This window comes from Coffea arabica, chromosome 10e, assembly GCF_036785885.1.
Source record: "Coffea arabica cultivar ET-39 chromosome 10e, Coffea Arabica ET-39 HiFi, whole genome shotgun sequence".
NCBI classification, from domain to species: Eukaryota; Viridiplantae; Streptophyta; class Magnoliopsida; order Gentianales; family Rubiaceae; genus Coffea; species Coffea arabica.
The window spans coordinates 6,720,863-6,791,959 of NC_092328.1; the positions used below are offsets into that span (position 1 = coordinate 6,720,863).

Consider the following 71,097-nt stretch of genomic DNA (forward strand, 5'->3'; position numbering starts at 1 on the left):
TCCCGATAAATACCTGTCCCCTACGCCTTACTTCTTCCCTTTTCCCCTCTTTTCCTCCCTCCGGTTCATTTTTTTTGTGGCTACCCTAGATTAGGTGATTTTGATTTTGATTTTGCAAAAATGATGTCCTGCGAAGAGCCGGTTCATTTCCATTTCCCCCCGGTTCTTGAAGATCCTTTCACTTGTAGTGACCTTCATGACCTCGTGTCTCTAATTCAATCAGGATTCCCAACTCATGCCAACTCCGGTTCGGAAACAACCCGAAATGGAATGCCTTCCAATTCAACCTCCGGTTCCGAAACAAACAGGTCAGTTTACTCGGTAGAAGAAAGGAAGCGCAGGCGAATGATCTCCAACCGGGATTCAGCTAGGCGGTCCAGGTTGAGAAAGAAGAAGCAATTGGAAGAACTCACGAACCAAATGAACCAGCTCAAACTCGAGAATACAGAATTAAAGAACCAGTTGTGCTTGGTTTCACACCAATATCGCGCGGTTCAAATGGACTCAACCCGACTAATGGCCGAGTCAATCGACCTCCGACAGAAACTGGCCAATTTAAACCAAATCTTGGTTAACATGCAGCTCCCATCATCTTTGCACTAACGTCCAGAAAACCGAAATTGAGGCAAATATCCTAGTTAATCACCAAACTGCCCAAGCTCTATATTTCTTGGCCATGCCATGCATGCGTACGTCGTGTTGGGCTTTTATGTCTTTTCACCTACCATACCCTGTTGCACCACCCAAGATCTAATCAGGGTTTGCTTTTCTGAGGGTTGATTCATGAAAACCTCGTCTTCTTATAGCTCCACGACATATATATATATATATATATATATATATATGTATGTATGTATGTATGGCAGCTGAGAATTAGGGTCAAAAGGCTAGGTTTGTGTTGGAGCTTTAGAACTGAATCACCTCTAGCTAGACTTAACAATAAGCGGTTTTGTAAAGTGATGGTTCCAGCTCTATCATATGATTATAATTAAATCGTCAATGTATATATATATTAGTCAATCGACGGTGATTAACATCATCCGCGTTTCTTGCTAAATCTACTAGTGAAAGCTATCCTTTTGGATCTAAAGATGCGGGTGGTAAATAATACTATATGTTTTTGTTACTGCAAAATAAAAATGCCGCTTTGTTGCTTACCCCACAAAAGAGAAACAAACAATAATAATAATTGTTGCTTTGTTTGGATCGGACCCTCGCCGCAAGCTTAATTTTGCATTTTACCCTATTAATGTATCCTGCGCAAAAGGATGTACACGATTGAATCTAAGTTTATACTCAGATTATGAATCCAAATGATGGCATAAATTTTGATTGTTAATTACTAAAGCGGGTCTGCCCTAAGTGTCGGCAGTAGTTTCAATGTACCAACCTCTATCGTTTAGATTTTTGTATAGTTGTACGGTTGTTGTATGCTTATATCATTTCGTTTCGTTGTACACGAAAATTATATTTGTGAACGCTAATTTCAATATATAAATGCAATTATACGTATAATTAGTGTACATTAAATTTTAAAAGAAATACAACGTCACAATCCCTGAAAATCTTATATTTTCAAAATATATACGGAAGCTTCCCTGTAGTTATGTGAGCAATTTATGGCTGCAAATGAGTCGAGTTGAATCGAGTTTTGCCATAATTGAGTTGAGTTTCGATTGAATTTCAAGCTCGAACTCGACAAGTTTTCAATGTAAAACTCGAGTTCGAGCCTAGTCAAAGTTAAAAAAATAAAAAATAAAAATTTATTTTTTTAAAAAAGAATAAAATAGTCTTTTTTTGTTAATAAATAATAAAAATATTAGGAATATACATATATATATATATATAATTTCACTATTAAAATAAAAAATAATATATATACACTCACACACATATAAGAGTCAGCTCGCGAGTTAACAAGCTGAATTTTTTTATACTGAACTCGAGTTCGTTAACTCAACTTAGTTGGGTTGAATTTGACATTGATCAAGCACGATCTTGATTCATTTGCACTCTAAACTAGCGGCGCCACTTAAACAGAGTTAACTTCGTGCAAATCTTTCAGAAAAATTATTAGAAAAATCTAGTTTATGCAGGTTACTCTATGAACTAAAGGTCCTTATAGTACACTTCAAGATTTGTGCTGTCGTAAATAGCATTTCCTGCATGTCTTTACCAAAGTGGGATCTACCTATCTGTGTTAGATATTGTGGATAACGCGACAAACACTTCATATGCAAGAACGAGAAAAACAGTAATGTGAAACTAGTATTATGTAGCTTTTGGATATCAATAGATGGGGAAGTAGCATATTCCATAAAAAGAAGATAGGAACGTAGGACGTCAAAATTTTTTGTTCAAGTAAGTCTAAATGTAATTAACACGTACAAAGTAATAATTGAGCTCACAATAAAGATTCTCTATCATTAATCTAGACTTGGATATGACCATGTTTCAAACCTGGATATGATTGTTTCAACAATCCAATCTTTTTCACTTTCCCACACTGTACAAACTGGGATATGTATGTTTCAAAATCACATACCAGACCACGTTAACAGGTTATGAAAAGGAATCTGATCCAAATCTGAAAACATTACATAGCTTCTTAGTGTTGCTTTCCATAAAAATGGCATCTTTTTTGCTTTTCGGAACATGTTTGCGGGCAAATGCATTAGGGGCACAGAATTGGCGTTACAAAACGAAGAAGGTTAGAACCTTGCATGCCATGTCAAAAAATGGTCTGCGAATTATCTTTCTTTCTTGGGTCACAACCATATAGCCTGTACGATTGTGACAAGAGTGATGTATATGCAAAAGTGGCTTTGAAGATTCTTTAAGTTAGATTGGATACAAGTGATGCAGTTGCTAGAAAGTGGGAGCTTCTTTACGAATTCAATCCTCCCCCAAGTTGAGGAAAACTCCTTTTATGGTGGCCGTATCCGAATGGAGCTGGAAAATTAATTGTTGGGTAAAAGTCAGTATCTATCAACCACACGTCATTAGGGGTAGTCACAGTTCAGATTTAAATTGGATCCGAATCGGAATCAAACGGGCAATTTGTGGAACCGGAACCGGAATCGGATTTTGGAAATCGAAACCTGAACCATAACCATGACTAAGATTCAAGTTTAGGTTAAACAAAAAATTTGAACCGAAATTGGGACTGGAGTTTAGGATTCATTCAAACTACTTTAAAAAATATATTTGCTACCTAAACCTATTTGGTTAGTTTAGTATTCAATATCAACAGTCGACACCTAATATCAGCAGTTCAAATTCTAGCCCAACAACCCAGTCCCATAATCTATAACCCATAACTAATTTAAATTACAGACCAATCCATCCAAAACAACAATAAGACATTTTTTTTCATAAAATTTGCATCAATTTTTCTTTTTTCTTGCATATGATAATACAATAAAGTTATTATTATTATTATTATTATCATTACATCCATTGTCATATTTTCTTAAAATTAATTTTATAATAATAAATGTTTAAGCATAACTAAAAGAACCAAAACCGTAATTGAAATAAAATCGAAACCAAAGTCTTACTGAAATTAGAGGTTTAAGAACTGAACCCATAATTTCCTCTTTGTCTATAAGGATCGGTTTAGATTGCACCTTTCAGAAAAAGTCGAAACAGAGGGTTCTGAATCTGTAGCCATGTTTACATGTCATTGCCTTCTTTTGGATTAAGTGCTAGTCCTCTTCTATAACATATAATTTCAACCTAATCAATGCAATATAAATATTTAATGTATGGTTACGTCTAATTGATAAATTCCCACCTATTTTTGTTCTACTCGAACTTTTTGTTGTCGTCTAGATCAATTGCTTTATGTATCACATAGACAGAAATGCAAGATGTACAAAGTATGAGCTCACATGGAAAATGAGCATATACTAGTACAATAATGGAGGACATGTAAGCTTTAGATTGGTAAAACTAATAAATCTTGAACTGTAGGTTTAGATAGCCTCTACTTTCCAGTCTAAGCTTTATTAGGACCTATTCCAATCCCCAAGTGGTAGCTCTAATTGTGATTGATGTCAAATCAAGACCAATTTTTCTAGCACACAAAGAGACACAACGTACAATGGGACCAGGTCTCTAAGTGAAAACCTTTTTCTTTTTCTCTAGTCCAAGCTTTTCCTTGAAGGGACTCCCACGTCCTACCACGGTTTTTTGCAAAGCTAAAGGTGTAACTGCATGACTAATCTAATTAAGAAAAAAAAAAAAAAAACAAAAAGAGAGATGCAACAATATACTATTGACACCAACAAAATTTACGTGCATAAGACTCCAAGATGATATAAAATATTTACAAGGATAAGGATCAGAAATACTTGCAAGCGGAAGTCAAAATTGCATCTCTCCCGTCGTTAATCTGGTGAGAGACTTGTGATAAAACTCTTTCATTTTTTTTTTTTTAATCTCGTGTCCAACCGTATCTTTTTCTTTATCGCTTCTTTCTTTACAACTGTCCGAGTGCAAGTATCTAACCGGGCCCCGGTGTAGCTCTATATTTCTTGGCTGCATATTGCAAAATTTAGGCACGAGACCAGAGGGTTTCCTGTTGATTCCTGTTGACACTTTGACTAGAAGGACAGTCTCCGAAGTCCCAAAAACTCATCTTTCCTTGAAAATCATGGCTACTGCAAAGCACCGATCGGTTAGCTTCAGAAAATGTTCAACAAAAGAATTTCTACTTTTGTCAATTTCTAGCATATATTCTCCAGGGGAATATATTTAATCTGTTCATCGATCGGTATTTTACAATTTTGTCATCACACCCCAAAAAGCACGCATTGCTGGTAGAAAGAGGAAAGTGTAGCATCACTCGTGCATGCATTTCGACACAAACCAATAATGAAAGTATCAGGTTGAAGAAAAGTATGAGCTTTGGACATGTAGTCCCATCCCACCACGAGGAAGAAAGGAAGGAAGAAAAGTTTCTTATTATTGAGGGAAAAAAGAAAGAGAAAATCAAAGACCACAAGTATAATCCTTGTGGAGATTTCCACAATCATTAAAAGACACCTTACGTCCTTAAAACTTTAATCATCATATGTTAACATGCAGCAACTAGAGCTCTATATTAATAGTATATGCTCCATTCAAGATCAGTCTAGTTTCTTTAGCGTCTAGTGTTGCATGGGCCATAGCTCTCTATAAGCTTCCTTCTTCCCTTACTTCATTTCCAAGTTTTTGCAGTTGATCTGCTACGAAAGTTCTGATCATGCACGAGTCTGTATCCTTCTTTTTGACTAAGGAAGAATGAATGGAAAAGTTGGATTATCACCTAATAAAGATGCTCTCAAACAAAGATATCTTCGTTACCTTTGTGCGTCTACGAATTGCGGCCCTTTTTTTCGCTGCCCCTTTTGATTTTCCAAAATCCATGCATGGTTCTTTTTTACTACAAAAAAAATAAAAATAAAAACTTTGGCTATAAAGTTTTAAGATAAGTCTGAATTGTTCCATGATATTGTAAGAGCTACTTATCAATCAATTCCGCCTTTATGAATGATAAAGATTGAGCTCATAGGCTCGCAGGCTTTCTTTTTGGAAAAAAAACATAAAATTCCAAAGCATGCAATATATGTATGGACTATATATGATCAGTTTGTGGTTTTGATTTTCGCTTAAACCTGATAATGCTATTTGACTGGGCTATGTTCTTAATTACTAAAAGCTGTTCGAGCTTTTCCAAGGTTAAAAGTTGGATGGTAGTGTAATTAGATCCATGAAACACCTGTAAAATTTAAATTTCAAATTACTTTCATTCATTCAAGTCCAACAGACTGACTGTCTGTGTATAAGATATTAATACCTAAAAATTGTTTTGAACTATTTTGATTTGCATTTTACTTTGTTATTGACTTATTTTAGGCTACTTATTCTAAGTTAAGTAAAATAACTAACATTAATTTTTTTTTCTAGAGCACTTTCCATCATTAACAAATACATATATTTCAAGCTCAAACAACTTTTACCCCAAAAAAAAGTATACTTTTTTTTTCTTAATGGCTTTAAAAAGTTGAACAAAGAGATTAAATCCCAAGTTTTTGGGGATGAATTTATCAATTCTTGAGATCATGAGTGTTGAAGGAATATTCAGAAGAATAAAAGAATTTGATATGTTTGTGGTCGACGATAATTATTTGTTTTAACTAGGTTAGTACTTTACTTAAACAATTGATGAAATTAATGATGCATGCATCACCATATGAACATACACAATCACATTTATTGCATCCCATTCATGAAGAAACTTGTTCAAATTAACTTCACGTTTTGCAACACTTGAGAGTAGGGGTGGCAATGGGGCGGGGGATCCCTCCCTCACCCCCCGCCCCCGCCCCCGCTGCCTGCTTGCCCTGCCCCGTTTTCTTCGCAGGAGCACCCGTGGGGTTAAAAAAATTTTATTATATAATTTCATTATAATTAAATTTAAGCAAATAATCAAGTACTAAAATATCAACATATCACCAAATTATTATTCATTGCAGCTTCACAATTGAAACTCATAAAAATAATTAAACAAAAGTTATTTGAATACAATCTAATATGATAAAACAAATATAACTAAAATAATCAAGTTTTTACTTTTGATACAAATACAATCACTAAATTATTATTGTGTTTTTTTAGAAAAAAGCGTTATTATATTAAGTGTAGTTAGGAATTTAATATAAATGTATTAATAAATTTAGTATAAATAATCAATAATTTTTATTAATAGACATGTATAATTAGTAGTATAATTGATAATATCATTATATATATAATTGTGCACATATATATATGTTTTTTCTAAACGGGTGGCAGGGCGAGGGAGTATACCCCCATCCCCAGCCCCGTTTCTAAATTAAAAAGTTATTAATTTATTGATTAAATAATACTTCTTTAGATTAATAGAATTTATACTGTCCCAAATTTATTAATTTATAGAGATTATACTGTAGTAGTTTTCATTTGTGTAATTTTTGCCCTTTTGGTTTTTTGGTTGGCATTTCTGTCCCGGAACCCCATTGTACTGTTACTGGTCTTTGTTGGGCCTAATTAGAACACATCAGTGTCTGAAGCGTACAAACTTACACCTGTATGAGGGTCGAATTATCAAAATGCAAGGTTCGCTTTTGATTGAAAACCGGAGTTTGCTTCCTGGTCTTAAAATGCCCATCTAACCAACGGTGCACCTAAGCTGATTGGACAGAAAGGTTAGCCCAACATCCTAAGATTCCTCTTGACTTTTCGTTTGGGTCACACCCTTCTGCTTCTGGCAAAGAGCCCAATAATTAAAAGGGCCCAAAGGTAGGGGCATTTCTGTAAACTTATTCCATTTTCAAATCACAAACGTCTCTCAGAACAGCCCGCCTATACAAAATCAAGTCCTTACCTTAGATCCGTATGTGTATGTGTGTGTATCTGTATCAGTGTCAGTATCACACCCTAGGTGTGTGCATCAGTGTGTGAGACAGAGTAAGAACTGAGAGAGATAATGGAGAAAATCTGTGTAGCAGTAAGAGTAAGACCCGCGGTGGATGACGAAGGCTCTAATGGAAGTGGAACCTTCTGGAAGGTTGAAGATAATCGCATTTCACTTCACCGAGCTCTAGGCACCCCAATCTCTGGACTTTCCTACGCTTTTGGTAATTTTTTTGGTTGTGGAAGCCATATTGGGAATTTATTTGTTGGGTTGTATTTTGTTATTTTCGGGAGGAATGATTATTTTGATTTTGAATTTGCAGATCATGTGTTCGATGGGGGCTGCACGAATTCTACGGTTTATGAGCTTTTGACTAAGGACATTATTCACGCTGCTGTCGAGGGTTTTAATGGTGATTTTTCTATTTTATTTGGAAAATTTTTGGAATTTTCTTTTAATTGAATTAATTTCTCGAGCTACAAATCTAGTTTGAGTTGAATTAAGTCAAAATTGTCAACCAATAAGAAAATTACACCATTTTTTTAAAAGCTATCTTAAGAAAATATAGAGATTTAAGTTCTGGATAACGGATAATGAGCTCTACTGTGGAAAATACACACACTGACGAGGTAATTTTGTATACCATAGGAACTGCATTTGCATATGGACAGACTAGTAGTGGCAAAACTTATACAATGAATGGTTCTGAAGATGATCCTGGAATTATCCACCGAGCTGTCAAAGATATATTCGTGAAGATCAGGATGGTAGCCATATCATTTTTCTTTTTTTGGCCTTTTTTGTTTCGAATACCTAATTCATTAGTGCTAGGACTTCAAATTTACTAGATTTGCTTCATTAATATTTGCAGACAGCTGATAGAGAGTTTCTGATACGAGTTTCATACATGGAAATCTATAATGAGGACATTAATGACCTGTTTGCTGTGGAGAATCAGAAACTGCAAATTCATGAGAGTTTAGAGGTGAGCGATGTGATGAGATTATTTTTGGTGGTCCTGCTTAGGAGTTTCTTAAATGTATAATAATAATGATATTTATTGGATTTCAGCGTGGTGTTTTTGTTGCGGGCCTTAGGGAGGAAATTGTAAATAGCGCTGAGCAAGTGCTTGAGCTTATACAGCATGGAGAAGGTTTGACCAATAATGATGGAGAAAAAGTATTTTCCCCTCTGTTCAGTTCTTCAACTGCTCTCACATTTTACGATGTTTTGTGCAGTAAATAGGCACTTTGGTGAGACCAATATGAACGTCCGAAGTAGTAGATCTCACACTATCTTCAGAATGGTATGTTGTCAGCTTCCTGGAATGCTTCAAGGACCTATTATTACATTTTTACCTTTCACAAAATTCATATTCAATTATGCCATTTTTGTGACCCAGGTAATTGAAAGCAAAAGAAAGGACACAGGTTCTGGTGATAATTCAAGCTCTGATGATGCCATCCGTGTCTCTGTCTTGGTTTGTGCATTCTCTGACCTTCAGAACTCAATAGTCGTCTTGTCATACTTTTGAAATTTTTGTCAGGAAAACTCTTCAAAGGAGTAAAGGAGTAAAGTACGACATACCGTATTGCCTAATAAACACGAGATCCTCTGTTCTTCAAATGGATCTTTCCCTACACGCCCTACTTGTAGAATCTGCTGTCTCTAGGGGAAAATTGTTGCTAAGATGTGAAACAGTCTTTCTTCATTTTCTCTTAATTCAGTCATTACAGCATTTAATTTGAGGAAACTCTTAAAAGCATTTCTTTTTGCACTTGACCCCAGAATTTAGTGGATTTAGCTGGCTCTGAGAGAATAGCTAAAACAGGAGCTGGTGGAGTTCGTTTAAAGGAAGGAAAGCACATAAACAAGAGCTTAATGGTTCTTGGTAATGTGATCAACAAATTAAGTGAAGGTGGAAAGCAAAGGTACTGATATTCTTCTGCAGGTGATTATTTATCTTGCAACTGAATGATCAACTTACCTGACATCTCCTTATGTAGGGGACACATTCCTTATCGTGATAGTAAGCTCACACGCATACTTCAACCTGCACTTGGTGGAAATGCTAAAACTTCAATTATTTGTACTGTTGCACCAGAAGAGGTAAAGAAAAAAGTGTTGTTTTCTTTGAAAATTTTCAAGAATTGAAGGTTAATTTCTGATGGAATGTGTATGTGATACGTTTAGATTCATATTGAGGAAACAAAGGGAACACTTCAGTTTGCCAGCCGAGCTAAACGCATTACAAACTGTGTTCAAGTAAATGAGGTATGTTTACTCCACCATATAACATGTACTTGGCTTTTGACCTCCCCTACAAGTTTACTTATCTCAAAATTTGGGGGATTCAGACTGACTTGCCTTCAGTGGCCACTGATTTGTTTTGAGCAATTAGTTGATCAGAGTGAAATCAGACAGGTTTAGTGATGCTTAAGGAGTCTTGTTAACAGAGTGATGCTCTTATTATGTCTGTTTGGTTGTCTTTTGTGGTACAATTTGTTGGAACTGGAAGAAGTGATTAAGAAGATTATACATTTCTATTTGAAAAGATGATTGTCCTAATTAATGCCATGCTTTTTTTGTCTATAATTTTGTGAGCTAATTAAAGGTGGATTGGATGTAGATATTGACAGATGCTGCATTATTGAAGAGACAAAAGATTGAGATAGAGGAACTACGCATGAAACTTCAGGTGGTAATAATTAATTTTGACCTGAATCCATATGAATGAGACCCAAATACATCTCATTTACTGTAAATTACTCTTTCCAGGGATCTCGGGCTGAGGTGCTGGAGCAAGAGATTTTGAAACTGCGGAATGACATGTTGAAGGTAATTCGTCTCCTTAATCTGTCTGGCACTAATCTTCTCTTGGCTTGATATGCTTTCTCATTGTCCAATATGTGCAGTATGAGTTAGAGCACGAGAAGCTTGCCATGGAATTGGAAGAAGAGAGAAGAACGCATAAAGAACGGGAACAATGTATCCGGGATCAACAGATGAAAATTGATAATCTTAGCAGTCTTGTAACATTCTCAGGACCTGACCAGGTAGAAGCTTTTGATGCCACAGTTTTCCTTTTTTTTTTTTTTTTTTTTTTTCTTTTCATGCTTTTGTTTTCAAATTCAGCATTTTAGTCTCATTCTCTGCCTTGTAGGTTGAGAAATTGTTGATTGACTAAGTTTGTCTTGGAGCTGCTATATAATTTTCTTCTTTTGGTTTCACCTCCTCTTTTTGACAACATGATGTTCTATTCTTCTTACTACTGATAATTCTAATAGTATGTTCATTGGAGCAGTGGTGAATTCCAAGCATCCACCATCTGCTTTCAATTCGTTGCTATTTTTAATACTGCTAGAATGGAAATCTTCAATACACTGATAAAATGACAACCATTTACTTCATTTCAGTAGCATCGTATGTATGACATTTGGATATCTGTCATTGTCGTCTTGCTGTAGTTGTTGATATTCTTATTGGCAAACTTTTGCTTCTTGTGGTGGGAAACACCTGATAATAACATCAAAGCACGAAATAAAATAGATGATTTCTCCATCTTGATAAATGATTTTGTATGCTTCTCCTGTTTCAAGAAACATCTTATAACGTTTGATGCACAAGAAATGACTCAGAAATTACTTAGTATCTCCATTTCTTTTTAAAATTTTCTCACATGTTATTTCTGTAATGGTTGGTTATATTTTACTGGATCTCTTGTGTGCTTGAGTCTAGAGTGGCTACTAGAGATTTTGATTTCTTTTGTTTGATCCAGGAATGTTTCAGGGCAAGTCTGAAGGAGGAAAGTAGTGACAGCAATAGCATGTGCAAAGAGGATGCTTTTAGTACACCATGCTTTAAGGCAATTCCCAATGCCTTTGTTGCTAGGCGGTCACATTACTCTAACCAACCTGAGTGCAGCCCTCTTCCAGATACACTCATTGATTTTGCTGATGAAGACACATGGATGAGAATGAACAAAGGCTATATTGCTGATCTTGATTCAGTTCAAATAACTCCTGCAAGAAAAGTTCAGTCATTTCCACCGGGAAATGTAACCTTCCTGATCCTTACTTGGTTGCATTCTTTCTTCGGCTTTATCTCATGTGGAAGTATCCATTATTGGATTTAGTTTCTGTGTGAGCTATAGGCACTTGGTTAAATGACAAGAGAACATGCTAACCTTTTGAAGGGAAAGACTAGGCTTCTTTCCCAACACTCAAAGGTCAAAAGATGTTAATCAACAAAGATAAAGAAAGAGGGAACTTTTTGATTAGCACTTGAATGTTTATAAAACAGATTTAACTTATCAATTTCCTAAAGCATTTGCAATGACTGAGTATAAAATACCAAGTGCAGCAATAAAGCCTGGTGCATCTACTTTTTAGCTTAACTAAAACCTACCTAATAATTCTTGGATTGGCAATACTAACCCTATTCTTCTGTTAGCTCTATTGAGTTCGTATGGGTGGTAACTTTTCAATTACGTTGTCCTCTACCATCTCATTCTAACCTCTTTTTTGAATATTTTGGTCAACCATTCTTATCATCCCAATTTTCCAGACTGGTGCATATCTTAAATTTACTAAAATGTGTACAGCATCTCGCCCTTAGACCTTTCAGTGGTTCTGTCTTTGCCATCTTAGCAGTAATTGTTTCTCATCTTAATTTTATTCAAAAGGTAAATGAAAAAGATAGATGATGTTCTGGTTCAGTTACTTTGAATTCTTGGCAACATCTGACATTTTTCCTTTCTATCAAGAATTTTGTTTTGCAAATAAGTAGTTATCTCAAGTAGGAATATTTTGTGAATGTAATACCTCGTTAATGCTTCAGTTTTTATGTATGTACAGTCTGTGCCTATGCAAAGATCTGTATTTTTTGGTTGACCATTATCATGTACCAGGATGTATCTTCGGAGGATTTCAAGCAACAGATCCAGAATCTCCAAAGACAAGTTACCCTTGTTTCAGAAGAAAGAGATGAACTAAAGGTCAGTAAGCTTCTATATGATTGTCTTCTCATTTGTGAGATTTATCTATCGCATTTCCCTACTATTTTCTCGTGAATTATCAGACATTTGAACAAACAATAAGAGTCAGAAAATATCTAGATTCATAACTAATTGTAAAATTTAACTAACGGAAATTTCTGCACGAATTTTAGGAAACTACAAGCATGGATTGTCGGTGAGTTTAATAACTTACTAGTGAAGATTTTACAGCCTGAATCATAATTTGAATTTATCCATCTGTCAATAGTATATGTTAGATAAAACTTAGCTAACTATAAAGTGGAATTTCTTGGTTATGTTACGATATTACTGCAGCTTAATGGCTGACTTCATAATTTTTGAACTAATTTTGTCAGTATGGTACTTTTGCATGGAATGATAACAAAATGTTCAATGTGTTGTAGTGTAATACAGAGTGGAATAGTGAGGAGTTGTGTAGATACTTGTGCTACAAAACCTACCTGCTTGAACATATTGTCCAGATGATGATTTGATGTGAAGTTATGACACTGATTAATTGAAAGCAATTCTAAAGCAAGTTAAAAAATAATTGTCCACACATGAGAAGCAGTCCGATTATATCCCTGGTTTGGCAAGCACCCTATCCTAGCATGTCAAATCCAAGATAAATTTTTTCACAATTTATGTACGAGCAGTCCTTTTGTTCATGCATTTTTCATCTTATGCATTGATGTGATATCTACAGAGACAGCATGCAGAACAAGTATCATTGAACTACCAGTTAACAAGAGAATTATGCGGATTACAGAATGAAGTGTTGGAAATACAGGAGATTCCTGAAAGGTTGTGTGAATCTGTTATAAATTGCAAAGATGTATATAAGGATGTTTTATCTGTTTTACAGGTAAGCTCCCTGTGTGCAATGCTACTAGTTGTCACGTATGAATTTTGTGGCTTAAGAAAGTTCCCTAATGGTAAATACTCTTCTTCCCCTGTGAACAGACTTTTGTTGCTGATGAGAAATCTCCTACTGCAAAGTTACTCTCTAGCACAAGAGACATCGGTATTTGTCTTTTTTCAACTTTGGAGTCTCACTTTTCAGTGACTGCAGATGGTAATAGACTCTCCACGGCTGATAATTCTTTACTCCAAGAGCAATGCAACCTCCTTCGTGAGAGATTGCTTAGCACAATCTCATCCCTGGTTCTATTTGATGCACCAATTCTCAACCAAGAGAACAGCAGAAGTCCACCATACAACTGCAAATATAAGGTAGCTGCCTGGTTACCGATATCACATCTTAACTTGCCAATTTTCTTTGTGTTTTTCATATTGACTATAGGTTGCTGTCTCTGCTCTTTTTGGAGTAATTAATTGTAACCATTTTCCCATTTGAATTCCGCGGATGTTTGTTATTTGCTATTGCAAATTAATCTTGAGGTATGAGACATACCCAAAAACGGTATTTAAGCTTTTTGGTTCACATTGTTCGAGGATTGCTTATGGTGATGCTTTCCTCCTCTTCTGAAGTTTGCGTTCATGTTCAATTGTCCACTTTAGGATAAAGATGAATACCAGTGAAAGCCTTCACTTCACTCTCCTCTACATGGATGTTTCCTTTCACATTTCTCTTTTAACTAGCATCTTTCTTGTGCATTGTTTGTGCTGTACGGGATTTTCTTTGTAGACATTTGTGACTAACCAAATATAATTGTATTCTGTTTCTATTTCTGTTGCCTATAGAATAAGCAATCTTGGTAATAGCATGATTCCTCCAATCTTTCAAATTAATTTGGTAATTTTGTTGTGCTTGTCATTGAAATATTGACTGTTTTATGAGAACAAGAAAGTTAGACTTTGAAGGTTATGGCGCTATTTTATTGCAGTATATACACAAATAAAAGATAGAAATGTATGTTCTGTTAGTACCCTAGCTGGACAGTACAATACAGGTTTCCCTATAAAGGATATAGGTCTGAACTCCTTTCTTAGCTAAACATTTGGAAAGTTATGAATATCCTCCTACTTAGGGCTGATTTCTCAATTTTATCAAGGGCTTGGGAGAAGAAATTGCTTCTTGGAAAAGGATACAGGATAATGCAGTTGAAGCAATTAAGCAAAAGTACATGGACTTGAAGAAAGAGTTGAACACTAGTAACCAGCATCTTGAGGTTTCTAAAGATAGGTATCAGGTCCTTGAGAGAGAGTTCCATCTTTTGAAAGGAGAGAAAGATGCTTTGCTAGTAAGCGTCTCCAACTCATCTCAAACTCTTGCACTGGTTACTGACCAAAAAGAGAAGGCTTTGCAGGATTTGAGAATTGAAGCACAGAGGAGGAAAGATCTTGAAGAACAGATCAAAAAGTTTAATACAGCTTTTTCCTATCGGCAGAAATCGCTTGTGTCTTTTCAAAGTGACTTCAAATCTATCATTGATAACTTGAAGGCACAGAATCCAGTTTCATTATCCAAAGCTCATGGATCTTGAATTTTGCTCCACCATGTTAAAATAGGCTTTTCAGCCAGACAACGTACTGAAGCTTAATTGTGTATTCAACTATTTAATCTTGTCTAGCCTGCATCACAAAACTTGTTTGTCTTAATGAGAAAAGTCGACTTAGGGTGTATAAATATATTTTAGGCCAGTTCCAGGTACTGCACTAAAATTCATTATTTGTATGTGTATCTTCAATCAAATTCTGCATACGTTGCTATTTTTCACTTCAGTGTGTACTAAGTGTTTCAAGTAGTAATCCATGAAAGATGTTCTGAAGTGAGGGTAATTCAAGATTGTAAAGAGACGTGTGAAGAGGCGAAATCTTTGTTCTATGTGCCAATTTAGCATCTTTTTTACTGACCAGGAATCCTCTGAACTGAAATGAAATCAGAAGAGATGCTTGTTTGTTGTTACAGTTTGATTCACTGCTTAGACAAATTAAATAGCTCCTTCTGTTTTAACGAGTTTGGTCCTGATTTGTCCTCTATAGATTTCCTTTGCTTCTCTCGAATCGTTCAGACTATCTGTTGAAGTTTCAGATTTATGAAAAGCGAGCGACCCCTTTTGTCTCTAATGTTAGAGTTGGACTTTCTCCTCTTTTGTCTCTACTCGTTGACAAGGAAACAGGTATGATGGAAAACACTGAGGTTTAATTTTATATTTTAAGTTCTTTCACCTGTTTCTACCGACAACGCTGCAGCTTCAAAAACCCTGCAAAAACTACAATAATGTAAAGTTTGCTGTTAGATCATTGGTGTCCATTCTCCTCTAGAATCCATTCTCGGGACGGACCTTAGGCAATGGTCAAGCCAAGTATATGAACTTGGCCCTTATGGTGTCTAATCACACGGCTTTGGATCCTCACAGGTCCCCCCCCCCCCTCCTAATGTAATGTACAGAGAGAGAGAGACAGAAACGAAAACAAACACAGTAGTGATAACACCTGCACATAAAAACATCAATCATCTTCCTCTGTACAAAATTTACGTACAAATTGACCATTAGACTGTTGTGTCTCATCTTATGTGACGACAAAATCAGCTGCTGTGCCCATAATAAGATTGCTTACTCACAGGCGTCTTGTATTTTTTGGCTCAGAGAATGTTCTAACTTGTTAATATACATTTTTTTTTTTGGGTCCAGCTGAACATGTTGACAAAATGCGGTCTGAATGGAACTAATATAATTGTTTTTTTCTTTTTGAGTTTCAACCTTCTCTGGTCTGAAGGCATCTATAGTTGGTAAAATGGATGGATGAATCAAACTGCATTTATTAATTTGTCTGTAACATGGCATATCGCTCTCAATCTCAACATGCATGCATTTTTTCACAAAACAGGCTACGCCATTAGCAGAGACAATACTGGTAACAGACAATACCGATATATATATATATATATATATATTTATATGTACGTGTCAGGTTGGCAACCTCATACACAAACAAGGTTCAACAGTCATTTGCATTGGCCAAAATATATATATATATATATATATATGTATATATTTCATCTTAAAACATTTTCATGGATTAAGTTTAATCTTCCAAGATGTATGGATCATAACAGAACTGACGCATGCCTTCTGCTGCCAAATATTTATGTATACAGGGACCATATATAGATAACTAGACAGTCTTGTTTTTGTATTTTTTTTTTTTTTCAAAAAAGGTTTTCTCTATAGAAGATTGGAAGAAAGTAAAATTAAGATATTAGTTGCGTTTAAAGTCCCATCCTCCATTTGACAAGACTTGTCATGTTTGTTACAGGTGAACAAAATGGCCATTGGATTCAGAGTATTCTATTGCTGTTTTATTTTTGTTTTTAATTTTCTACTTCTTTATGATGAATTAGACTTTTCTACAGCTGCAAAGATAAATTTCAACATGGTTGATGGAGACCACACAAAAACTGATTCTCATAAAGTAAAACTGAATCTCATTATGAATCAATGCAACTGTCTGTCCCCAAGCAAGATGAACTTTATCTGCGACATTCTACGCACCCTCGCAATGAAGACAAAAAACAAAGGGTTATTATCACTTTACCCCTTTAAATTACATTCTTACTATCAGTTTACCCTTTAACGTTATTTTTTAATCACTTCACCTCTATAAGTAATTCAACTCAACATGTTAATAAATTTTGGACAAAAATACTCTTTTACTCTATAGCATTACTACATTATTATTATCTTTTTAAATTATAGTGATACAATCGCTTTAATTATTAATATTATTTTCTAGGCATTTTACCTCATCGTTAATCTAACTAGTATGATAAAAAAATTTTAAATATATTTACCCTTTTTATATATAATTAAAAATAAAAAATTGAAATGGTTATTCTTCCTTTTTTTCACTTTAAGAGATCCAAAAACATAGAAATAAACAAGTTTTTCTCAAATTTTTTTTTCACACTTATTAATATTAGGATAAGAAAAAGAGATAGGAAAGAAGGAGATAGAAAATTAGATTTTGGTAAAAAAAATAATAATAGTAAAGAAGAGTCTAACATTATCGTATTACTTTAAGATTGTCGAGATTAGAATTGGAATTTGATAGTAAACAAAAAAGTAAAATAATTTTAAAATAATAAAAGTATTTAATTCTTTTTTATTTGTATTTTTTTATAAATGAATTGAGCTCTCTCTCTCTCTCTATTTTTTTCAATATTAATAAGATTGTCAAGAAGAAAGAGATTAATACTTTGATTTTTTTTCTTGATACTAAAAAGGAAAAGAGCCAGTCTAAATTTTTTATTATTTTTATTATACAAAGAGGATGGTACTTTCTTCTAAAGTTTTTTTAACCTGTTAAGTTGGTTTAATGGTGGGATAAATTGTCTAAAAAATAACTCTAAATGGTAAATTGATAATAAGACTATAGTTTATAGGAGTAAAGTGATAATAATTTTAAGAACTAAACATGCCTTTTCATTTTAATTAACAAACTTCGTTAAACTTGATCGTTAGTTTTGAGGGTAAAGAGATTAAAAGATAACGTTATGGAGGAAATTAATGGTGGCATCGAACATTAAGAGGGTAGAGTGATAATAACCCAAAACATAATTAATGACTAAATATATTCTTTTCCTTTTTATCTATGTGTGTGTAGGCGTTTTGTGTCCTTAAATTTACGACCAAAAGTGAGCTTTCTTTTTTCTTTTTTTTTTCCTTTTGCAATTCAAAAGAATTGCTAGGTGTTTGTCATCACTAATGATTGATTAGATGCTATTAATTAGTATCTTCTAAGAAATGTGCTTGACATTGTCTAAAGTCAAAACTAAAACTGCCGCTCTCACATGTCTTCTTTGCCATTTGTTCTCGACATGTATTTCACCAAACAAACAAATTAGCGCCCTGCAGCAATAAACATTGATAGAAACTTTGCCAAAAAAAAAAAAAATTGTTTATTAGGACCATTAACCCCTTGTTTATATCATGAGGAGTTGATTTCCATTGTTTATATCATCAAATCTTGTCACCTAAAATCAGAAGCAATTTAAGTCGAAGATAAGGGGGACACGAAAGCGAAGTTTGAGGTCGAAGCACATGCATATTTACTTCAAACACCCAAGAGACAAAAAAAAGTGTGGTGGTCAACCCCTTCAACAATCCTGTTGGGAATAATTCTTGATGAACATGAACCAAATTAGTTTCCCCCAAAAAAAAATTGAACTAAATTAGTTACCATTTATAACCATTTCGGAATAGTTAACTATAATTATCTCTTTTTCTATAAGAGAAAACCCTCTTGCATTGAAAGAAAATATATAGACAAAAACTGCAAATACGTTGCCAAAATGGGTGAACTTGATCGATTTGCATTTGATCCCCTGCTTGCTCAAACTTGTGATTAAATGTCTTGAAATGGGTAAGTGGTACCACTTCCAAGCTGGTTTAATGAGAACAAAACTAGGCAAAAGAAAAGGGACTAGGAACTGTGACATTAACCGAATTTGTTTAATGTTAATCATGGCACTGTACCTAAAATATAACAATAGATCAGAAAAGTATGTTGATTTGACTTGATACAAGTGCTAAAAATTTTTAAGAAAACAATAAATTCTAGATTTATTTTTTTTTAAAAAAAAAAAGTGACAAATGTGATGAAGCTCTTTAGACCATTAATAGACTTCAGTTTAGCAAATAGATCGTTTTCCATTTAGGTGCACAAGTAGCGTATGAATGAAACTCGTGGATACGAGATTTTACTCTTATGGGAAATCTTCTCGTCTGCTTCCCCTTTCTTGTAATAATTGTAAATTAAAGCAGGTTAGCTAATTTGCATGGTACTTCTGCACTTCTGTCCTCGTAAACCCGGTTTTTTTTTTTTTGTGTGGTTCCAATGTTCATAAACTACGTGCCGACGAGACATTAGTTCAGTCATTAAAGTTGAGATCTCAAGAATTAGAAATTTTAAATTCTAATCCTCTCATCCCTTCCCCTCATCTTAAAATCCTATCATTCTCCTTCCCATGTTAATATATATATATATATATTAGGCCTTTATATTTAAAGCGAAGCATTTTGGTTTGCAATACATTTTCAAATTATCATATCATTTTTGTTAGAAATGTTTGGTTAGCATGTGCCTAATAAATATTGGTTAAGAGGGATCTCAGATGTTAGTTTTTTAACAAGAGTATTATCAATTTGAAAAGTATCTAAATACATGAGTTGTGTACATCCATATGATAAGTTTAGTGTAAATTATGTGTACTTAATGAGTATTTGGTAGATAATTGTTTGAAAAATCCTTATTCGAAATCCCATCTCTCTCATCCTTCATGTACCAAATCTCATGCTTAGGTCACTTGCAGATAGCTGAGAGGCAAGAATTGGGGAAAAGATCTTTATTTGTGTTCAACTACTGTATGGAAAAGTAAACCTAGCTTTTTTTCCAACATGGAGGATCTTTTTATGCAATTATTTTTCTCATTTTTTTGGCCCAATTGTCATGTTGTCACAGTGAGAAGGGTTAAATGCTCAGGGAACCTATTTTACCTCCTAGATTAATTCTGTGTGGGGTGGATATGACATATGGTGTTGGAAAGATAGTTGACCATGTGATTTGGTGCAACACTCGAAGATCCAATTGGTGCCCAGAAAACTATATATCATCTTTAAACATGATAAAACCGTTCCTTGAACATTTGAGGATCATTTTAACAATTTTTCCCATCATTAACCACCCAAAAGAATTTTCCCTTTCGTTGGTGGCGTTTTGGGGGAGCAGTTTGGGTGTGAGGTTTTTCTTGGTAGTTCAACGAGTCTAGAAGCTCTCTGTCTTCCATGCTTCTGCCCTCAAGCAATGATACTGTAGTGTTTGTCGTGGCAAACTCCAAAAGGACAAAAACTTTCGGGACCATCTCACAAAATCTACCAAATACTTTTTAATCTGTAATTTTCTCGAGTACATGTGTGGGCAGCATGTCTGTTGGAAGAGAAAGATAGATAGAACCAACGATCTCTAGGCTATACAGCTTTAAGTGCAAAGATACCTTGTGATTCAAAGATTGCATGACAGAAAGGTTAGGTAACACATTTTATTAATGTTCTCCATTTCAATGCTCCCGTCCTTGGAAAACAAAGCTTCGTATCTTCATTTATCTTCACTCATCCCCCAAATTCAACTCTCCGGCCTTATTTGAGTCTCCAATCTTCTCTTTGCTCCTCTCCTATCACTTGCTACCTTCCACTCCTGAACATGCTTTGTATAGTCCCATCCAAATATCCAATACCAAAGCAGCAGCTGTTCTCTTACCGCTTCTACTAGACAACTTTAAACAAGAGCATACACAATAATCTTTAGCCAAAAGAAATCATTTACCTTCCCATGATGTCTTCCATCATGTCCAAGCAGCTCGGAGACTTTCTCCAAGAACAGCAGGAACCTTTCATCTTAGAGGTTTATCTTCTTGAAAGAGGTTACAGCTCCAGCAGTATAGGAACATGTTTGAAAAGGTCAGTCAGCTCTGGTTTAAGGAGAAACAGAAAATTCATCCCGAATTGTTCAAGAATCGTGAGAGCTCTATTTAGCAGAACTCTGACTGTTACTGAGGACCAGAAAGTCAGCAATATTTCTGGAATCAGAAGTGAAGGTGTTTGTGTCTCAGAGATAGACAACATCAAACAGGAAATGGCAGATGATGATAAGTTTTCCTCCGCCAGCAGTGCAACAATGTTCAACTCTTGCTCAGAGAGTGATGGAGAAGATGCACATTACGCATGGAGAAAAGATGGCTTTTGGGGAATACCAGACTACTATCAAGCCATTAAAGATGAAAATGAGGTAGATTGGGACTCAATAATCACTGAATTCTTCATATCAAAACTCAGATGAGATGAGCCATTCTTGCTACTATAAAATTTCTAAATACTTAATTGATTCAGTTTGGTTGTCCTTGAAGCTAACAGGTTACCGCAGACCGAAGGTTTAGATTGGAAAATGGCGAAGACGGCAAGCAGCTGAGCCCAGTTTCAGTTTTAGAACATACACAATCTGCTGATGGTTCACCATTTTGTAGAAGTTGGTCCTTTTACTCGAACCTTGGTTTACATACAAGTGACCTTTTCTTGAAAATCTGACGTTTTGTACATATTTTTCTATTGGAAAACAGAAGACGGTGATGCTAGAAGCCACAAGCAAATTTCGACTTCAGTGTGTGCATGTAAATCAGAGAAGCCATTTTGTTCTGGTTTCGGTGAATTTTGCAAGCCTGATGCATCATCTCAATACGCGAAAAACAAGAAAGCAGTGCAAAAATCAAAACTACTTCTGTTTGACTGCGTTAGAGAAGTGGTGGAGAAGCACAAAAAGTACTACCCAGAGCCAGAAGGCCAACAAATTCAACAAATTATGGGGCATGAGAAGCTCTGGGAGCTCATATGCCAAAACATTTGGTTATGGAGCAAAGAATCAATTCATGAAACCAATACCGCCCATCTACTGCACCTTGATTTGTTATCTTCTGCTCAAGAGTGGAGCAATTTTGAGCATCACAGGCAAGAAATAGGTATTCAGCTTGCAGATGCGATGCTAGAGGATATCAGCTATGAGGTTATCACAGACATGACAAAGAATTCATGAACGTATGTAGATCTCAGAAGGGTTGTACTCAGAATTTTGTGGTGATATGAACATTTGTAGTCAAAAGCAGTTCAAATTATCCACAAGCTCTTTACCAAATCAATTGTTAAAACGTAAGATTTAACTGACGCACATACCATTTTCTAGAGCATGCATACAAAGTTAGAAGTATTTATTTTCTGGTCAATGTCTCGCTTAATCAAAACTATGGCAGACATTGATGTTTGAACCGCCAAGAAATGGGCAAATCCTCCGAAGCCAAGATCATAAAAGCTACATTTACTACGGGCAAACATTTCATAACTTTTGTGTGAAGGATGGATGCTTTTGTCCCTACCACACGCGTTAATTTTTATTTAGGACCCGCCACAGTAATAATTCTAGCTATCCATCATAGCAGGACTGATGTCTTTTGACCTTTAGTTGTATTTTTCTTCCTGCTTTCTGTATAAACTTTTTCCGGACAGCAGATGGGTAATTTGGCGCAATTTGAATTCAAAAATTATACTCCTGAAAAATCACCGTGGAAGCTTAAAAGAAATCATGCCGCATGAGGACACACTAGGCCTCGAAAAGTTTGTCAATTCTTCATAAAAATTAAAAAGGAAGCAAACTCGATTCAAATAAAAAAATGCTAAAAAAGTCTTTTCTTCTCTGTGCCACCACTTACCATTGAGCCCTACCATTATAATCAAGTAACTACCTACTATGCCCTACCACCATATGGAGTAAAGCATACCTTTGTAAGAGATCCCATTTTCTTTTTCTTCACCTTTGCAAGAAATCCTACTATACCGAGTGCAGAAAAGACTGCAATCCTGCAGTTCTACCCAAAAAAAAAAAAAAAGAGTGATTCTCAGGAGAATTTGCCATACAGTGGTTAATATGCAAGGCCTTCGAACCATGATCATGGATTTCTGGCGACAGTAGGGAACCAAATATCCAACCCCAGCACCGCCCAGTCACCCCCCTCCCTCTACCCCCAACCCCAAAAAAAAAAAAAAAAAACAAACAAACTAGAAGAAAACAAGTAATAATTCGCTTGAAGGGGGAAAAAATGAAGCAAGAGAAGACAAGGCCCAGTAAGAATGTGAATTTTCTACTCAATTAAATGCACAATAGATTTGTCATCAAACTAATTGCAATGACAAAGCGTCTTTAAATTTTACGAATTGACTTTGTTTCACACTTTGAAACCGTACACCGTTTTTCCGTCTGCAGCCCTAGTCAACCAAATAACAGCAAAATACACAGTAAAACTGGCAAAGAATACACATCACACGCTGTCATGACACTGCTCGATCTTCAAGAACACACACTAACTCCTAAATTGCCTGATTAAATTACTTGATCAACACAGACGTCCTTTCAGCATCTTAAGCGGGTATAGAGGTAGAAGCATAGTGCCCCATTTTCTTAAAAAACAGCTAGGTCTGCTATGTTAATCTAACATTATTCCATTTCCACATCTTCACCAAGCTCACCATCTTCAAGCTCCTCATGCCCACCACCTCGACGAGATCCATCCCTATGATCTTTTCTGTGTCTTTTATGCCGTGTTTCACAATCAGATTCAGGTGAATGCCCATGCTGCCAATGAACAAAAGAAAACCATAAAACAGATAGAAGTTGCTACCATAAGCTATATAATCATAACATGCTTAAAACAATTATAGCCTGGATAACAGAAAAAGATACCTTCCTTGACTTTTTACGGTCACTGCTATGCCGACGAGACTTCTTAGTCTCCTCTTTCTCATCCTTCTCAGAACTTGCATCATCAGTTACACTGTGGTGCCTCTTTCGATGTTTCTTGTCTCTGTCTTTTTCCCTTTTCTTCTCTTCTTTGAGTCCATGATCATCTTTTTCCTTTTTCTTCTCTTCTTTGAGTCCATGATCATCAATGGCATCTGCATTTGCAGTATCTACTTCGTCTTTCTTCGATCTTTCTTTCCCTTTTTCTTTTTCTCTTTCACGTTCCCTTTCTCTCTCTTTCTCTTTGTCTTTTTCTTTCTCTTTCTCTTTCTCCCTTCTGTCTTTATCCTTCTTCTTCTCTTTTTCTTCTCTTTCTCTCTCTTTTCTAGCCTATGTCAAAAACAATTAATGAAAGGAAAAGAGGAAAGTAACAATCTCAGCTTTTAGCATAAAAGAAAAAGCTCCTTAAAATATTGACCAGCAAAATCTTCAATCAAGATAAAGGTAACACCATAAACTAACAATCATAGGCACAATGTTTGGGGAAAACTCATCAGCCACAAACAAATAGTAAGGACTTTTCGAAGGGGAAAAAAAAGTAAATATGCACATTGCCATTTGTTATCAGGGTAGACACACCAAAACAGTCAATGAAAGAGCTGGTTCAGTTAACTTGCACATTCAAATTGTCAGACCATGTTTTCTAATAAAAGGCATCAGCAAAACTATGCATATAACATAACATCTTTTCACAAGTGTGGCTCTAGAAACCGTACAAAAAGGCATTCCATTTTTGGTGATATGTATACAAATTTCATCAGGGGCACTTTCTTGCTGGTATCAAATCCAATTTTAGATTTAATGCATTCAGTCAAACATTCCAACTTATTTTGATTCGTTTGTGCATATATTTAAAGCAGAGAGAATTGAAACAACTCCATCAACGAAGTTGCCTAATATAAGTTGCAAAGAAAAGATGTAATGTTTTGAAAGTACACTTGCAATATTGCACAGAAACACGATGCACTTGAAATTAATAGTTCTGACAAAATAAAGAGATATGCATGTAGATGAGGAAAGAGGAGAAAAAAGAGATAACATGTAGATGATTCAAAATGATAAAAAGAAGGGTTGGGAAATGATTAAAAGAAAAAATCGGAAATTGATTAATATGGAAAAATTGTTCAAAATATCCCTCACACTTTGCCAAATGAGTTTTTCGTGCTTCACTTTTAAAATGTTAACTTTACATCCCTTACAAATTCAAGTTAGCAAAATTTGGTTCCAAAATTTTCACTACTTTTTAGCCTAAAATCTCCACACGACCCACATGCAGTCATTTTTTATGTACCAGAAAGTCAGATCTCAATTTTTTAGTAGCAAAAATGAATATAAGTTGGGTCAGATCCCACTTTTTTGGCAAAAAAAATGAATATGGTTCAGGTTAGATCCTACTTTTTCAGAGGCAAAAATGAATATGAATTGGGTATTTGTTAACTACAAATAAGACCCATTTCGCCCCCAGAAAAATGACCATGTCTGGGTGACGTGATGGATTCAGGGTAACAAGTGGTCAAAAACCTATACCAAATTTTATTGACTTAATTTTGTTAGGGATTTAAAGTTACTATTTTAAAAGTGAAGGATGAAAAAATTCATTTGATGAAATGTGAAGGAACATTTTGAATGATTTTCCGATTGATATCAAAGCCCAAAGATATATAATCTATGCAACTAGAATACTAGACCGCATTTACTTGTAAAAACAATGATGCTCGAAATTCTTCAAAGTTCAATATCTTGTTTCAGGTGACAAAATAATGATGAAACTAAATAGCACAGTACTGTTGCTGGATGGATAAGACACACAAGTACTACAGGAGAATTATTTCACCTTTTCCTCCTCTCGTTTGCGTTCCTTTTCCTTTGCCTTCTCCTGCAAGCGTGCAATATATTCTTCAAAGATTTCCTTGCAAGAATTCTCCTCTCCAATGGATCTAGTAAAAGTTTAATTAGAAAAAGTACTATGAGAAGTCCAGCAAATTGAAGTGAATAACATTTCCAAGCTTGCACTTCATACATAATTGACGAAAAATTTACCTATATTCTGAGCTGTCTTCAAGCAATTCTTTTGATTCCTCCCAGTTAGATGTCGCAGTTATTTCCTAGGAGATGGTAGACCAAATGTCTATTAAAAGAGTTCATATACATGCTATGTGACAACAACATAAGTATGAACTCCCCCTATAAAAAATTACACATACCTTAATGGTGCTCAGCAAATCACTGAAGTCTTTAGCAAGACGCTGACGCTTTTTAGCTTCTTTCTCCTCCTTTTCTTTGGCTCTCTCTAGTAGATCCTCGAAAACAAGCTGCAAAGAACTGACTAGTAAGCGCAAAGGCAAATGGTGGGCCGTACTATGACACAAGCACCAATAAAATAACTTGAATTTCAGCTAGAAACGCATTACAACTGATTGGAAAACAGAGTCACCAGGAAGGTTAGAGATGCTAATTTAACCCACACTCATGCCTCATCGGACCAGTTCTGTCCAAAGTGGACAGCCTTCAAGTGTTATTAGACAAAATTTCAATAACATGCTTGATAAAGCCCTGTTTTAGTATTACTTTTTCTCAAACACATGGTTCTGTTCATATAAAAGATGATAAGCCACTAAAATATTGAATCAAAGAGAACAAATAGAAATTCATTGACACAAAATCAAGGGAAGGGAAAAAATGTCAAAGTAACATTATCCTTTCACAGCACTTGAGCAGATTTCGAAGGTCACATGCTAGGTTCAAGTCATCACTGCCAAAAACAATTCCAGAAGGGGAAAATGATTGACCCAAAAAGAAATATATCTGATACTGTAAGTTGATCAATGTAAACTAGACATCAGAAAGAAAAACATAAATAAGATAGCTAGTGAGAAAGCATTCATGCTTAGCACATATTTTCCCAACTGTATTGCAAGTTGTTTTGTGCTTATAGGAGATGCATGTCCAGACACAAAACAAAACCAACCTTCTTGTGGAGAACAAAACAAGGAGTCTAGACATATGGATCTCCACATGCCTCTCCCAGATATAGGCTCAGGTACAAGAGCACAGCATGAAACTAATGCATTATCTAGGTACATATTACCCCAAAATAAGATAAAAAGAAATACAGGGAAAAAAAACATTTGCGACAGCAAGCAAAGAATAACTTAAAATCCTAGTTTTCAATGTTCATACCTGTAAATTAATATCTGATACCTCTGAGCTGATGCTCTCCTTAATAGCAGCCTTAAAGTCTTCCAATGTCCACATTGGCAAAACAGATATCTGAATTCATACACAAGGAAATATTTAAAAACTATGCAGATCAGAATACTCATTGGATAGATAACTAAACAGCCTAGATAACTTTACCTTTTCCAGCTTCACTGCATCTTTTATCCGTGTCTTGTCATCATGATACTGAAGAAAAAGAGAAGGAAAAAAGTAAAGAGAATCAGCTTCCTGCTGATAAATATTAGAGATTTTGAATCTCAAATACTTATCATAAAGTTCAACATTAATAAACCAGAAGTATATGGCTTGTATGGCTGTAGCTATCCATATCAATGCATGTGCCCATGAACTATATGAATGCTTTTCCAAGCTTTGATAAGAGGATTCCCTATTAATCTACTTACAGAAAGAAAATTGTAGCCGTTGAATGACAAGTTTCGCAACAAAGGATGTCAAAGTGTCTGATGTACAATCCGTAATACCACGTAGCTAACTTATAGTAGTTTCTTGACTTCCCTTCTTTGTATATTCACTTCTATTGATCATCAATGAAAAACTCATACGAGAGGTAACTTATGGTAATTAATAGCTCAGGAAGTGCAAAATTAAGCACAAAGCAGACAGAAGAGCCAGTTTAATGCTTTTCATCGTCTAAAGTTAGTGACCATCATACCAAAAAGTGCCAGTAAGGCACATGAAAGCTCACAAGGCAAACAAGCAAGCTTCTTGAATTTGTTCCTCTTTTTCAGCTTTCCTTTCCATAAAACCAACGTACCTTTTTTTTGTCTTATCTATGGCATTGAATAGTTTGATTAGGATAACTGATTATAACTACCATAAACCCTCAACATCTATTGACTTCATTGATTTAGTTGCTTGGGAGCTTAATTTTCTATGCATTTTAGAATGCTAAACAGCTTCAACCTTGATATTTAAGTTTGTATTACTTCACTTTATATGAGTATACAACATGTACTTTTCACGTTCAATCCACTAATCTGCAGAGATTTTATTCTAGAATCTGTCTCTTTTCTCATCTTCAATGTTTACTTGTATCATTGTTAATAACTGTAGACTATATATTAAAAAAAATCATGTAACATTAAGCTTCACTTCAATGAAGTGTGTGCTTTGCGCTTAAGTGCACAGAAGGCCTCTTCTGCTTTGCACTCTGTACATTTAACTAGATTATGATCAATGCATGAGACTTCTCCAACGCTTCGAAGAACACCTAAACATTTTGCCTCCAATCAACACATGTACGACAGACTGCTTTTTGCATTGGAGTATCTAGAAAGGTATAAGGATAATGCAAATATCTCTTCAGAATCAAAGTAAAGAGCAGGCTTAACTGTCTCCCAACATGCCCCATAATAGAAGCAACAAGGAAAACATTGACTAGAACCAAAATAGTGGTAGCAAAATCTTTAGTTTGCAAATAGGTATAGCCGCCATTGGGTGCATAATACAGACAGGAATGGAAATTTTTTACCTGAAATCTTACTCTTATATGTACAAAATTAACTATAATGGGAACAAAGTTATGCATAATAAAAAGTACTAATGGGAACAGAGATGAAGGATAATGGGAACAAGTACTAATTCTCTACAGTGATCACCATAAAAGGTACCTGGTTTTCCAATTCTTCCAAAACATCCTCGAACAAATCCATTGGTGTAGATCCAGAAGTGTTCAATGCAACAGCCTGATAAGCCTCAGTATCTTTGACCTACCAAGCAAAACACAGAAAGAAAAACTAAGTGGATCAGATTATTCCAGAGACACCATCTTCTTAGCTAACCAAAACCTCTGATATCTACTTAGTCCAAAATCAAGGAGACTCATACCTTCTGGCAGTAATCACGCCAAAGAGTTTTAGCATTCAAAATGCCAGCAGCAATATGTTCTTCCATCAACTTGCGAAAAGCATCTCGATTTTTGCGCTCAGCACGTCTCAATTGTTCCTTAAAATTATGTTAAAAAAGAGACAGAATCAATTAGTACCTTAATCTGGATGGACAAATGTCAAGAAAGTAATTCAATAGCAGACCTTTTCTTTCTTTTTCTGCTCTTCCTCCTCCCTCTCCAAATCTCGGATGTATTCCTGCCATAAATACCAAAATCAGCACCAATACAAGAAACCATTCTCACAGTTCAAGAAAACAATATTACCTGGAAGATCTCCAAACGATCAATCTTGTCAAGGCGTGAACATCTTTCATCGTCTTCCAAGAGATCTTGAACTTTCCTCCACTGGCTATCTACCTGCAGTCATCAAAGGAATGGGAGATATTGGACAAGGATAAACAAGATTAAAGGGCGGGTTTGGCGATTTTTTTTTGGGGGGGGGGAGGGGGGGAATGGATGATACATGGATTCTAACAATAAGAAAGCTAAAATAAAAATAAATACCTTAATAAAGCCACAAGTTTCCAGAAATTGCCTATACTCTGACCTATTCCGGCGATGCTCCTCCTGTGCCTTAACTCTTTCCTGCATTCATGCACACCATTACTTATCGCATTGAAGTTAATAAAGAATGCACACAGGATGTGCGAATCCAAGAAACTATATAAATAAGTCTATAACACTGCAATTCATAACTGCTGAACAAATACTACTGGTGTTCATCACAAGTCTAAGTGAAACTGAATATTTACCAGCTTTCAAACTAGTCTGCAGAACAACTTTCTTAGTTTTTTTCTTTTTTGGTCCCATACAAGAAAGCAAGGTTCTAGTCAATAGAACTTGTTATTGCATGATACTACTAGTAAAGTATATCTAAAGCAACACAACAACAATAATTTTTTATACATATAAGAAATACCATGGTATTTTTTTTTTTTTGTCAGAAATACCATAGTATATTAGACTTTGATAAGTAATAGATAAACTAAAAGCATGGCTGGCCAAACAAGTAATTATTCATTCTTCATATATAAGCACAAGCAGAGACTGGATACCTTTTTCTGAAGATCCACCAGGTAACTTCTAAAAAGATCCTCACGATCTGATTCTTTTTCCACAGCTTTGAAACGTTCATCATCTTCTAACATCGTTACCGCTTTGCTGCTCAGTAGGAAAGAGCTTATAAGAAAAATATGATCTTGTCATCTATGATTGATAGAAAACAAGATGTGATCGATTGAACAAGAGAAGAGAACAAATATAAACCTCCATCTTGTCAATGATGTAAGCTCCCTGCACTCCTGACACAATATTCACAGAGTGAAAGTCACCATTCAAATCAGTAAAACTTTCAACAACATAAGCAATAACATCAATACAAATCACCAAGAATTTAAACTGAATAATAGATGAAACTATGCATGAGCTGCATGACTACATAGAATTCCCACCCTAGTCTAGCTTTAGCAATTATGATTGCGAAATGAAAACTTTTAAGTTAACAATGCCATGGTAAACATGCACAATGGAAGATTGCTATTCAATAAAACTCTGATACGTATACAAAAAGGCTCATGAATTTGATAATAAACAGTTTCAACTCACGCTACGGCCAAAAAAAAAAAGAGCTTAAAAGTTTATTTCCACGTACAACTTGTTAATAGTAGAAAAAAACCAACTTAAGAATTGATAATGAGAAAATGACCGACAAGAAGCAACTTACTTCCAACATCTTCGTAAATTCTTCTTTTGCTTTTCTTTGCCTCAAACGTCTCTCCTCTGCCTCTATCTTTTTCCTTTGCATCAAGTACTGTTAATGATGTACAATAAAGATGAAAGAATCAGAAGCAAAAACAAGAGCAATTAAACTACAGAATACTAAGGGAGAAAACCCTTCTGGCAGCAACATATAATTACCTCATTGAATGCCTGTTTCCTCTCACCAAGTGTTTTTAGGGCACCATATCTTTTGTCATTAATAATAACCCGCATAGCCTGAGATGCAAGTCAAAGTTCAGCAAAAGCAGTTAAAGCAACCTCTGTTCTGCAGCCCTGACACCTCTTTAGGCATATACAAAATCATGGTTACAAGAAATAGGTAGGGAATCGGCATGAGAGGTGCAGAGGAGAGGAGAATAAATGAATAGAGGAAAAATAAGATGCAAAAAATTAGAGTCAATTCTGGGGTTTAAGACAAAAAGATTCAATTGCCACAGCTGAAACCAATTTTCTGACTGTTGCATGGGATGATTAAAAATCTGGCGAGGTTGGAAGTGTCGCTGGGTTTTCTAATCATGAATATACATAGAGATGAGACATAGAAATAGGGAGGACAAGGTATCATTGAGCCAGATTAAATAATATTCTCAATTTGCTAAACTGATCGTGTGGTTTTAAGTTATACTTTCTTCTATCCCAGATGAAGAATACTTTGAAACATCGCATAAGTATGTAATGATATCAAAATTTTGAATCTTGGAAAACATCTTCTCAATTTTACCACTTCCTGTACGAATTATTAAGATCAAATGCAAAGATAGCCATTCCCATGTCCATGCTGCTAGACGGTAGCCAAAAAAAAAGTTAAGGATACCTGCTCCCAAGTCCAATCTGCCTCAACATTTGCAGACTCTAGTAATGCTTTAAAAGCATTTTTTGCTTCCTAAACAAAAATGTAAAAAGGTCAACAAATACAGCACTCTATTTTTATCGAAGCCCAACTGTCCAAGAAAAGCATGAAAAGATCATTTACTAAATATGCACCTGTTTATTGGTGAAAACTAAAGGTTCATCGTCCATCGGCTTTTCTTCTGAGGTTGTCACATTAACTTTTCCTGCGACAGCCATGCCCTTCTTTGCCTCCTTAAAGCCACATAAAATTAAACTCCATATAAACAAATCTTGGCGACTTCAAACCATTAATTTTTTGGTAGATATTTATAAGGGTGCCATTGAGCATGAGAAACCTCTATGTTCAAGGACAACTACCCTTTCCGCTAATCAAAAGAGACAAACACAACTTCAAAGATTATATTTCAGCTCCCAAGCACAATCACACTCAGATGTCATAAACAGATAAGAGTTGAACAGTCAAACTTCAGATGAAACATGAAAAACAACACATACCTCAATATCCTGAGAAGAAGCTTCACCAGTAGAACCTTCAGCAATGTGTGAAGAATTATTCTCCACATTATGCATTCCCAAGCTTCCTGTTGTAGGAGCAGGTGAAGCGGATGTTTCACCTAGAGAGGGCACACTAACCATACTTGTTACAGCAGGTTGTACTGTTGGAACTGCAGGTGATCCAAAAACGGCCACAGTGGGAGAATTAACAACAGCAGCCACAGGAGTCACCGCAATTGGGCTAGAAGCTATGGCAGATACTGTTGAAGAAGTGGAGCTAACTGAAGTAACAAGAGGTGGTTGTCCAACGGAGGTGCTAGTTGGAGCAGTAGGCACACCCATTTCTAAATGAGATCCAAAGGAAGCTGCCTTTTCAGCTTGTTCACGAGCCAGCTGGCGGCATTTGCTCAAGTATTAGTCCAGATAATAGTTGTAGGCAAAGCAATTATACAACACTAATAGAATACAGAAGAAACCTTTAGCTCCTCAGGCATTGTCCATTTTGATTCCTTTGTTTCCTTATTGTAGTAATACCTGAAAAGATTAGAAACTAGTTAAATAGACAAACACAAAATAACCTGTAAAAACACCCCCAAACAGGGAGATATTGTTTAATAACAACTGTAGTTAGTGCTCACTTTCTACCCTCAGGAGTGGTAAATTCTTTCCAAACTGTTGATGCATCAGCTCTCTGTCAAACAAGAAATTCACAAATAATAAGTAAATCACATCCTCCAGAAAGAAAAGAAAAAACCAATACAAAGAATTCAGTAGAAACAATGAAAACGTAACTAGACATTTCTAAAAGAGAAATGGATGTGATTCCAGAGGAAAGAAATCAGACCAAGAAATAACAGAAAAGTAAACTATAAACGTGGAGAAATTAAAACATTCATCACCAGCAACAAATGTGTTAAATACGATAGCAGATCCACATTAGAAAAAGCCATGATAAGTCAGAGATAAACATACAGCCTTCACGCGAGCTGCCAAAGGCTGCAATCAACTGTTTAAGCATGTGCCAAAAAAATGCTAAAGATGATCATTGGTTAGAGAAATTATGCCAGAAAGTGCTGGTAGCATACCACTACTACCAATCCAAAAAGTTTCAGAGAAAAATGAAGAAACATTGTACAAGACAGGAATCTACATTAAGCTGTAAAAGACATTCACAGCAATCATGTACAACAAACTTGGCATATTGCTAAATCACTGGAACAGCACTAGCAAGCATAGCTGCCTTGTAATTTTTACCATCAGTGTAAAAATTAACAGTTGCGAATATAAGTAGCAGAATTTGTACCTGAAACCTTTGAAAGAACATAGAGATCAGGCAAGTCATGTGCCAGAAGCTAATGCATTAGATGGATGAAACAATATTAAAAGCAAATGAGTGCAGAAGATAGCTGAAGAAGAAGAAGAAGAAGACTAATCATTCATAGCATCACATAACATGATATGCAAACACACCAAGCAAATCTTAAATAGCTGGACAAACCAAAAAACAGCACAAGAAATTCTAGACAGCAAGGATTACTACATAATAACTCTAAAAACTCATTGACTACTTAAGGACACCTACACCCTAAAGACGAATTTATACAAAAAAGTCATGTGAGTAGAATGCAAGCCAACATTGACATAAGTAGCAGGGAAAAAGAAGATCAAATAAAACCACAAATGCAAATGAACGAGATTATTTCAGACATGAAATGCACAGTACCACTCAGCCTCCCACAGGACTATAAAAAAACCAAACATTGCTGCTACAATTAGACCATAAAAGCATTCCATTAACCAAATACTACAAAAGAAATCCCTACATTACAAAATGTGAATAGCAAATTGTTGCCTGCCTTGAGAAAGTGAAACCGCCTTCAAAGTAGCACTAAGAGCAGCCGTTTTATTCCCTTGGCTTGCCATGACATCTACAAACCAGTGGAAGACCATGCAAAGAAAAGGAGAACAGGAATAAAACAATTTGGAACAATTAAGTGCTGCTTAATTGTGAACATCCAATTTGCACAAAACTCAATATCATACCCCAAGCATGCTTCGGTTTTGCACAGAGGTAAAACTATTCTTCCGAAGAAAAGTAGTTAGATTATTGACTCACCTCTATGGGTGTCATCAGTTCTAGAGGCTTCTCCCAGCTAGATTGTTGTGTGACCTTGTTGTAGTAGTATCTGGGTACAATCACCAAAAAAGAAAATCAACTTGAGAGTCCCAGAATAAGATCTCAAAAAATTATTTAAAAAGTTAAAAACCAGAGGATCTTACACGAGTAAGATCCTAGTCCAAATTAAAAAATGAACCTTTAAAAATTATAACCAGAAAGAGTCTAAAAGCACCTCCCACGAACAAAAAAGCTCCTAACAAAGTAACTAACCTTCTTCCATTAGCAGCCTCAAACTCCTGCCAGTTTGATGGAGTCTGTTAAACAGAAATGAGAGTGTTAAAAACCTGAAGTCCATAATTAAACAAATACACAGTGAAGAACACCCTGACTGAATCAATACCAGTGGATCAGTAGGGAGACAAAAACATATTATTTTTAGCATGATTTTTTATCAGTTCGAAATATACCAAGTTATGCATTTCTTCAGAAAAGCATTTGCATTTTCTTTCTGCATCTAAATGCTAATATCAAAAACCAGGCTGAGAAAAACATAAGAACCTTCAAGATCCACAATTTCACTGTGCCATATTGGCATCATTTAACTACATAATGGCCAATAACAAAAATGAAATCGGGAAACCGTTTTAACTAAAGCCTTCAGGGAAATATCTAGATTTCCAACTTCAATTCCCCAGATATAAAAGAAACTTGTAAAAAAAATGTAAAAAACCCATCTCATACAAATCATTCCACAAACACCAAATAATACAAGACAACTCATAGGAACTTGAACTTTCTGAAAGTGCACAGACAAATCAGAAACATTTACTGTTGGGCACAAATAAATACCAACAACCTCAAGATCTCAAGTCTGACAAATAATTTTAAAAATTCATAAATATTGAAAAAAAAAGGCAGAAAAAGTTTATGTATTGCAACAAAAGGACTTCAAGACCTCAAAAGAATGCTTGTCTAAATGCCAGCAGAAAAGGACACACTCCGCATAGAGAGGAAAATATGTAACAGCATGTGAACCAATACTGACAATCCAACACTAGGGAGTCTTTCAAGCAATTTTCTGTTTGAGACAGGGTAATTGGATACAAGTAAAGGACAATGAGAACTAACTGAGATCGCGGCTGCCTGCTGCAAATGTGTACCAGGAGGAGCACCTTGACTTCCAGGCTGCAGCCACAGTTGACCAGAGACAGCTGGTACATGAGTTTGATGTTGCGATGGAATATTCATGCCATTTTGTGTCTGACCAAAAGAAGACGGTGCAAACTAAAAGAGCAGCAAAATCAATAACAAGAAGCAAGAGTTTGGAATGCAGATAAGAATGCCACTGTCATTTCTTACAGTATAAGATGATGAGAATTGAACTGCTGGGCCACCTACACCGTGCGGATGATTATTCAAGGTGGATCCTGTTTGCTGAGGCTGCTGCGCACCGGAAGTAATAGGCATATTTTGTTGAATTAATGGATTATGAATTGGCTGAGATGAAGGTGCAGCAGTACCAAGCTGAGAAGGAAACTGCTGCATTGGTTGGGAATACTGCAGAGGCTGAGTTTGTCCATGTGGCAGTCCGACATTCTGCACTTGACCAACAGGGCGAAATTGCTGAGCAGTTGACATAGGAGGAAACAGTTGGCCTTGCTGTCCAGGCATGGCAGGACGGAACTATTACCCCAAAAAAAAGTGTTCATCACCATCTATGTATCCAACTCATAAAAAAAATAAAATAATTAGCATAAAACAGAGAATAAGTTGGTGATATACTTGCATAGGGAAAGGAACGCCATAATTTGGAGGTGCCACTGATCCCACTGCAGGAGGCCGAAGAGGCTATAAGGTATAAAACAAACAAGATCAAGTCAAAAATTACAATAAAATAACACAGTATCAATACCATTTGACCACTTCTCAAGGAACAACATAATCACATGGTAAAGCAGCAATACTAAAGGTTTTTCCTAAACAAAATCATCATCAAAACATAAACAATCTTCATTCTTCATCTCATAAACAATACAATCACGCATTTGCTTTTACATTCAACCCAGGTTTTCCAATTTCAACGTTTCTAGCTAATTAAGACAAAATAACCATTGAACGGTAACTCATTAACAAATGCTAATAAAACCTTAAAATTTTACGGACAGAAACAATTTAATCTTTCAATTTTTCTCGGAAGTACATGTGTTCGTGTACCTGTGCACCGGATGACTGGGGAGGATTATTGGCCATGACTGCGCATCAACAACCCTAACCCAAAGCAGCTGCGATAATAATAATAATCACTCATGAAATAATCAATCATCAACAATTTTCCAATATAATTCGCACAAAAACACTAACAAATTGTGGTATTCAAAAGCACATACATAAATTATAGTATGATAATAAACTGAAATGAATTAGAAACTACCGATTAAAACCCATAACCGAACCCAAAACCCGAAATTAAAGAAATAAATAAAGATATAAGAAAGAGATGCATTACCTGAAGATGGAAAATAGAAAAATAATAGTAGAAAATTGAGCCGATATTTTATGCTGCAAAAATTATATAAACCCTAAATATTGAGCAGCGCCGGGTCGATTTCTCCAGATTCGGGCTTGGCGCGAGGATGGATGGTGCACAAATGCTGATATTTGGAGCTTGGACTGGACTAGTGTAAAGTGGTAATTAAGGGCTTTACTGGATTTTTTGTTTTCAAAAGGTTCTTTTTATTGTGCTTGTAAAAATGGCTGAAAGTTAAAACTGGATATGGGCCGAAATTGGCTACTGTGAGGCCCAGGATAGTAGACCTCTTATGTTCCATTTGCAATCTGTTTTCTTTTGTTCATCTTTGACTATTACTTATAACTTTTAGGCTCCGTTTGGATGGTGATTTTTTAGATGTTTGCATAAAATTTTACTTTAACTTACAGTAGAAATTGTAGAAAAACTTCTATATATTTGAGGGTTGGGAAAAAAATTTCTTTTTTTTTCTTTTCCTTCCTTTTCCTTTTCCATTTTCTTTCTTTTTCATTTTCCTTTTCTTTTTCCTTTCTTCTTCCTCTCTCCCTATTACCTACTTGGGATCCTCGGTGACATGTTTTCTATATCAACCTAATGTCACCTATAGTATTGCGCCAAATGTCTTGTTATTATTTACACTTTAATTTTTTAATAATTGAACTTGGTTTGGTTTAACACAAGTGTAAATAATAACATGACACTTAGCACAATACTATAAGTGACATTAAATTAGCATAGAAAACATGTCACCGAGGATCCCAAGTGCCTATCACCACCATCCAACTCCCACCACTCCCACCTCCCTTCCCACCTCCTTTTATTCCCACCATTCTCTCTCTCCACTCCCCCTTCATTGGACGCCCTTCCCTTCTCTTAACAAGCACCCCAACTAGAAACGGGAGAGGAAGTGGGCAATGGGATGCGTGGAAGGGAGAGGAGGAAAGAAGAAGGGAGAAAAGGAGTGAGGAGAAAGAAAGTGAAGGAGGAAGGAAAAGAAAGGAGATGGAAAAAGGGAAACACACGCAACTAGAAACAAAGAAAGGAGGGAGGGGGAGGCGGGATGCAGGGGATGGATGGGAGGAAAGAGGAGAGGGAAAAAAAAGGAGGGGAGAAGGGGGTGAGCCAAAAAGAATGGTGGTTGTAGGCGATAATGGGCGTTGACAGTGGTGGTTGATGGCTGATAGTGGTGCGTGAAAGAAAAGAGGGGATGAGAATTTATTTTATTTTTTATTTTAGTATATTTGAGTGTGCTTTTGAAGTTATTTTTGGAGATACTGTGGATTCCAAATATAAAAACAAATACAAAAAAAAAAAAAAAAAGAAAGATGAGTCCAACAACAACAACAAAATAATAAATAAATAAATATTAAAATTTAAAAAAAAATAATAAATAAATAAATAAACAGATTTTCGCACCAACAAAATAATAAATAAATAAAAAGTAAACGGTTAGACGAAAGCCTTTCCAATGTGGCATATATAGGCAGGGTGGTCTTGTAAAATACTCATTCACTTCTTTACGTCAACATTTTAGTGCATACCCAAATGCATGATGACTATTTTTTGGGGAACGTATAAACATAGTCCGAGGAGTGCAACATAAACATTTGGAGGAACAAATGTTTCTTATTCATGGCTAACAATGAGGGACTTAAAAGCGACTTAACTAATGTAGGGTAACTTTGAAATTCATCAACTCTTGGAGTCTACAAGCGTCTTAAGCTAACATGAATGAGCGAGCACATGTACGCCTGCTTCAGTTTTAGCTTCGGTGCATAGATCATGCTTTTCTTTAATTTCTTTTGCAGGAACGAAGTGATCAAACAGGATCAGTTGCATTCACTATTTTCCGGGTGTCAAAGTTAGGATGTGGTATCATGAATATGACATCATATTTGTCAGAAACTGCTGCAAAAAGTTAAATGTTAATCTAGTAAAGGTCCCAAGTTATCTATGAAGTGTAAAACCTTTTTTTTTTCTGGAAAAATAAGATGATTACCAGCTGATGCAGCTTTGTACCAGATAATCATCGGACTCTCAATTATTAAATTGAAAGGGTACTCGCACAATGAGAAGTATGTATATTATCAAGCTGTGCAGCAGAAAGAAAGAAGGAACCAAGGATAAGACTTGCATACATTTACATTCTATCATCAAAGCAACTAAGTACATGGATTTCCTCCTATTTTCTCACTGGCAAGGTAATTATCTTCTTGTTACTCGACATAGCAAAACCAATTATAGGACAAAGTCTGAAAAAAAAAAAAAAAAAAGGGAATGGAGAACTTATGCAGCCGGACCATGAATATGTAATTTGTTGCCTCTCTAAGCTTCACCGGAGGGGGAAAAAAAAGATTATTGAGGAAACTATGAGAGAACCAACAATCTAAGCATGACTGGTACATGTATGATTCAAAGCATGTGATTGAGTGATCAGGAAAACAAAAGTTTCATCTCCCTTTCACTCTTCAAGACTCTCTCTGGGATTTGAGACAGGAAGTTGAGAAATCCTAACAACGCTATCATCTATAACATTATTGCCTGAGTGCTTACATGAGAAAACAGATAAATTCTTCTTCAACCCAAGTCCAACATCAATCCTATTAATTACACCCGATAACCCTTTATGATTTTTACTGGTGCTCTTTGTGCACTCTTTATATGCTAGAAGAAAAGGGTCATCGTTCTTCTTGAAACTAATTCTCCTGGAAGAACTTCTCAGCGGATGTTGGAAGTTAGGGCACGGCGGTGGAGGGATTTGCAAATCACTATGAAACGATGCCCTGGACTTTTCCGGCCGGCATGGTGGAGGCGGCAGCTTTGCAATAGGAAAATCACCCTGATCCCCGCTTGTACGATGATGACGAAGACCATTCTTGCTATCCTTGCTGACCCCTGGCTTGTTTTCCCAGGAAAAGGGCACGGTTCTCTGGGAATGGACTTTACTGTTATTCATTTTTGTGGTAGAAAAGAGCAATATAGGTAAGCTAGGAAACAAGAAGACTAAAAGGATTTAGTTTGCAACGAATTAATAGAGGGTTTTGATCATGAATTGTTCGCTTTCTAACTGAATATCCTCCTTATGTCATGCAAAGCAAACGTGAAGGAAGAGGCATGCTGTAGCTTTTGAGCAAAACTAACAAGAACAAAGATGATGAAAAATAACAGGCATAATATATCACACAACAGTGAAAGGGTGCAGGCTTTTCCAGGTCAAGATCATCAGACTACATACCGGTGAGATCGAGTAGCATTTCTAATACAATGGTTGACTGACTTCATGCTGATAGCAATGCCAATAGCGACACATATGGCGTGTTAGACAATGCAGACTTTTTTAAGGAAAACACAACTTGCCTAATTTTTAAAGGGTTTAAATAACGCGAAAGTCTTGTATGGTAATTCTGAAGTCCAATCCTTATCTTACCCCCAACAACAAAAAAAAAAAAAAAAAAAAAGAGAGAGAGAGAGAGAATCCAAACCTAAAAACTTATATACACAAATTGTGAAGTAATGCAATGAGATTTTTAAGTTTAGCCATTGTTCGAATGAGAGTAGAGCACGGATGGGACTTAAGAAGTAGAGAAGGGATAAGAAGATTTGAGCCCGAGAACCCCTAATATCTAGATCTCAACCTTGGTCACTAGACTAATGTCTCGTCAGCTCGAATGGCAAGCTAACACCACAATTCTCGCAACCCCAAATACAAGTTAAAAATTAGGCAAATATTTTGTCTTTCCCCCGTGTCTAATTCCCAATTGAGGTTCCCTTTTGCATAGGGATATTGATACCATAAAATTACGGGTATGATACGCATGAGCTCAAAATTAGGCTAATCAAGTTGAAGAAGATGCTAGCACACACCTCAGTGTTAGTTAGGCAAAGCCTTGTTTGGATTGCTTGTTTCCATCGGAAAATATTGTCGTTTTCCGTGATCACATTTCCCTATCACATTTTTCTCTTACATATATCAAATAGCTACAATAATTTTTCCATGAAAAATGACGGAAAATACAATCCAAACACAACCTCAGTTTTTGTTGGTTTATGAAGTTAGTCTAGTAGTGTTGGCTGTGATATTTTCCAACCATAGTCGCATGTTACTTGCATTCTATACCACATCAGTTTTCTGAATTTTTTTTGTGAACGTCATCTTTATCTTAGCTGTCTATTGCTTTGTTTCTACCCGGTAATAGGGAAATGGAATTAGAAGATAGCAAGTTGTAATATAGCATTCCTTTGAGACTCGGCCGTCCAATTTATGCCACGACAATCCATACTAACTACCATTGATTGAATGGAGACATTTGATTTGATCTATGCTCTTTCTAGTCTTCCTTTGGGAGTCCATTACAAATGCCACCTGTACGTATGCTAATACACAGCCCCTTTCCCCAATCCTTGCTCTTCTTATTTGAAGAATTATATATGGATTCTGGGATACGATATCTCTAGTTCATCTATCGTCCACATGCTATTTTTATTCTTTTCGAAACCTAAATGAAAAAAATGTGTTAGTACAAACATTATAAGAAAATTTTGAACTATTTCGAGACACTTTTGAAAAGTGTAATTTCTAAAAAGAAAAATTTTATACTAAGCAACATATGACTTAGACAACCGACACAAATTGAATTGAATGATGACCCGCCTCCTTGATTTTAATCGTTTCGTTTATGTTTATCGTTTATAAATGTCATGATTTATGCTTCTTTTTAGAAATGTTAAAATATAAAGTCACTTTTAAATGATGATCGACCGACCTCCTTGATTGATTTTAGATATTTCTATGTTCATATATATCTATCACTTATAAATGTCATGATTTACGATGGTCGTCGTAATTTATAGGTGGACTCTTCCGAAAAGTGCTATCCCAAGCAAAATTAGCTCTCACTTTTCTCTGCCTCCTCATTGGTTGTTAATTGCCATTATCTCAAGATTATATATTACGTGGTTTATTGCTCTTGTGGTTCCATCAGATTAATCAGCTGTAATATTCCAAAGAACAGTCAGACGTTAGTTTAGAAACGACTTCTCGTCTTGTTGGATGGCTTAAATATTTGGGAAGAAAGATCACGATATACGTCTGTATTCAATCCAATTAAAACGTTTATAAATCAGCGTATTTCCTTGGTCAGACGGGCTACAAGTGTAATGTTGAGACAGACCGGGGATTTGAACGTGGAAATTGATTACTTTGAATAATCAGTTCGAATTATCTTTGTCAAAGAAAATTGGTTTGAAAAATATTTGAAAAGTTTGAGGAATGACAAAATTATATCTAATTACTGAGGTCAAATACAAAGTGCGGGTGGTTGGCACTGGCTTTTCTAGCATTTAAAGTGATGAAATTGATAGCAACATTGGCTTATTTAATTCTTTTGGCCATAATTGGTTGGACGTATCGAATTTTAAGTGGGAGTTTGAGGCTTAAAAGTAGAATGTCATGACAAGTCTCCAGATCGTGTCAAACGGCAATTATCAGAAATAAAAATATGAGATGGAAACATCTGTATTCTTTCCTCAAAATTGGTCTTCATTTCTAGTCTTCTTGCCTGGGGTTGTTTGTTTCAAGGTACACACGCAACTTATGAAACGTCCAAACTAACCAATAGCGACATCGAACAGAAGGGAGTATGACAAACCGAAATTATCCAATACAATCGATCTGCAGATTCACTATGCTATTTTCTGTAGAAAAAATATAGGAATAATTTCAGAAACCTCTCCCAAGGTTTCTCATAATATCACGCAGCTCCGCTAAGGTTTTTAAAATTTCACTTACCTCCCTTGGATTGCCATTTCTTATAACATTTTAATCCATTTGGAGGAAATACAAGAAAATTAAAACTTTTATTCCTATACTACCCTTATATTATCCTACTTATGAAATTTATGATAACAATAAAAAAAATAAAATAATGTTAAATTTTTATCAAGTGTAACTTTCTTGATGCAAACTATTTATTTTAGTTGTATTGGAACAAAAGCAAAATTTATACCTTGAAAAATTTACACACATGAAGAGATTATTTTAGTTTTCAATACAACTTAAACTACACCATGTATGAAAACATAGTTCCCTAAAACATATCTTGACTTTCTTAATTGTAATTGTGCACGAAACTTTTTAAGACATTAATTACTCACCAAACTCCTACTAAGTGGTTGATCTCGATTAGATTTAATTTTTCCAAATTCTTTACTGCCCCACCATTGCCCAATATAAAGAAATATGTATCATTATTAGCTAGCAATTTGTTTTTTTAGTTTACATTTTTTTGTTTTAAAATTTTATTTTGATTTGGCCTTTTGGTTAAATAGCTATTAAGAGCAAGAGTAATGTTGTCTATTTGTGAACTTTGATAGGAATATTTAGTCTTATCAATTTGATAAGGGAGATAAGTGAGATTTTAAAAACTTCAGAGAAACTGAGTGATATTATGACAAACTTCAGGGGATGTTACTAAATTTATTCCAAAAATATATTGTAACGATCTTATGTATGTGAGGTAGAAAAATAATTCAAAAATGTGATCGCAAAAAAGGTAAAAATCTTCTTTGAAAAACTTCAATACAAACAATAATGTAGGGCCTATTTGGATGGTAAGTTTTTTTAGTATTTATATAAAACTTTACTATAATTTGTTATAAAAACTTTTGTGGATTTGAGGTTTGGAAAAAAAAATTCCTTTTTTCTTTTCATTTTCATTTTCTTTCTTTTATTTTTCCCTTTCTTCTTATTACTCCCTTCCTCCTATCTCTCCCTCCCTCCTTACTATCGCAACCGTCACCATGTCACCCCTTTTTATATCTTTTCCTCTCTCATTTTTCCTCCCTACTCCTTCTTCCTCACTCCCTCCTCTTCCTTCCTCCCTTCTTCTCCTGCCCCTCTCTCTTCCTTTGGCCTTTCTCTTCTCCCCCACTTCCTCTAGCCACATGCCCAGACTTGGTCACACAGTTACAAACCAAGGGGGGCGAGTAAGGGAAAGGGGGTCAGGGGAAAAGAAAGGGGAGAGGAAGAAGAAAGGGGGAAGGAGAAGATAAGCGGAAAAAAAAAAAAAAAGAAACCTCAGTCAGTGTGGTCGATAGTGGAGGTTGAGGTTGGCGAGGAAGAAAAAGAAGAAAAGAAAAAAAAATGGGATTTTTTGTGCATTTTTTGAATATTTTGATGTCTGTATTTTAAAAATTTTGAAAAATTTCTTTAGATTCCTATAGTTAAAATTGTTACAAAATTAGTAGAAAAAAAAACTAGGTGAAAAAAACTTGCCTTCCAAACAAGGCGTGAATACTCATTTATAATAGAAAATTACATATTTCAATTCGGGCTATATTATGTAGGCTTAATAACAAGTTACCCAGGATAATAGAGGCTATGTATAGATAACAAATTTTTCAAAAAAAAATTTCACTTGCATTATAAACACATTTTTCAATCCACACTTTTATATTCTCAATCACCTTTTTATCTCACATACATCACATTACAAAAAGTATTACAGTAATTATTCTAAATAATTATTTGAAATAATACTCTATCCAAACAAAGTCATAATTTGAGTAGCAAACTATCTCTTGTAATCATAAAACGTATAGATTACCCACTGCAGACAATTGATCAAACATGCAGGGCCACTTTCTAGGTATGAGAGATGTGAAAAGACATTCATGTCCTCGAATAAATAATGCTTTGATAGTTTTTTCTTAGAAAATGATGTTACTGTATCTTTTTAGTTAAAAAAGCATTGCTGTTTCCAAGAAATAGTGATGCATTTGTAGATATAATTATGGAAATTATACAAGTTATTTTTACTAAATAAATTGTATAGGTTTTATAATAATTTATGATATTTAGATTTTTTATAAGAAAATACCAATATATTTAAACATCAAAAGGAGTTGCTTATAAGGACAAACAAAGAAAAAATGAATGTGTAATATTTTTATGAAAATTAATTTTATTTTTTGTGATAAGAAATTATTGCCATGTTAAATAAAAAAAAGGCTTCGTTTTATGGTGCTCACCTTGACTGGACTTTGGCAAGTTCATCTTATACATGCATAGAGAGACATACTTAAGTACTATATTACAAAAAATACTAGTACATATTTAACTAGACAAAGACCAATGTTCTACATACACACATATATATAAAGTACATTATTTTTGTAATAAATCCTTATAAAAATAGAGATTAAATAAACACAGAAAGTATTTTAGTTGCATTTTTATTTCATTGTCTTTATTAATATTTCTTTTTAATGTTTAAGTATATATTGGTATTTTCTTATAATATATATTTAAATTGAATAATTATCATAATTGGAAAATTTATTTAATGAAAAATAAATTACATAATTTCTAGATTATATATACATCTATAATTGTATTGCAATTTTCTAAACATAACAATGTTCTTCAGTTAAAAAAAGAGATTATAATACTATTTCCTAATGATAAAACTATCAAAGTATTATGTATACCAAGACATGAATGTCTTTTCACCTATCTCAAACATAGAAAACCTAATCCACTTTTTTTCCTTGGTAAGTGGAAGATTTTGAATCTAAAATCTCATATTTATAATTTCTTCCATTTTATTACCTAACCCACCTCCCAGAAAAGCTAATCCACTTTTTTTGACTTTTTTTTTTTAAGTATAAGCCGGAGGGTTTGAACTGGAGACCTAATCCACTAATTTAACCTTTTGCTAGTAGGAGGCAATTTGTATATCTTCTTATTATAGGGGACAATTTGCTACTCAAATAATATAGGGAGGTAATTTGTAATTAAGTCTATTATGTATTTGGCCAAACAACATTTATACCCTTTTTTTTAATGCAAGTTGTATCTAAAATAGTTTAAATACATCTTACGATGGGTATGTTATGACTTTTAGTGGGGTAATTGGAAGATTAGGGGAAGAATTATGATTAACTTTCTAATTGATAGAAACATTAATCAAATGACGGTAACATTATTGGTTTGACTGTCAGTCAAGCTCTGTCCTTTGCCATTTCCTCTAAGTCTCTCCTTGAAGTGTTAAAAACAAGGTACCTTTTCAATATATGATAATTTCAGAAACCTCCCTTGAGGTTTATAATAATTGTGGCTAGCTGCCTTGAGATTTGTAAAATTATAAAAATCTCCCTTAGAAAGTATTTCTTAGTAACAATCGATGGTGTAAGCAAAAAAAAAAATCCAATAAATATCTAATATTACCCCTCTCTTATATGTAAAACAAATTAAATGCTAAAAAGTCAATTATCACCATTTATCTGTTAAGTGAAAATTTCAAGTTAGTTTTTTGCAAGAAAACTTAAGCCATGTTTTGAAAGTATTCCTTTTTAATACTTTCAACATATTTTTTGGTTAAGTACTTTTTGAAGATACTTTTTTTAACAAATGCCTCCCTAATTGGTTGGTCGGTTTTTTATAAATTGATTAATAATTCTAGTCAGAAAAATTGGGAATGAAACACAACGTACTAGATTGGATGATGTTAAAGTTTTAGGATAAAGAATCATTTCCAAAAAAGAATTACCATTTTTCTCTTTTAAACTAATTTTCACTTAAAATTTGTAAAGTTTGTGAAAGCTACCATAGTTTTTACATAAAATTAGGGGATAAGTATAATATTTCAAACTACAGGGGAGGTAACTGCAATTGTTAGAAACCTCATCCGAAGTTTCTGAAATTATTCCTTTCAATATTGCACCAAATTAAAAAATCCCGAAAACTTCAGAAAGAAGAGCCCGCCACACGCTATTTACTTTTTTTTTTTTTTTTTTATCAATTACCATTCCCATTCCTATTCCTACTTTAATTACGAGAGGCTCAATTAAACCTACAAAAAATCAATAAAAATAGAACCACGACCAAATTACTTCGCATCGGTCTGAATTTAAAACCGAGCCACATGAGTGGCCACCAGCCAAAGAGCTGGTAGTTACACGCTATTTACTTTCCCAGTGTACTGATTCCCCGCACCGCCAGGCGGCAGCAAAAGTGAAAACGGTCAACATAATTAAATTACGCTTAAAATCAGGCTAGGGTTTCAAAGTCCCCTCCTTGCCTCGTCCTATATAGGCCTCCTTTGTCTCGCCGCCAGCGCGGTAATCATTCATTATCTCCTCTATTAGCTCCATCTTCGATCTCCTTTCTCCTATTTTTATGTCACTTTTAATCAATTGTATTAAACCCTTGTTGATTCAATTGATTTCCCTCTTTCCCGTTTTGTGCAAAGATAAAAATTCAGTCTTTTTTTGCTAAAAAATTGTGTCTTTCTAGTTAACTATAGATTTATCCTTCATTTTTTCCTTTTACATATGAGCAGTTATTTGATTTCGGGGTGATTTTGTTTGCCTGGAAATTTGAGCTGGGGGCTGCGGTGATTATAAAAAATTCCTCGTTCTGACTGCTATTTCCATGGCATGACAGACCCTTCTATACACCCATAGAATATGAGCACCCCCCATGAAGTTTCATTTTTGCTTCTATGTTTGATAATTTCGAAAGGAAACAGCAATTAAGTAATTTTGGTTTGATTGTTTGCATGGTCAGCAATTCCATAGTCAAATGATAATGAACTTTAGTCTTTTTAGAACTCATTTGGAATCTTTTTGCTTGTAAGTAATGGCTGCTTAAGGCCTTCTTGCTTGTGACACTTCTGTATAATTTATATTTGTTAGTGATAGTGAAACAGGTAGAAGCGTCAAGAGGCAAATCACTGCACTGGATCATAGTTTTTAATTGTTTAAAGCTGTTTGTTGACTGATTCAAATCAAGATAATGACAATGTTGATATTTGGAATTAATTACTATCTTATCATTTGTTGCTTTCTACGAATTTATGAGATAAAATTTTGTTGGCTTTGTAAGGCAGCTAATACCAATATTAGCTGATGCATGTCCTGACCGGCAAAGTAGTCTGGGGTTTTTTGGATCTTGCAATTAAAATGACCTTATTAGTGTGTTTAGCTAGCTCTTAGGTTCTGTTTTACTTCTACAGTTGTTGAACCAAATTGCTGTTTCAAGAGGAAATATTCTGCTAAATCAGAAACACTGTCATCTGGTTGCCTTTGTGAACTTAGTTCTTGTTTCTCTTTCTCAATGCATATCTTTTTTGCACTTGATTTGTACTTTCGTCTTTACCTTATAGTAGTCTCTATTGCTGAACCTCTATTCTCAAAGAAGGCTCAGATGTTATCGACTTTCTTTACTCAAAGCATCATCTAAAGGAGCTTGCCTATTTCATTTTTCTCATGGCAATAAGATACTATTTTTGCTGTGTGCTTGGATGCTCCTAAAATTGAGTTTGGTGGTGTTTAAAGCCCTGATTTGACAAAAAGAATTGTTCTAGAGATCAGGGTTACGCACACCTCCACAGTCTATAAAATTGCAATCTAGTAAATATCCTTGTTTTAATTTTTATCATCACAAAACGTTATACGGTTGCTTTCCTCCTCTCTATCTTATCGTCTTCTTTCTATTGGTTCAATGTAAGAAAATGCTACTTGTGAGTTGCATAATCTGATTATAATTTTTCCTGTACTCTTGCATATTTGCCAATTTGTCAAGTAAAAAGCAGACACTGGCTGGAATATGGCTTCTGTCATTATTTTAGCTTTCTGCTTTAAATGATGCTTAATCAGGACTTGTCATTATCTTCCCTTTGTCAATGATGCACTAGCAACAAATGTTCATATGAATTCTGGACTGTTTTTGGCACTTTGGCTCCATTTTGGAAGTTTTGCTGGGAGAAGTAGAATAAGGTCTAAAAACCTTTTTTTTTTTAAAAAAAAAAAATTTTTTTGGGGCAAAGTTCTAACAACTTTTGAAGAACTGAGTAAATAAAAATTCCAGTGGAGGAGGGGTGTTCCGCTCTTTATAGACAAACTTGTTAGTTTCTATCAGCATCAAGTTGACAATTGCATCTTTTTTGCTGTTGTTTCTATTTCCACAGCAGTGGTAAGAAATGTCTTAAGAATGAGTTGATAACTAATTGAAGAAACATGAGCGCCACAAGATTGGGGAAGGAGTAGAGCTGGAACAAAGGGAAACTGCATGCTTCCAAACCTATTATCAGTCTAATCATGTAGGCTAGACCTGTAGTTTGAGTTGGTGAACGATTACAAGAAGAATGGACATTCTGGTGTTGACATTCAATTTGAAATGGGATAGGCTACTGATTACATCTGCAATCCCATTACGAATTGGATAGAAATAGAACCAACCGCCAGAATTAGAAGGCGGTAAAGAAAAGCTTCAATGTGTCAAAATCACTGACGAATGGAAAAGTAATTGAAGTTCCGATTTTATCAGATGTCCCCTAAGGGACCTAATCGAAGTTGAAGAAAGTAGGCTCTTCCCGAATTCCACTGGGACAAAGCTCTGAGAATGTTACAGCATGCAAACCAAACCAAACCAAACCAATGAATGAATGGTCCGGGGAGGGTGCCCATTAATGAGAATCATGCTTGGGGTGAGGCTATAAATTTGGCATATTCTGTGTTTAAACTACTGTAGGAGGCTCATGGATTAATTCGAACCACCTCAAAGACGGGCATAGCGAAATGAGGGCCACCATGAAGTAGAAGTATTTACTTCTGGCTCCAGCAAATATTTCTGACAGTGACTTTCTTGTGCTCATGCAAGACAATGCAGGTTGTCCAGAGTCCTAAATCAATTCCAGTAAATTTCTGTTCGCCAAACATCTCGTCCTCTAATCAATCAAAACGTTGCAGCTGCTACGACCCTGCCTGCAATCACATACCATCAAATACTTGTAGAAGTATTTACTTGCATTTGGAGTGGGAGGGCATGGAGGAGAGGGAAGATTGGCAAAACTAAACAAAACGCAAGTTTCTTGTTGGTCCAAAGTAAGCAGGGGATTACAGTTAAAATTAATGTCGTGATCATGAGAAGATTGGCAACCCCTAAATGGTCTACAAACTTCAAAGTGAATTGCAAACTTTTGAAATGGATGCCTGGGTGAGATTAAATTTTTTTTTTTTTTCTTTTGGTTAAGTTTGGGGAAATTATTTTGTCCGGTCGCTTTTTGCAGTTATATGGCAGGTCCCACTCCCACATGCCCGCAATTCTTTGTCTTTAGTCTTTGCTCCCAAAAGTGAATCAACATGGATGTCGGCAGATATTTATCATTTCTACCAAGATAACCAAGGGGCAAGGGCCCGAACCCCGTCAGTCATGGGACTTATTGCACCTAGTTCTTTGTTACAAATTTGAAATTTCATGCTACACTGCCGTTTTTGCAGTTATGACATTAAATTCCAGACCTTCTAAATTTGTAGCAGTTTTATGAGGCCTTGCACGAGCTAATTCGGCACTTAAATTTAATATATTCAACTTTTAACATGTTCAAATGAACGCAATTGATAATTAAAAATTGAATTTTTAAATTAATTAATTGATACTGAATTTTCTAAACAATATTTGTTCCCAAAAATAAATGATAGGTTATTTGTTTATCATTTAGTGTGATTTACAGTCAAACGTATCAAATTTAACACTTAACAATTTAATGAATTCAAATTTCAAATTTCAGAAGATTTAGCGGAAGCATAGATCGGCGACAAGAAATAAAAGAAAAACATAGAACGAGTCATGACAGCAAGATTCTTGTCAGAATTAGAAGGTACTACTGTACTATACAGTTATTTACTAAATTAATTTAGGAACAAATTCAACAAGGAGTAGAGAGATTATGCTGAGAAAATATTTAGCACTAGCAACGTGCTGCTCCACATCATGCCTAAAATTTTTGAAACATTTCGCACGAGTTCATGAGGGTCTCCTTGGATGCCATGCCATTTTTAATCTCCACTCCATTTGATGGACCACGAAAAAAGCAGTGACCGGACCACAAACGCAAGTGATCAAAGCTTTTTTGCAAGAACAAAGTCTTGCTCTTTAATTTCAGCTAACTTCAAAAGTATCATACAACACGAACAGAGTTTTGCAGAAAGTCGAGCAAAATTACTAGAGAATTTGCAACTCATGCAGGTGTCATGTGGCTGCTAAAAATCATAGCCCACATTCACAATCACATCCAGCCCGTACACTAGCCATTATATCAACCCACCAACCAACATGCTTCCTACCAACCTAAAAGCAAATGGTGATTAAAACACTCACCCAACCGGAGCACATGAAGGGATGGACAAGAGATATCCCGAAGCAAAATTTCATGTCGCACCCCAACAGCTCCACAATTATATCACTAACTCAAGCATAGTCATATTTTTATGATGATAATTCGTCAGGTTCTACATCGAGTGATTATGTCCTCACAGATGATAAAGTCACACAAGAAAAGCAACAAATTAACAAATTCCAAATGAAAAGCTAATTGCTCTTGGTGTTCGTTCGTCAGCACATATCGAAAACTCACTACTAGAATTCACTTGAAACTTGATCATCCCGGTCTGACCATAATTACAGCGCAGGCAAGGCTGGATTCACAAGAGTTGATCCAAGTACGCTGCCACTGCAAAGGCTGCCTCCTTCATGCGCCTTGCTAGCCTCGGCTCTCGGACTGCTTCCAGTGCTGCTGTTAGAACGAGACACGAAAGCGGCTTTCTGCAAAACCCCGGTAGGGGATGATGCTAACTGCGGGCTACCGTCCCAACCCTCGGTCATGAGGTTAAGAGCTGAGGCACTCTTGCTTTCGCTTGTGCCGTTATTTGTGCTATGCAACACCTCAGCGAGAGGTCCACCCATGGATGATTCCCAGGAGATGGGAATCCAGTTTGCTTGTCTGTGGGTACGATCATTGACAGTGGTACCTACTCCCAACCCCATTTGTGTAGCTTCAACTTCCCGGGATAACCTCAATGGGGATGATGCCACTTTTTCATTGGTGGGAGACGATGTAGAGGACATGAAGTCTGAGGCAGCCATCGAGATGGAAATGGACAGTTGAGTCCTGTCTGAGTGCAGATCAATGTCTGGCCATGAAACAACAGATGAACGTTCAGTCCTGTTATTGGGCCAGTCATCCATAAACTGGCGAAGACCAGTGCGTGATTTGCTTTCGTGATCATTGACTTCTTCACAAGTACCATAGTTACTGCAGTTCACTAAAGAAGAGCTTCTGTCCAAAGGATTTAGCAGAGAGTCAGAGCAGACCTGTCCAAATTCTCCCCGAGAAGATTGTTGGTAGGGGTTCTGCGGTTTGGGAAGGGGATATTGGTTATCTTTCAAGTTTATACGTCGAGATATCATGGAGAGACCAGTTGTATCTTGAATTCTCCCACCCAAATTTTCCTTTTCCAGAAAGGTCCTGACGGGAAAATGAGGAGTTAACCAACCATCCAAGTTTAATTAAGAAACACCTTAATAACATAAAAAAGCATGTCTCCATAAATTGACTGTTAAAGGTAAGTGGCACAAATTTCAGGCTGTACACTAAATTAATTGCAAGTTCAATGGATCCATCACGGTGTAAAGATGAAATGACTAGAAGTCTTTTAACTAATATCCACCATCAATCACTATATAAGTTAAACCAGACAATGAAAGCGTCATGGCCATGTCAACATGCCAATATAAAGATGAAATGAGCAGGAAGTCTTAACTAATATCCACCATCAGTCATTATATAAGTTGAACCAGACAATGAAGTGGCGTGGCAATGTCAACATGCCAGTTTTATCAGCAGATTTAACTCATTAATTTCCTACTTTGAATATGTTCAACAGTTAATTGTCCAGAAGGAACCTTCTGTTTACCTGTCAAGTTGGGGAGATGCGGCACATTGAACATTGGCACCAGTCTGGAGGAGGCCTAAGCTGTTGGACGCACTGCCTCCAGGAACCACTGCAGCAGATGCAGAGGAAGTTGGCGTCAATTTGGCAGCATTATTCGTGGTTCCTGCAACAGAATGGCCAGGTTGGCCTTCCACAGGCTTTCTTGAACGATGGCGGCCCCTGTTCATGTGCCGCTCACAGTACTTCTGGTCAGCAACTGCATCTCTTGAGCACCGCCATTTCTTGCCATCGGTCCTTCGGCACCTTCCTGGTTCAGGGTCAGTACTGTTGGAGAATCCTATATGGAAAGCACCCCAACCAACTGCCAACAAGAACGAACAAAGAACACTTGAATGCAGAACAGAACACTAGTGATTGTCCCCCAAACTTTCAATGCAAAACATAAATTTCCCTTGTGCAAACACTAAAAGGAGACCCTTCACTAAATAGAAGAGGAACAGACTCATTTACTAACTTGTCTCGCCAAAATCTCCATCTCAAGATAACAAGGAGTCCTAAAGTTGAACAGAAATCATGACTATTCTATAGTTCAGGATAAAACCAACTTTTTCCTTGCTGGGAGAAGAATCTACAAAGTTACCGCTAGAAACAAATGGTGGCACCAACCATGAAGCCGATGGGGGAGCACCAGTAAGATGAATGATGAAAACCAAACCAGCAAAATGTTCCACTTGCAAGTTGTAATACTCCTATGCAAATCTCACTTAAAAAGTACATTTGTTCCATGTTTAATGAGAAGAAAATGAAAAGAGGACACTTACAAGCGCTGGGCCTTAGGCCTGCAAAGCTTGAGAAACCAGCAGAATCGAGTGCTTTCCTAATTGGGCTGAGAAGATAAGAAGGTATGGGCATATTCGCGTTGATGTACTTGTAGATCAAGGCTTGGTGTTCCAGTTCCATCCACTGAGATGGTGTGAACGGTCCCCTAACCCCAGATGGTACCCCGTGCATGTTTCCAGCATTCAAGCCTCCGCTGCCGTAGCCTGATGATGCAAAGAAGAGAAACAAATCAAGCCAAGATATGATGCAGAACAAGAAGTAGGGAAACCCACTTGAACCATTCCAGGAAATGACAAGCACCTGAATAAAACGTTTCTGCAAAAAGGAAAAGAAGACTTTTGAAAGAAGTATGACAGAAAACTCAAAATAGCTCTATATGCAACATTTATGGGGGCTACAACAATAATGGATTTATCCAGCCTTTCTGAAATCATAAGACACGGCAGAAGGAGACAGAGATAGGAGAAAATTCAGAACTAATCAATGAAAAGATGGATCTTTTAAGTTTTAACGTTACCACCGTATTTCTTATTATCCTGATTTTCGTTTTTCGCACTCGGTAACAAACTGTACCATGGCATTAGTACCATCCCATCCACTCGAAAATAGGAACGCAATAGTAGTAGTGACTGGCCTACTAGTAGAGCCTCAGAAAATTCTTTCCTTCTCCTATCGCGCTGCATGGCAGGAAGACTCTTAATTGCAGTTCAAAAGTTTAGCAAATTCAAACATTTTGACCACAACTTTTAACAGAAAAATAGCCATAAACATAATAATGATGGTAGTGCAATTAAACCTGGCTTCACGCAAATGCTGAGAAATACCCCTCCCAAATGAGAAACCATACAACTATCCTCAATACCTTTGATGCTATATCAGCAAAATGTGTCATCATAAAAGTCACGAAGTTTTTTTGGTACCTGTAGTTCTACTATAAACAATTGAAGAGGGGTGGTGATAATAAGGTAATGTCACACTCTGAGAGTTGGGAGAAGAGAAGCTAAGCATCTGCTGATGGCCTAAACCTTCAGGGAATAAGTTACTACAACTACTATTAGATCTCAGTAAAGGAGTTCTCTGCTGAAACAGCATTGCTTTGGAAGCTGAGAAATCATCAGGGCTAATCTTGGCAACTTTTAAGTCCCTCAAGTCATCTTCAGCAGCAGCAGCAGCAGCAGCAGCAGCAGTAGTAGTCCCTGCTGACCTTTCCTGCTTGAGAAATCCAGATCCGTACCACTTTTGTTTAGTCTCAGCATCAGAAGTAGTAGTTGCAGTGGTAGGAAGTGTATTTGAAGAAGCAAAACCAGTTGTCTCTGAACACATTAACCCCCCACCATTGTCCAAACTGACCACCCCAAAATCCATTAACAGAGAACAAGCAAGTAAAGTGCAAGAAAGGCGTAGTAGTATCTATAAAGTGCCCAGACAATGAAAATGGAACATGGGTTCATTACAGGAAAAGACACAACAAGCTTCTTGCTTGTGCCTTGAAGAAAGGACCATTTTTAAAGAGCAAGAATATTGATTATAGCAAATAGTAGCAGCAGCAGTTTAGGTGTTATGTAGCATAGTTAAGGCTGAAGCAGACCTACGAAAGGGCAGCAAAACAGGTTTAAGTTTTAGGGACTTTGATGTCTGGGACTGGCAAATTATTGCTCGGAGATAGAGAGGGAGAGAAAGGGTGGGAGAAAAAGTTGTAGTAGTAGTAGTACTAAATACTCTAGAGAGTGAGAGTATGATAGTTTCTAGCGTACATTTATGTTGCATTTAGGACACTCAACAAAGGCCACAGTCCCAAAACAAATCATGTAGGGTACATGGAAAAATATCGATGTGTAGAGTACACGGGAGATAATCTCTAGAATCTCGATAACACTGTGGTACTCTAATGTATTCGAAAAATTTTTAGATTTTCCGTCACAATTTTTAATATCATGAAGAGGTACATGGGAGGTAGTCTCCATAATCTAGATAATTCTAGTTTCGAAAAATTTTTACCTTTTTCGGGAACATATTTTTTAATTATCTTTTAATCTCATATTTATCAAATTATTATAATAAATTATTTAATATAAAAATAGCAATTCAAATGGACTCTGCTGCTAATACCAAATGCCTTTTTGTTTATTTGTTTTGCTTACTCGAAACTTGTTTGCATATTTTCTTCCAAAAAAAAAAAAAAGTGATTGTATTTTACTTGAAATTTGGAAACTTACTCAGTTATTTTGGGTAGAATAGAAGTATTCTGTAAGTTATCTATAGCAGTAAGTATTAAACTACTACCACTACTTTGTGGATAGTTGTTAGACACAATAAGTAACTTGTTTTTCCCACCAAGTACGGCCTAATTGTCAAATGAGTTTTTTTGATATTTATCTAAAATTTTACTATATAATTTATTATAAAAGTTGTGGAAATTTTTTTTTAAGTGCTTAAATCTTTGGTTATTTTGAAGTTTATAGTTTAAAAATTTTGAAATTTTTTTTAAGATTATTGTAATTAAAGCTATTAAAAAACTTATAGAAGAAAAACTTGATTAAAAACTTATTTGTCAAACAGAAAGTTTTTAAACAATACATTTTAAAATACCCAAAAATTTAAACATTTCAAAAAATTTTCTGCAAATTTTACATTAAACTATAACAGTAAAATTTTAGATAAACACAAAAAAAAAATTATTTACCAAATGGGGCTTACATAAAATTCTGAAAGGGAATCTGACACAATAGAAAGCAAATGAAGTAGTAGAAACTGTGTGTGATTTTGGGTCAGAGTATTACACTGGCTCTGTAGCCCTCAAAATTAAAGTCAAACATGACTAACGGTTGGTTACCCCAAAAGGAGAAAATGCAATATCATGGAAAACGAGTCAATCGCCTAACGAAATTATATACTCCCTCCGTCCCACTTTGATAGTCCTGTTTCTTTTTTCACACAGTTTAAGAAAAAGTAGTTAACTTTGTTGGAAAAGTAAATTTAGATTGCTATTTTCCTAAAATACCCTCACATTAAATAGAGTACAACTTTATGGGAACTTGAATTGATGGTAAAAAAAGAATCAACTCTCATTAAATGGGGTAGGTTTATAGCAGCAACAACTTGTATTGAATAAGGGTATTTTAGGAAAATGAAAATACAACTACATTCTTCAATTGGAAAGTGAACTATAATTTGGGACAGACAAAAAAGGAAAACAGGACTATCAAAGTGGGACGGAGGGAGTATGATGAATGATCAGAAACAAAAAAGAAAAAAGAAGCACATTTTAAGAACTAGGCAGCTTGATTATTAGACCATTTCGATCCTTTTTATTTGTACCTTCAGTTTTGACTTATTTTGACTTGGTATAATGGAACCTTATATGGATTGTGGTTTTTTTTTAAAAAAAAAATTTATATTTTTTTGTAAATATATTTTTAATTATTTTTTATTTTATATATATCAAATCATTAAAATAAATTTTCTATAAAAACTCGTAAAAATAACCCTTCAAACAGGAGGCTTCGCTGGGGGCTGTTTTTGCACAGCAAAACCGGCAGCGGTTTACTATCATCCTTTCTCCCGCTATCATCTCTAGTCTAGAAGCCAGACTACTGGTGGGCTGCATGAAGAAAGATGCACAGCCACGTGACGACATCAACTTACATGCTAATCTCCAACTTGTCCTACTCTCACCCTGCCTTGCCGTTGTTCTACTCTCTCCTTTATAATTACTTTGAGAAAAAAAGAAATTCATTCCTTTTCCCCCTAGACAAAAAAAAAAGAAAAGAGAAGAATTTCGTTCTAAGTTCCAACGACCTTTTCAACTATGCTTCATTGGTCTGATTTTAATCAAACCCAAAAAGTTAACTCAAACGGTCAAAATTGGTCAAGAACTAATCGAATGGATCAAAATCGACTTGCTCCGGCTACTTTTTTTTTTTTTTTCTGTTGTTGTGTAAATTATTTAGCATTTAAATAAATAAAAAATCAAATTTTTTACTCAGACGATTTAACCAATTGAATCAATTAAGAGCCATAAACTCGTTCAACTCGCTTACTAGTCTCCAGTTCTTAAGAACCTTGCTTAAGGAAAAGATTATAGAGAATAAATTTTTTTTTTCACTAAACTTTTGCAAACAAAGATTAGTCTATTATAGACCCAATGCACCATAGTAATCGAGTGCAAGTTAGTTAGGGTCTTGATTAGTCTTTGAGTTCACTTTAGGCCATTGCCGGTCAAAGAATGAAAGCTTACAACGTGATCATACCCTAATCTGGAGGACGTGGAAGAATAAAATATCCAGAATTTTTCTTCTGTGCAAAAAAGGCATCCGGCCTAGCTGCGTGGATTAAAATGAGACCCAAAGCCGCAGAAGATTTTTTTTTTTATATAAAAAAAAAAAATTGGATAAGTGTGGGATAACAAGTACCGTCTTCCTCCAGAGCAAGGATTCTCCGGACACCATCATTTTGTTTTTGGGAAAATCCAGGGACGCCATCACATCATGCAACATGCATATGGTTCATGAAAAAAAAAATGATAATTTGTTAAGTGATGATATTTTGAGCACTTGTCAACTAATATCAAAGCCTAAAGAAACTTGTACTCAACTCTCTCTCTCAGTAACAAGACGGAGGAGACATAATTACATGACGAAGTACTACTACCATTTTTCGCAATAAGGAACCCCACATTAGGGAGACAAACATAAATAGAAAAATCCCTGGCCGCGAGGGAACTGGGTGATTGATCCTGGGTCACGTGACTCTCGTGATGGTATTGGCGTTTCAAACTTTCAATTGCTAAAATGTGAAAAGTGAAAACCACTCCGGCGCGTCAGGATAGAAGGGGGAGAAAGCAAGTGGCAAAGGTCGATGATTGCATGGTACGGACGCGCGTGGTCGGGGTGCGACTTTTAGACGCTAGTATGCTACGCTTTCCCTTTGGAGATGACACAACTCGAGGATGTATATTAAACTAAGAGTTGTACGTATCTTTTTTCTTTTCCTTTCTGCGACAGATAATCATAGTGTAAGAAAAATTAATCTTTGACAGAATACTTATTTAAAGACTGTGTGCATATGCAAACTTTAAACTTAGATCATTTAAAGAAATAAAGAGTTTGTAGCTATTCATGCACGTTTTGAGTGTATTGACTAATCAAAAAATACTTTATATAGAAAAAATTTCAATAAAAATATTTTTTTTAACGTAAATGGAAGGTGTTGAACCCGAAACTTCTCATTTACATTCTCTCTCCCATACCACCCAATATATCCTCCCTACTCCATCCCCAATAAAAATACTTAACAACTGTTTAATTATATACTCCCTCCGTCCCACTTTGATAGTCCTGTTTCTTTTTTCACACAATTTAAGAAAAAATAGTTAATTTTATTGCAAAAGTAAATTTAGATTGCTATTTTCTTAAAATACCCTTACATTAAATATGGTACAACTTTATGGGAACTTGAATTGAAGGTAAAACAAGAACCAACTCTCATTAAATGGGGTAGATTTATAGTAATAATAACTTATATTGAATAAGGGTATTTTAGGAAAATTAAAATACAACTACATTCTTCAATTGGAAATTGGACTACAATTTGGGACAGATGAAAAAGGAAAACAGGACTATCAAAGTGGGACGGAGGGAGTATTTTGTATTTTAGGGGGAGGGGGAGTGGTAAAATATGTGTTCATTATTAGAGGAACATTCCAAGTAACTATCTAGTAATTGACTAACTAATGTGCGGGACACCTAATAGTCAGAAAACGACCAGTTCGCATAATGCAGGGCAGACGCTTCCAATTGTGTCCACCCTTAATAAATACTTGCAATTCTTCTAGTCGGACGTAATACCATTAAAAGAAAATAAATAAATACATACACACTTATATACAAAATACCCCCCGCCCCCACTGCCGTACTTGATGCATAATTGCATATCCTAAAATGTACATAAATACATACACACGTATATATCATAAAATAAATACACACACTTATATACATACGTGATACAACTCTGTGTCTCTATCAATATCGTCTCGAAATCCCAAAATTATGTGCTAAGGCTCTAGATTCTAGAGAGGATTGGCTTCGGCTATGGGATGGGGGTTATGGGGAAAGAATTTGAAGTGCTTTATATTGATTAAAATAATACTCTGCTTACAAGGATAGAGGGAAGAAGGGTATGCAAGAGGGATTGTACTGTAGTGATGGAGACATGTCAGGGGTGGGTGGTGTGGTGGTATTTGTTGCCACGTGTGGCCCATCTCGACATGGTCCCTAATGACACGAAAGAGAGAGAGTCTCCGCTAAACGACATTTTGGTATTTATATTTAGTTCTCACACACAACACACACCCCAGTTGGCCTTGGCTGGTCCTTCGCTCTTCTTCCCCCCATAGCAAAATCTTCACACGATATGATTTTTTTTTTTCTTTTTTTAGGTTAAAGAGGATCAACGGTAATTTCTTATTTATCTCCGTGATGACTCAAATTTATGATCTTTTTGATTGTAGATAAAGCATTTTATCAGCTTCATTATCGAGTGCTTCACATGATATGATGCTTTAATTGTGCGAGATTGATGAAGGAGATGGGGAAAAAGAGGTGTCGAGTGCAGAATTAACTCTAATATAAATAATTTAATAAAAAATTTATACTTTTTTGTTATTTCCTAATCACCTTTTCAAACAATTTCCAAGGACTCTGTGTATATTATATTGCAAAATAGATGTTCAGTGAGTTGTAATAAAATTTTATTTAATCTTCATTTTGGGATACAAATAATTTATTTTTGGACACAGGAGAGGAGTTTGAAATTTTTCTTAAAATAGCATTATAGAGTATCTTTTGTAATGTAATTTATACGTTATTTAAAAAATGATTGAATTATTTGCAAAAAACTATTTGATCATATTATCAACGCATTTTCAATCATCTTTTTATCTTGTATATATCATATTAAAAAAGCGTTACAATATATTTTTTTTCAAAAAATTATCGCAAATAATCTGCTTTCCAAACACAGTCACTTGTGTTTACCACACAAGTAAAATAAATATTTGTAACAAAGTAAATATAAAGAGGATGGAAATGTCATCACGCACTCATTGTGTTAAAATTTAGTATTCATACGATGACAATGTACTACCTAGTATTTGTTTGCACAACCTACTTAAAAGTTGCAGGCTCAGAAGCATACATTTAGATCTATGTACAATAACGATCATCAAATGTTTTTCCAGTATCGGAAAATTTCCACCCTTGCAAGCATTGAGGAATTTCTTCATTGTACAAGTACTAATACATACCGTAACTATATATATGCCCACCTAATTAAATTTCCATGACTTCTGAAGACACTGTATGAATTATAGCAATGTCTCTAGATCTCAAACATGAGGCATTTGCGAGTTGCAGGTTTGAATTGAGCGACAATCAAAGGAGGAGGGGTTCGCTTCCTCTCGGCCGACAGGGGTGCTATGGGACCCGTCCAAACTTTTGGCTGAGCTTTGCCCTCTTCCAACGCCTTCTTCTGTGAATTTGTACCGCCATTTCTTTGAAGTCCCCACCACAAAGACCCATCCCATTATGATATTTTCTGGTTGGTTTTGGATCTTGTACATGTCTTGTTTGCCTTTGTATTTGCATGCTATGCCCTCCAGATTACAAAATAAGTCATTATTGGCATCATCTTCTTTTTAATCAACCAAGAAAATTGGCTAGAAGCTATAGAGGATAGGACTAACATGTTTTTTTCACGGCCAAGGGATTAAAAATCCAGATATTGACAAGACCATAGCGTGGTCGGGTAGGCTTGTATAAGGGTGTAGATGAGTCGATTCGAATTTAAGTGATGCAATATGTGAGGTTGACATATTTCAAAACTTGTTGAACTCGTAATATTTAAAGCCTTGTTTGGAAAGGGATTTTTTCATCAAAAAAATCTCTACATTTTTCGTGAACATACTTTTCAATTGTCTTTTTACTTCACATATATCAAATCATTACAATACATTTTTTTACAAAAATTTTAGAAAATTGCAAGCCAAACACAACCTAAGCTTTAATTTTCTTGAATTTCGATCGGATCTAACTCAAATGAGTTAGGTGATGTAAAATTAAAATTTTATGCAGTTTCAAACAACAATTATGATACACATTTCATAATTTTATAAAATTATGCATCATGTCATTTTATAAAATTTAATTCCAAGATTTCCTACAAAATAGGACAGTAAATAGAATGAATAGAATCAAAGGTTAAAAGAGATCAGAAACTACCGAGTGGTTGGTTAATTTGGAGACCATGGACGGATCCGATATGCTATGCACGTAAGCATGGTTGAATCTTCTCCAGACTCAAATTCAAAGTACTCAGGGTAGGATTTGAGTCTAATTTTTCAAATTCAAACCCTATCTAAACTCAAACCTGTAAAAAAGTTATGAATTTAGATAGGATCCGATTTTCTATAATCTATACTCAATTTTATATCCAAATTATACCCTACCCAAACATATATGTGTATGATGCGTGTGTTTATACAATATATATATATATATATATATATATATATATACACGCGTGCGCGCACATAAAGAAAAAATTAGCAAATGAAATATTGGATGTGGATACAAATAAAACTTTGAAAATAAACAAAAAATAGTTGGTAATAGTTCCTTCTTTTATTTCATAATATTGCATTCAATTTCTTGAATATTAATTTTATTATAAAAAACAGAAACTTGATGGTATTTATGTTATATTTGAATTCTATATATTTTAAAAATATTTTTACTTTAGTTATTTGTTGTATATGTACAGATATCCATTAGATACTCAAATTCGTAAGAATTAAGTGTTTGAGTTTGGATATGTGTCTAACTATATTTAATAGATTTGAATTTGGATCAAAAGGAGCCATATTAGCGCAACGAATATTTTGTCACACTTTTTTATTATATTGTTATTTATCATTCATAAATATCATATTTTAGTTTTTTAAAATTTTCTTAAAACTCAATAACTATTAATTGAGCAAAAAATAAATACAACAGTCTCAAAAAAGTAATATATAATAAAAAATTAAAAAATACAATAGAAAATAAATTTAAAAAATCTCATTGTTATGCATTTTGATTTTTTGGCTTTGTTAAATTTTGTGTATTATCCAGTTAATATTATTGGATTTTGAGAAAACAAAAAAGAATTAAAATATGATATTTATGAAAGAGAAATAGAAATATAATTAGAAGTGGGATAAAGACCGATACAGAAAGTGAGACAGAAAATCAGTTGAATCCAACTACATTCTACTCGTTGACATGCTACATGTATATACATACATGCACGCCAGGTTGCTGGCGCCTAGCACTGCTCCTATTTCACAACGCATTTGTTTACTTTTTTTTTTTAGTTAGATAAATCTTTTTAGTGTCCTTCTTTTTTTCCTTTTCATTTCGTCGCATGCAGCAGCAAACCGGATATAATGAATGAGAATTTAGTTAAAACACTACTCGTCTCCAACAATGTCATTTATTTTAAAGTACGATGCATCAATTTGCTAACAAGAATAAGTTCCCGATAATATGTTTAGTAGCAGCAGTTTGTATATCCTAAAATCGCGTTGGAATTTGAAAAGCTTATAGATAGATTGCAACAACAGGTGGTTAGGTGAACATATGAATCGAACACTTCTCCAACACAATAATACTAAAATCGAACCAAACAGGTTTTACGTTCTGAAGGCAGAATGAAGGTATAACTACTACATTTGGATGTCACAATCGATCGAGGAAACTGGTAATGTTTTGTCCTTCCTTTCTCTTTTCTTTTGTGGTTGAGCATCACGTCAAGACACCTGCTCCAAAAGTTAAAATTCCAATCCAATTTCCAGCTAAGGTAGTGCTAGCACAAGCAAACATCACTTTAGAGGGCCGGGGGGGGGGGGGAGGGGGGGGGGAAGGAAAAAAAAAGAAAAAGAAGAAGAATTTATCGTACGAAGTACTATGGCCCGATGGATCCAAAGGATGATTTCATTTGGTGATGCTTCACTGGGGGGAAGCACATGAATTTTAGAAACAAAAGTAGCCATACGTGGGTGGAACTTGGATGCAAGGTGCAAATCTCTCTTTGACACGAAGCAAGTTGATAGTATGTTAAAGAAAGGAAGCAAGTTGGGTGGGTGTTGGGACCAAAACTTTCCATAGAAATCCAGGCTCCAGCGGAACTGTACTGAGATTATGGGCGTCAATCGACCATCATCTGGCGTACATCTTCCAACCGACATAATTAAGTAGCAAGATGCATGTAGACACCGATTTCTTGGTTAATTGCCAAATCATTCCTACGTACGCACCCTGCGACTAAACAACTTGCCTTGTCAATTCCATTTACAATTGCTGTCGTACTCCTAATGGTTATGGTTGACAAAAATACTAGTTTAAAGAGATGAAATCTGTATAATAATAGAGTAATTTTGAATGAAAAGGCCGAATAATGCACTAACAAAAAAGAGGGTTGAATTGAGTGATCATGCAAGAGAACTGTATGTAAGTAGGCGATCCTGAATATACTTTTTACTTAGGAAAGAAAAAAAAAAGAATGAAGTATTAGTAAAATTCACTTTGGTAGGTACGTAGGTGTTAGTAATTCTTGAATTCTTAAAGGCAAAATGTACACAATAAAGCGGGAAATAATAGGAGCACTGGTTATTTTGAGACGGGGTGAGATGAAATCTGGAGTTTTGATCGGAGAACAGATGAATTTTATAAGAGCAATAAGTGCACATTTTCGTCGTACTTAGCAGTGTCCATGCAACAAGGGCAACGAAATTGCATGATGGCCCGAATTTCATCAGACGCCTCCAATTCTCGTGGACACGGAGAGACAGATGAGATGCTCCAGTTAAAGCGTTTTTGTGGCACAGTGTAAAGTTGGGTGGTGGAAAGTTAATGCGATAAGCATCTTTTTTTTTTTTTCTGTTTCTTGGTTTTGGAACAATGTGCCTTGTTGAGCTAGAGAAGCAAATGCATGCAGTCAATGATCACTTAATAATCTCTTTATCGGGAATGGTTGTTTTCTATCGCCAATTTTTCTGATTGGTGACGATTGATCAGTCACCAACGCTATGAATTCATCCACAAGACGCGTGCGACCTGCAAAGCGTCATTGCTGCATTTGGTGGAATTTCTTTCAAGCCGCCCTAATCTTCATAGCCCCCGTCCTTTCAACAATACCCTACTTTCTTGGTGCTCCTGATGCATATTTTGACTCGAGCCAGTGGCTGGAAGAGGATGTCCAGCGTGTGCTGGCAAAATTATGGAGACAGTAGTAAAACATACTGTACACTACAATCACATCCCCAGCTGATTTGGTAGGAATTGAGCTGAGCTGAGCTGATGGTAAGTACTGTCACTTTGGCCAACAAAGCCAAGCACAGGACAAAATACAAGTACACAGATAAATTTTATTGTCTATTTTATTGCTAAACATGCTTCTTGCAATATTATAGACAACGCTTCAAAGTATTAGCTCCAAAAAAATATATATATAAACTTATTTTTTGTAAAATAGAAAGGGAGAGAAGAGGGAAGAGCAAACCAATCTATCTATCTAATAGAATAAAATCGCGAGTTGACAATCCTCAGATGTTAGCCAGGGTTTTATTTTATTTTATTTTACTCGTCTTCCAGTTCAGTTGTTATTGCTGACTTTTGGGAAGAGGGGATGGTCCCATTGCAGCTTGCACCAGCTAGAAAAGTCTTGTTTGGAGGAGGACATCATTGCTTGCACCATTTCATTTCCTTCTTACTATCCCTATGGCTATGAGAGTTTGAGAAAGAAATTTATATAAATTCCTCGAGTTTCCAAGGCTTGGAAGGAATACAATAATGCATTGGGAATTACATGCCCCGTTTATTTTAATGATGCCTGGAACTAAAAAAAAATTATCAACACTACTACTTCGTTACAGCTTTCTATCCAAGTTTAGTGGGTCACAATCACATATGTCGTCTTTGCCAATGCCTAGGCATATATAGGTTTCATCGGGCTGCAAACAAAGTTGTTATTACAACCACCACAATTGTTTAACGATTACTTGCAAACCAAAAAAAAATAACAATAAAAGCCTACGGTTACCGATGCTTAGAGCGAGCATAAAGAACCAAGACCCTATTTTTTCCTAGGGCTTGTAAAGTTCCCAAAAGAAAAGAAAAGAGTGTGCAATCCCAGAAGGCATGTCTTATCACCTTTTGTTCTTGGTCAAAATAAAGAAGAATAAAAATCTTTAGGGAGCCACCATGCCTGTCCTTCCTTTGTCCTTGCCGGTCTTTTGCTGCATCAAGTTTGGTGTCTCCTTGCTAGAGCCTAAGTCCAAAGGCTTTCTAGGGTTCTGGCTGTCTTTCATGATTTCTAGGTTGCCCCCAGTCACATTTTGGTATTTGCTGCTGCTCCTCTCTTGTCTCCATTGGAATGAGTTCTCCTGTTTGTCCTAGCTTGCATGCTAAACAAACCGCGATCAATCAACTCCTCCCACAAATATCGCACCAATGAACCACCGGTTTTGGTCCAGCAGCGATCACCAAAACCAAAAGGAGATTAATAAGTCTCTTTTTGAGTTGTAGACAGAAAATTCGAACCTTATTTATAGGGAAAAAATTTCAGAGAAGATACTGGAGCGCCTTTTTAATCTGGTTGGATCTCTATGTCTGCTAATCCCATCATCATCTTTAGACTCCTTTTCATGTAGAATAGGATACATTAGTTTTTACGTATGTAGAAACAAAAAAAAAAAAAAAAAAGAAAACCACGCCAATAGATGAAATGTATTGCAAACAGAAAAGAACAATAATATCATCATTACTTGATTTGAAATGTATTCTTTTTCCAGAAATTTCAATAATGTTTAATAAAGTTCAAATTATCAGCTGAAATCCTAATAATTTTTAAAATCCAATCTTTTTGCTTAATAATTTCAAAAGCTGTTTGATTTTATAGAGCATCAAAGCAAGCTACGCTCCTAGCAACGTAACATTGGAAAAGGTTATTAAATCACTCGCACCCATAGGTATTACGAATAACAACATGCATCATGAGGTTCATGTTATCTCTCGTTATGTCAAGCTTATACCCTCTTTTTTCCAAAACAAATTGTCATGATATATATATACACACACACACATTGGAGACAAAATAAGAAGGGTGTCGGGGATTAAGCCACACTTCTCTTGGTGATTAGCAGCCGCATTATAAGTGTTTTGTTGCATATGATCAACATTTTAATTTTTGTTGCACACATCTTTCATATCTTCCCACAAACTCTAACTTTTGTAACCTCCTGTGAAACTTAAATCCTAAACTCACAAATCCCGACAGATCAATGTGGGACACAGAACGGAAAAATAGGAAGGTTGCTACTAAGCCCCGCTAATGGAACTCATCCCACTCTGATTTTTAACCTTCGCCACTGATCAGTTTTCTTTCCACTGAAATCGACAAATTTAACATCTAAACTACTCCCACGGGATCATTAGTTTTCTTTCCACTCTGATTTCAGGTGTTAATCAAAGCATCATTAATTAGTTAGTGGTTTGCGATGAAAAATCCTGATGTGGCAAGCCACATGGCACGTGAGTGACACGTGGCTGGTGGTACTTTTCAAGACTTAACCTGGATTAAATCAAGCCCGGACGAATGAGTTCTGACCTTTGATCAAGTTCCAAAGCCTTGAGCTCCTGATGCCAGAGTTAGTAATGCATTAATTAATTGGAATTTTCAACTGCACCCCATGAACTAATTGGAGTATTATATGTACATGTTCTACTTACAAGCTGCAAATCCTTTGCATTTCGCGGCCCGGAAAGCGAGAATCAAATACTATAAAAATTGGATGTTGGAGTTGGACAACGATTAAGAGCAATAAACAAATATTTGATAAGATTGGAAGAAGTCATGATCTTTTTTAGCGTGAAAGACACCTTTGGGGGGTACTGTCCATATGAAAGTTTGGCAACCTAAAGATGACAAAAGTTTGCTCATGCAAAGCAAAAGATTTGAGAAACCCCATAAGGGTTAGTAAGACTAATAAGCAGTCTCCTTGAGATGCTTCTCGCATCCTCCCTATATATATATATATATCATAAGGCCTTCGAGGGTACTACTTCTTTATATACGCTTTTGTCTTTTATAATGTGGGGAGTTTAGCATGTTAGAAACCGAATTTGACCATGCATTAGTTGGAGGATTAAGGCATTTAATTAGGGGTTAGCAATGTCATTCCAAGCATGGATTGCTGATGCAGTCGAAGAGGGTGCCCAAGAACTTCCCAGAAGGTAGGATTTCAGCGGAAATATTTAATGCAGCAAACTTTTATAGGGAATTGAGCACCCCCCCCCCCCCAACCCCCAAACTTTTTTCCTTCTTAATCGTTTGGACCAACATGCATGAGTTATTCAAAGCTAATGTCACATGCAACGAGATTAAAAAAAAAAAAAAACCCCAAAAGGGATTTGATTAGTTAAATGATTAATGAGGATTCTTATGTTTGAAATCTACCAAATAATTATCGAATATTCGCACGCTTTAGACCAGTGGGATTATACCAAATGGGAATCCTTCTTTGCATAGTCGTCCCTGTCATGTGAGAGGATCTCGGGATTGAGTCTCTCTGCACGAGCCCTGCGACAGGTTTTCCCTTCTTGCATGAACATGAATGTATTGATCTCTCAATTCTCAGCCACCAGAAATGTGAAAAGCATATTGTCTCGAGGCATTACATATTAGCATCCTCATCATCATCAAGTTCAGATGAAATGGTCCAAGAAACAACTTGATTCATTACCTAAGTTATGACTTCATCCATCGGTACTTTAAAAAAAAAAAAAAAAATCTGTTATGCAACTGAAGGTTTATAATTTTAGTAAGTATTATCTCGTCCAGGAGCCAAAAATGATACGCATGCAAAGCATTTGGAAATTTTTTGTCGCTTGCCTTTTGGGAGAAAATTGACAATGAGATTTTCATCATTGAAGCAAACGAATGGATGCATGCAAGTCCACAATACTATGAATATCATCATGCTCTTACAAAGGGAGTTAGTTAAAAAATAATAATAATTTTACAAAAAGAAAGAAAATTCCTCCACACTAAATAAGTTGAATTATTTCTTTTTAGTATTATTTTTGTGATATATTGGCGAACCAGATTAAGCACCTGAAGATTAAGGATTTTGCTAGTTTTTATTTTGCCGAAGATATAGATATGGATTTGGATTTGAGAGCTTAGAGCAGCCTCTACCGGCCCATTTACTCATCCCAACATTGGCGTCCATGTTGACCCATTTGTAATCCATGGACAAGTCTTCTTGCTGGATCTTACCTGATTCATTGATGTTAAATTTATATGGAAGCAGTCAATCCATCGCACGACTTGATGTGACAAAATTGAGCTTTAGCCATCCGGAAATCCAACTCAGAAATGTTAATTGGGCTTTAACCATCCGAAAACCCAAAAGCAAAAATGTCAATTGGGATGATTCATCCATCGAAAGCCCAAACAAATGTCAAAGTTGGAATAGCTGTAAACGGAAACAAGTTTCCAAGACCGGCCTTATTAGTTAGGCGAGTTCCTGATTTGATTCTCAAAATCTTTTTGTTTATATTTTTTCTTTGTAAAATGTAGAGCCTCTCATTAAACTGAAGAAAAATTTTTAAAAAAATTGAAACAATAAGCACTCCAATAAACAATACTAATAATAAGAAAAGGAATGCTTAATAGTTTGATAGACAATATACAATAGGTAGATGTTAACATAGATAATTGGGGATGTTTTATCATTTTTAGCTAAGAACTTAATTGCTTTATAGTTCCTAAAAAATTAGTAGAATTTGATTTTATGCATAGAATTTACTCAAATGTTATTGACCATACATGAATAGAAAAAAAGAACATAATCGAAACAAAAGTTTCACTTTGAAGGGCTTAATTATGTTTCATTCACTATTCGGATAATTTGGGCAGCTCATGAAATTATATGCATGTTACACGAAACAAATATAGTCCAAAATTACTCAATTGTACTTTAATCAAAAAATTATAATAGTAGAAACTGTGGATCAATTTAATTAACCATTTAGTGGGCAAGGAAGAGGCCTTTTTCGAGGGAGTCGAATTAGAATTAATCCTAGCCCATTTGTTTATTAATAAACGATGGGGATATTGTCACTGAAAAAATTTTTAATTTATTTGAATTGCTATTTTCTGAAGTTTTTGATAAAAAAAATAATATAATAATTTGATATATATGAGATAAAGAGGTAATTAAAAAATGTATTTGTGAAAAATATATAAATTGTGATAACGGAAAATTTGAGTGTGGAAAGGGAGAGGTATTAGAGATTCTTATTCGTATTTAGTTATGGGTAATATGCCACCACGATTCTTATTTGGATCACCATTGGATGCTCTTACAAGACAGACCTTTTTTTTTTTTTTTTTTTTTTTGTCAAAACAACAACGTTCTATTCATAACACAAACGTATTACAAGAAACCGGGACAACTGCCCCTACAATCAGACTGCACAAGTTCTTGCAGCCATGCTGGGAAGTTAACCTTCCATTCAGCAAAATCCTCCAAGCTAATTGCCAATTTGGCTAGCGTATGACTAACAAAGTTGTTTACTCTCCTAGTGAAAGTAAAACAACATTCATCAAAATTTTCCTTCAAACTCCTTATATCCTCTATCACCACAGAACCTATCCTATCATTATCCTCCCTATTCAGCTCTTCCACAACTTGTAAGCAATCTACCTCAAACACCACCTTTTTCCACCCTTGTAGCTTTGCCATTCTCATAGCCATTCTAAGTGCCATTGATTCCTCCTGCTTAGGATTCGAACAACTTAAAGAAGGCACAGCCCACGCCCCCAACACCATCCCCTGCCAATCCCTTGCAACCATTCCCCAACCTGCTCTACTTTCCTTGCTATTCAGAGCAGCATCTGAGTTCAACTTTATCCAACCTTCCTGTGGCCTTTCCCAGCCATGTACTTCCCTTTCCTCCTTCATTCCACCATCCCCCAATTCCACTTCCACCTCCTGAGCCTCCTGATATTCTTGCCATTCCATCACAGCCTTTTGAACTGCAACCAGAGGATCCCTTCCACAATCCTGGAACTGTTTTTCATTTCTAGATTTCCAAATTTGCCAAAGCAGGTTTACTATTAGACTGATACGCTCATCACCCTTTTCCTTGGCTGCCACCTCCTTCAACGCATCCCACCAATGCCAAAATTTATTCCTAAAAACCTGCAAGCCCTCCCAACTCAGAGGTGCAGCTTTCCATATTAGTCTAGCTTTGCAACAGAAGAAGAGCATATGTTCAATAGTTTCTGGACCTTCCTCACATCCTTTGCACACTTGATCCCCCTTTGAGTATCTTTCCTTTAGTACTGCATTTACAGGCAGTATCCCATGCAAACATTTCCAAATAAAATTCTTCAATTTATGTTTCACTTTCAAACCCCAAAGGAAGTTCCAGTTCTGAGTTGCTCCTAACCTCCTGATACTAGTGCCTTCCTCTGTCCTTTCAGCATCATACCTCTTTTTCTTTCTCTTTGCCAACCTATATCCTGACTTGACCGTGTACATCCCAGTGTTCGAAAAAGCCCAAAATAGCCTGTCCTTCCTAGGTCCCTCGCTAAGAGGAATGTTCAGGATCTTCCTTCCTTCTTCCTTATCAAACACCCGTGCAATCACCTCCCTGTCCCATACTCCCCCCTTAATAAGATCACATACAAGCTGTAACTCACACACCCTCCCTTCTCCTTGTTTGTACTTTTCCACTCTCAAAGCCTGGGATCC

The 71,097-nt window shown here is 35.6% G+C and overlaps 4 protein-coding genes, 1 long non-coding RNA gene and 1 other non-coding gene across 8 annotated transcripts; 3 read left to right on the plus strand and 3 right to left on the minus strand.

Moving 5' to 3' along the window:
- Positions 1–7,233: 7,233 nt before the first annotated feature.
- On the plus strand, positions 7,234–15,327 carry LOC113712359 (kinesin-like protein KIN-7N). The gene is made up of 18 exons (XM_027235752.2): positions 7,234–7,664; positions 7,764–7,853; positions 8,090–8,208; positions 8,313–8,426; positions 8,513–8,594; positions 8,680–8,747; positions 8,844–8,921; positions 9,230–9,372; positions 9,448–9,550; positions 9,635–9,715; positions 10,071–10,139; positions 10,220–10,279; positions 10,357–10,497; positions 11,220–11,498; positions 12,351–12,437; positions 13,165–13,323; positions 13,422–13,691; positions 14,474–15,327. The coding sequence occupies exons 1-18, from the start codon at positions 7,514–7,516 to the stop codon at positions 14,903–14,905; spliced, it is 2,526 nt and encodes an 841-aa protein (XP_027091553.2). The 5' UTR covers positions 7,234–7,513; the 3' UTR covers positions 14,906–15,327.
- Positions 15,328–20,339: 5,012 nt separating this feature from the next.
- On the plus strand, positions 20,340–22,153 carry LOC113711995 (uncharacterized). Its single transcript, XM_027235262.2, has 3 exons — positions 20,340–21,209; positions 21,335–21,446; positions 21,538–22,153. The coding sequence occupies exons 1-3, from the start codon at positions 20,754–20,756 to the stop codon at positions 22,005–22,007; spliced, it is 1,038 nt and encodes a 345-aa protein (XP_027091063.1). The 5' UTR covers positions 20,340–20,753; the 3' UTR covers positions 22,008–22,153.
- A 940-nt stretch (positions 22,154–23,093) lies between these two features.
- LOC113712226 (pre-mRNA-processing protein 40A) lies at positions 23,094–36,852 on the minus strand. 3 transcript variants are annotated; one of them, XM_027235553.2, is made up of 28 exons: positions 36,642–36,852; positions 36,350–36,417; positions 35,918–35,983; positions 35,495–35,818; positions 35,264–35,395; positions 34,406–34,449; positions 34,133–34,202; positions 32,655–32,707; positions 32,493–32,550; positions 32,017–32,409; positions 31,654–31,752; positions 31,484–31,552; positions 30,808–30,885; positions 30,614–30,700; positions 30,157–30,191; positions 29,946–30,051; positions 29,395–29,475; positions 29,155–29,247; positions 29,033–29,086; positions 28,830–28,946; positions 28,613–28,711; positions 27,120–27,167; positions 26,943–27,032; positions 25,967–26,074; positions 25,803–25,867; positions 25,597–25,699; positions 23,706–24,092; positions 23,094–23,597 (listed from the first exon to the last, which is right to left on the minus strand). In XM_027235553.2, the coding sequence occupies exons 2-28, from the start codon at positions 36,383–36,385 to the stop codon at positions 23,460–23,462; spliced, it is 3,033 nt and encodes a 1,010-aa protein (XP_027091354.1). In that variant the 5' UTR covers positions 36,386–36,417; positions 36,642–36,852; the 3' UTR covers positions 23,094–23,459. The 3 variants fall into 3 exon arrangements, with proteins under 3 accessions (XP_027091354.1, XP_027091353.1, XP_027091355.1); XM_027235552.2 differs by having other exon boundaries at positions 35,264–35,419; XM_027235554.2 differs by lacking the exon at positions 23,094–23,597 and having other exon boundaries at positions 23,840–24,087; positions 35,264–35,419.
- A 1,924-nt stretch (positions 36,853–38,776) lies between these two features.
- Positions 38,777–40,137, minus strand: LOC140014941 (uncharacterized). The gene is made up of 2 exons (XR_011821694.1): positions 39,898–40,137; positions 38,777–39,591 (listed from the first exon to the last, which is right to left on the minus strand). It is a non-coding gene; the product is annotated as an uncharacterized lncRNA (long non-coding RNA).
- Positions 40,138–47,047: 6,910 nt separating this feature from the next.
- On the plus strand, positions 47,048–47,138 carry LOC113713093 (small nucleolar RNA snoR8a). Its single transcript, XR_003453428.1, has one exon. It is a non-coding gene; the product is annotated as a small nucleolar RNA snoR8a (small nucleolar RNA).
- A 3,504-nt stretch (positions 47,139–50,642) lies between these two features.
- LOC113712342 (growth-regulating factor 1-like) lies at positions 50,643–54,973 on the minus strand. Its single transcript, XM_027235725.2, has 4 exons — positions 54,158–54,973; positions 53,219–53,440; positions 52,419–52,758; positions 50,643–51,970 (listed from the first exon to the last, which is right to left on the minus strand). The coding sequence occupies exons 1-4, from the start codon at positions 54,600–54,602 to the stop codon at positions 51,124–51,126; spliced, it is 1,854 nt and encodes a 617-aa protein (XP_027091526.1). The 5' UTR covers positions 54,603–54,973; the 3' UTR covers positions 50,643–51,123.
- Positions 54,974–71,097: the final 16,124 nt, after the last annotated feature.

Coding starts and splice junctions, on each gene's coding strand:
- LOC113712342 (XM_027235725.2), bottom strand. CDS start 54,602: ATGGATTTTGGGGTGGTCAGTTTGGACAATGGTGGGGGGTTAATGTGT. Junction 53,441..54,157: donor TGTTTATAGTAGAACTACAG/GTACCAAAAAAA, acceptor TTGCATCATCAG/GCTACGGCAGCGGAGGCTTG. Junction 51,971..52,418: donor GCATCTCCCCAACTTGACAG/GTAAACAGAAGG, acceptor TTTTCCCGTCAG/GACCTTTCTGGAAAAGGAAA.
- LOC113712359 (XM_027235752.2), top strand. CDS start 7,514: ATGGAGAAAATCTGTGTAGCAGTAAGAGTAAGACCCGCGGTGGATGAC. Junction 9,551..9,634: donor GTACTGTTGCACCAGAAGAG/GTAAAGAAAAAA, acceptor TGATACGTTTAG/ATTCATATTGAGGAAACAAA. Junction 10,140..10,219: donor AACTACGCATGAAACTTCAG/GTGGTAATAATT, acceptor TACTCTTTCCAG/GGATCTCGGGCTGAGGTGCT.
- LOC113712226 (XM_027235552.2), bottom strand. CDS start 36,385: ATGGCCAATAATCCTCCCCAGTCATCCGGTGCACAG. Junction 30,192..30,613: donor AATTTACGAAGATGTTGGAA/GTAAGTTGCTTC, acceptor ATATTGTGTCAG/GAGTGCAGGGAGCTTACATC. Junction 29,476..29,945: donor TGGTGGATCTTCAGAAAAAG/GTATCCAGTCTC, acceptor GCATGAATGCAG/GAAAGAGTTAAGGCACAGGA.
- LOC113711995 (XM_027235262.2), top strand. CDS start 20,754: ATGATGTCTTCCATCATGTCCAAGCAGCTCGGAGACTTTCTCCAAGAA. Junction 21,210..21,334: donor CCATTAAAGATGAAAATGAG/GTAGATTGGGAC, acceptor TGAAGCTAACAG/GTTACCGCAGACCGAAGGTT. Junction 21,447..21,537: donor TGGTTCACCATTTTGTAGAA/GTTGGTCCTTTT, acceptor ATTGGAAAACAG/AAGACGGTGATGCTAGAAGC.